Source organism: Chanos chanos, chromosome 1, assembly GCF_902362185.1.
Source record: "Chanos chanos chromosome 1, fChaCha1.1, whole genome shotgun sequence".
Classification (NCBI taxonomy): Eukaryota; Metazoa; Chordata; class Actinopteri; order Gonorynchiformes; family Chanidae; genus Chanos; species Chanos chanos.
Genome location: NC_044495.1, coordinates 6521912 through 6593368, shown reverse-complemented (window position 1 = coordinate 6593368; position 71457 = coordinate 6521912). Strand labels below are relative to the sequence as shown.

Here is a 71457-nt window from a genome sequence, read left to right as displayed (position 1 = left end):
TGGCTAGCCAGCAGTTCTTCAAAATAAAAAAAATAAAACAAACCTCTGTCTCCTTGACTACCTTTTCTCTTCTCTCAGATGCAGAAGAACCATCTCCGTGGAAACGGGCTGCCAGAACATCCAGCTGTGCTCCACAATTTTGAAAGTGGCATTTTCCCCGGAGGTTATTGGACCGCTGTATTTGTTCCCACTCATATACATCATATTCCAAGGGGGTGAAGCGCTGTTACTCATCATTCTGTTCAGGATCCACCAAAGACTCAAACCCTCAAAAAAAGGTGAATGTTTCATGCACTCTCAAGTCAGAGAAGACTGATCCCACCTGCTCAGTACAAGGGTTGACAGATTGTATTAAATGTTCCTATTCGTCTTTTCTAATTGAATACAGAAAAACCTGTGTACTTGGCTGTGGATCCCAAACTGGAGGAGATGAAGGGGCCATAATCAGTTGTGGACCTCTGACCTTTCACTCTTATTGGCTGACAGAACTTGACTGACGAGGACAGGAACCAACGTATGCTGTAGCAGCCGAGCTGAAGATGGTAGACTGAGGAATCCCAAATCCATAACGCATAATAGGAGAGCCAGTAACTGCTTTTGCACCTTCTCTGTGTAATGTCACAGGAAAATGCATTTTGGATCCTACAGTCTACAACTAGAAACTTGGCCAGTTTGTTTGATAAACTGTGACAGAAACAGTTCTAGAATGAATGGACCCAGTCTCTCTGTTTAATGAACCCAAAGCCTCAGTTTCCCAAAAAAAGGAAGGAAAAAAAAAAGATTCAAAGTGGTAAAAGAAAGGAGTATAAATTAGAACTATCACTAATTTAATGTTAGAATGTTGTTAACCAAAATGTGACTGTTTTTGTAGAGCAATTTTTTATTACAAATGAGTAATCAGAGAAAGATGTCAATATTGCAATTGTACTTCTTGCTGTTCCTTAGACATGTTAAGGGACACTGAATGTCTATCCAACATATACTTTCCTGCTTTAATGTAGTGTACGTGTTAGTGTTATTACTACTCAGACATTTGCCCTTTAAGACATTAACAGTGGTTTATATAATAAGCTTGAATTATTTGAAATATTAGCTGGTGAAGGGGGGGGGGGGGGGGGGGGGGGGAGTTAAGGGGCAGACACCCTCCCTTTAACAGGAAGTGAAGATTTGTCATGAGCACACTGTCGCCATCTAGTGCTAACTAACAAACATAAGCGCTAACATGTAACAGAACCAAAGGTTTTCCATCTACAAAATCCCGAACCAATTCCTACCCACATGTGAAATCAAATAAAAACAGTTTAAATTTCAGCAACAGTAAACACAGTCACATAAACTGATGGCTTGACACATTTAAACAATATTTAATTAGAAATCATTACAGGTTATATACAGAGTAGAATTAAATTACCTTTGTACAAATGTTAAAATACTATCCAGCACACATCACTCCATTCAGCTCAAAGATTTAAATAGAACAAAAATTTATACAGCACAAGAGTTTTACTTTTTTTTTTTTGGTATCTAATAAATCCATTAACATTAATTAACACAATGATCCCTCCCAGACACAGTAACAGTATGTCTACTACTGAAGCAAAAAAAAAAAGAAGAAGAAAAAAAAAAAGAGACAAATGACATGGAACATTAACCCCGCGTATGACGACAACTGCTTTCAGGAAAGTACGACAAATCAGAAACACTCTGAAAACAGAAATGTTAAATTTCTTATTTCAGTTTTCCTGCGTCGAATGAAACGTTTTGATATACGCATTAAGCAGATGTAAACAGATAAGAGAACAAGACACTGAAGACCGGCGTGTTCATGTAATCTCTGGAAACCAAACATTCATTTCATCTGTTGTACTGAGTAGAGTGTGAAAGTTATTGAAACCTCCAGCAACTGTAAGGAACTATTGCTGCATAGTAGCTAAAAGCTAAGGCAATCCTGATGATGAGATGAATGTAATGTATTTACAATGAGAGCAACGTCACTAGTACGTTACATGTAAGAAGTGTTTAAGTGGTAATGAAATTCATACTTCCCTGCAGCTTGTGGACAAACGACCCCTCTTTATTAAAGCTTTTTTAGAACTGTGAAATTTCAACAGGTTCACGTTTCATTCCGTAATTTAGGAGAGCGATCTGGATGCTGATGTCACATCCTGACTCACGCCTGTAAGTACTGAATGGGTTGCAAAGAGTTAACGCGATAAAATGAACGCAGCTTGTTGTGACGCCCGTGTCACCTCAGCGATCGTCACGATCGAGATAATGAGAAGAAGGAAAACAACAACAAAACTGATGATAAAAATAGCCCTTCGCTTAGTGGTTCAGGTGACTGAAAAACAAATATAGCCTTAAAAAACAAAAAAAACAAACAAATAAAACCCAGCAACACGACTCCTTACAAAAGAGACACTGCATCATCCTGCCGTGAAATTACCCATACAGTACTAACATAGCGACTTCATCAAAACATGAACGTACTCCGTGATTCCAGTAAACATCAATTAGCCCCAACATCCATGCATCATTCATAGCGCAATAGCTAGCCATATATTGTGTGTGTTTGTGTGTGTGTGTGTGAGAGATGATGCAGAAGTAAACATGCAATACGGGTGCCAAGTGTCCCATTTTACAAAAGTGATTATAAAAACGAACCAGTGTGGTGAAATACTTCTCACTGCTGTCATCCACAGAGGGGGGAAAAAAAAACATAAACATAAACAAACAAACAAAAACGACAAACTAAAACCAAAACTCATACTCCAAATGTATAACATTGACATACATTTTAAATGAGAAGACTCTCCTGAGGCCTACTGTCTGGTCCTTACTCTTATTGTACAGCTTTGTGTCTCTCAGCTAAGCCATTACACAGTACATTGTGTAGGACGCCTCACTGTGTTATAGAAATCATATAAAAGCGTTTCAGTATATACACACACGAGACGCTGCTCAGCATCCCTTGCTGGAGAGCAGTACCGGTCTCATCTCTAGGAAGGTAACAAGTGAAGGAGAGGACATTCGAACATTCTCAGGGAAGTAAACGCTGCTTCAGGAGTCAAAGTTGAATGTTCTCGTTTTGCTCCCGTGTGCGGTTCCGTGTCTTCCTCCAAGACGTGTTTTTTTGTTGTTGTTGCTGTTCTCTCCTTCATTTGATTCCTCCGGGATGTGTATGCGAATGAACGTCAGGGGGGATGGGGATGGGGATGGGGGGGGGGGGGGCCTCCCTGTTGTAAAGTCACCTGAGATGGGCAGGTCTGCTTCGCAGGCAGCTGCAGCTCGATGGAGAATCGGTTCCCACATGCTTCGCCGCTGATCCGCGTCCACAGTGGCCACAGGGCACGGGCTGTCTTAGCCTGTGGACCACGCAGCTTGCTTCAGGCCTCCTTCAGTAAAGGAATATCTGCAACAACAAAGTTTTAACACGAAAATAAACGAATATGTTTTTAAAAAAAAAAAAAAAAATCAACGGTACCAGTGCCACACAGGAGGATACGATTCATGTTATTAAGTAGAAAAGAGAGTACAACAGATACGGATTCTGCTCACGGGCCTAGTTGATCCTTACTGTGATGTATTAAAGACTTCTAGAGGATCCATACAGCAAAAAAACAGTGCTACAGAGTCTTGGTTCAATAACCAACACAACATAACAACATTATGGATTGGGGGTGGGGGGGTAGGGTAGTGAAAGCCCACCGTCAGACACGTCCACAGCAGAGGCCTGCAGGGGTAGACCGTGCTGTTCGCTGCCCCCCGAGCCCCGTCGCTGCGGCTGCGAAGCCGCCAACGCCCCCGGGACCAGGCTCCAGGACAGGGAGGAGGAAGAGGAGGACGAAGACGGCGCCTGGTGAACCGCGGCCACGTCCGAGTGCTGCGAGGGGGAGGAGCAGACGTGGTGGAGCTCGGCCTGCGTGGTCCTCGGCTCTTCCGCCAACGCCACAGGAGTCTGGGACCCCGAGCTGACCGAGGAGACCGCCGCGCTTCCGGAGACTGCCTCCTCGTACGTGGGCAGGGTCACCTGGACTCCCTCGACCATAATGGTCACAGCTTGACCCGGTGAGCCGTGCTCCCTCCTGCGTGACGGCAGAGGGTCAAGTAGAGGTCATGAGGGCGGACAGACACAACTGAAAAACAACCTCTTTCTTGCAGCAGAGTAAGCACTCTATTCACGTGTTAAACGTCCAACCAGTGCACTATGAACGTCATCCATTTCTCTCACAAGTTTGAAACCACAAAGAAACTTAAAAAAAAAAAAAGGTAAAAGGTAAAATGCCGATGTATGGGCTTGTGCACAAACTCAAAAGTACAGAACAAGATAAAAATAACCCAAACAAAAACCATGCCGTTTTTACTGAAAGAAATACACGTAAATTCAGGGGTTCAAACTAAGATGGCAAAAAAAAAAAAAACAGATCAAGGAGCACCTTTTGTGGCAGCATCACAACCTATGTCAATATCAACCAAACCGCAAAGTCATTTCTGTCATTTTCACTGATCATATTCAAACAGAGAGTACCTGATAAAATCATTCACTTTTGAAATGACGTCAGCGTGTTCTTCAGATCGTTTTAACTGAATGACATATATTTTAACTAAATGACATATAGTAATGGCAGTCCTATTCACACAGCCTTGATTCAACTGGTTTAAAGCACTGTGGTTTAGGGGTGGGCACTCACCGGCCATGATGGAAGGACTTGAGTTTGGGTTGCAGCAGGACAAAAAGGACTATCAAAAGCAGAACCAGTGCTACAGAACTGGCAGTGGATGCCACAATGGATAAAGTATTCATCCCCAGAACCGGAGCTGCATCCTTCTCTGCAAGATGGAGACAAAGATAACAATAATCATCATCTTCTTCACACAATTGCACATTCATTGTGGAATGCATTTTTTCACTGCATCAAGTGCTTGGTCACAAGTTAGTATTGCAACAAAGGTGGTAAATGTTTCTTTTTCTTTTTTTCCCCTTAACTTCCTGCATCCATCACTACAATTCTGTATTTCATCTGTTTCCAAGATTGTAATGTAAACTTCTTAAAGTTCCTATGTCACTGATATGACTCTGGAACACTGGGTGTCTGTTTTAAAGTTTTTATTATAGGTTAAGAATGAAAAAGACAGCAACCCATGAATTTCTGATCAGTGTCGTTGGTAGCTGTCATCTCAGGCATCATTCAGTCCATATTTGAGGGAGGGGAGGCAGGGGGGAGGGGCGATTTGGGGCACGGCATTACCCTGAGTGGGAAGGCAGCTGATCTGCATTGGACCGTCCCATTCTCCGTTCTGACAGGTGAGGTATCTGTAATCTCCCTTCAGGTTGTAGCCTTCATCACAGAAATATTCAATCACTGTGCCTTGAGTTAGACGCCCGCACGGGGATGGGTGGCAGGTGTAGCCGCCGTTCTCTGGCTCAAACGGAGGTCGACACACTGATGAATCGATAAGAGAGAGGTTAGAGGGGTTTTTTCAAAGTCTTTTCCTCAAGAATACATAAAATACTGCATGTCTTAAAGAGACAATTTTTGAAGTGCAGCTACGGTTGGCACACTGGCATACTCCGTTCCATCTTTAAGTGCAGTAATGGGGTTGGTTCTTATCAGTACTACCAGTCCCGGAAATCAAATGAAACTTGGTTCAAGTCACGGATCCAGGAAATGAACTGAAATCCGGTCATGACATTAAAAGTTCCCTTTGGAGTAACAGAGGCCTGACAGGAAGTAAACCGGATCTAAGTCAATGACCTGACTGGCACTAAACTGACACGAACTCTGATGAGATGACTGACAGACTTTCAGTTAAACAAGACATATTTTGCACTTATGATTGAACAGAACAAACTCATGTTTGTAAACTGCACATAACAAATTCTATCCGCATTTTTATATCATTGTTTGTATAAGTTGCCACGGTACAGAACAACATAGGGAACATACGGTTAGTGCGCACACAGCGAGGAGGCCCTGGAGACCAGGCGCTCTCCCTGGTGCAGGTGATACTGCTGGAACCGTCCAAAGTGTAGCCGGGATCACAGCTGTACTGCAGCACAGTACCCAGAGGATAGGAGCCTCTGTTAGTCTCTGACAGATTCATTGTGCCATGCTGGATAGGGAACGGCCTGGCGCAACCTAGAGGAGAAGAGATAAACGGATATAGTTTGATTATTTAGACAAACTGGACAGATGGAAAAATAGATGAAGTCAAAAAGTTTCACCATTTGCTTAAGCATAAGGAAAAGAAAAAGAACCGTGGTACTGTGTGGAAAGATCATATCATCTGCTACAAAGTACACACATAAAAGGTTGTTTCTGTAATTTTTTGTATTTCACATGCATGTTCAGATATAGCTGTATATTTCTGATTCGGTTGGTAAGACATGACACTACAGAGTTTTCGTAACAGCCGGTAATTTGCTTGCAAACGCATAATTTTATCAGTTTTTCTGAGGGATGCACTGATCCGATACCGATATCGGTCCAATACTGACTCTAATAGCTGGATCAAGTATAGGTGACAATGGGGCCAATCTATGGGGCCGATCTATTCAATTCAATTCTATTTTATTCTATGTTTACGTCTACGTGCTTAGGTCGTTAAAAGCAGTGTGCCGCTAGACCCGCACATTTTGCTAGAAAGAGAGCTAACGTAGCATGGAGGGAGCTAACAACTAAGGGCCAGCAGTTCGGAGGTATTTCACGTTCGCTAAGCCAACAAATTCTACGGCTGCTGGCAATATCTGCAAAGCAGGATTTCCGCCAGGATTCTTTCTTGCCGATCCGGTGTCCGAAAAGAATTTACCTTATTGGACAAATCTGAAACTTTACCGGTCACGTTTCAATAACATACTGTGTTACAAAAGCAAATATAATGTATAACTAGGTTGACGGAAGAATGCCAACGACCTGAAATCAGTTTGACTATTTAATGAACAGTAACGATTGAGCAAAACCTAAACATTAGCCGCTAAAATGTGGACTATTACGAAACATCTGTAACCTATAACATATGAAAGTCCTCTGCTGCCGACTTGAAATCAAACGTGTCCAATTATTTTTGCAGCTTGCAATGCAGTTAACAGGCTGTTTCGCTGTCAAAACACAAATGCCCTCTTTATGGACAGCCTTCGTTATAGCTACGTTTTGTATGAGCATTATTACCGGACGTTTTGACCGGCAAGTTTTTAATTTATCGTTCTTTTTTTTTTTTTTTTTTCAATTTTACTAGGCAAAAACGGGTAACCACCAGCAAACGGATACCCTGCTGCAAAGCAAATGTTTTGAGGAGTGGTGGTAGCACTGCAAGATAACACAAACAGTTTAATCAAGCACCTCCAGAAGCATCGTGCCAAAGGACATGACGACCAAACAGAAAAAGCGGACAATTCGAAGAGGCAGTCGGCTTTGCCGGGTGCATTGCAAAGACGCGAGAAACTTGTGTGAAAGCAACAAAACATAACTGAAAAGGTTCTCGAATTTATTGTTCTGGATGAGCAACCCCTGACAGTCACTGAAAAACGAGGGCTTCCTCCTTAGCCCAGCTTGTGGCTTAATTGTGATTTATTGTTTACATTTTGTTCTCATTTGATAGAGTTGCATTGTTTTATACTGAAATTTTAATTCCTGACCAGTCTGTTGCTGCATTAAAAGGTTTATACTTGAATTGTAATTCCTGTTAATTCTGAAGATTTTTTACTAAGTTGCTGGTGCACAATTATTTATTATTTTAATAATAAATAACTATTCAGTAAATTTATATATACATACATACACACACACACACACATATATATATTTGTTACATTTTGTTTTAAAAAGTTAGGAAACCAATGTTTAAGTCAAGCTAGATGTTGCCTTACACATAAAAGAATGATGCCAGTCTCTTTCACACAGTGAGGCATACAGCTTATTAATTAAACACTGGTATCGGATTAGTACTCAGTATCGGCCAGGCCAGGTATTGGTATCCGGACTGAAAAAGTCGGATCGATGCATCCCTAGTTTTTCTGGATGTTAGACCAAGTCATATGGATTACTACAATGGAAGTAAAAACATTCACAGGGTTTGGAATGTGTGACTGAGGGACACGGCTGGTTTTGTTACTTTATGTCTCTCACTGACCTTGAATAGGAAGGCAGCTGATCTGCATTGGACCGTCCCATTCTCCATTCTGACAGGTGAGGTATCTGTAATCTCCCTTCAGGTTGTAGCCTTCATCACAGAAATATTCAATCACTGTGCCTTGAGTTAGACGCCCGCACGGGGATGGGTGGCAGGTGTAGCCACCGTTCTCTGGTTCAAATGGAGGTCGACACACTGACAAAGAACAAAACGAGTTTTTAAAAAAATGCAAGCAATGCATGTGTATCTAAGAATGTGTGTCGCTGAAAATCATGTCTTTGAAGGATTCTGAAACGGAACACGGTCATATATATTGTGGCAGAGCAGTGGGATGATAAAATTCAAAACCAGTGTTTCTGCCTGTGTGTCTGCAATACTCTGACTCATGACACACACTCATAAAGAGAAAAAGAAGAAGAAGAAGAAAAAAAAAGATTGTTGGCCCTCACGGTTATTGGGCACACAGCGAGGAGGTTCTGGAGACCAGACGCCCTCCCTGGTGCAGATGATAATACTGGAACCGTCCACAGAGTAGCCGGGATCACAGCTGTACTGCAGCACAGTACCCAGAGGAAAGGAACCTCTGTTAGTCTCTGACAGGTTCATTGTGCCATGCTGGACAGGGAACGGCCTGGCGCAACCTGGAGGAAGAGAACGAAGGATACAAACATAAACCAGACAGATAAGACTAAATAGCTGGACTCAATGAATGAATGGACAGATGGATAGATGAGCAGACAGATAGACAGATAGATACTTTTACCACCTGTTAGAGCATGTGTGAGGGAGGAATGAGGGTGACTATGCTGTGGGCCAAACCACAGCTACAATAGCCAAAAGCACTTGCAGGGTTTTTAAAAAGCAAACCTAAGTGGGTGTGCTAGAGCTTATGTAACTGAGATGAGTCAGAGTTGGTGGGAGTTTGTTGAGAGGCTGTGTCATGTGCCTACTTAACAAAATCTATACAAAGGTGCCGCCAGGAAAGACAAGCCTCTCTTATTGCTCCTGTGAGTCCAACAAAACAAAATTTTCTTGACAAGCACAATTTTTTTTTTTTTGACGTGAGAAAACGCCTTAAGGGTCTGCTTATGCTATGCTGCCACAAAAGATATCGAAGAAGAGGACAATTGGTTCTCTTCTGAGGGATACAAAGGCACTTACTTGTTGCCTGCACAGTAGATACGACAGAAAGGCAAAGCAGAAAAGACAAAGGCAATCTAAGTGTTGCTGGGGAGAGGATATGGGCTAAGGACTGTTTTCTTCCATCAAACATCTTATCCCTCCACAGCAGGCCTGTGATCCTCTGAACCTGAAAAGAAAAAAATAAAATCGTTATTTTCCACGTCCCCATCACATAATACAGGATCTTACTCTGAATCAGTCCAATAGGGTACGCAAAAATGATTCAAACAAGAAAGTGTACCATTCTACACAGAAACCAACGTTACAGAGTTACAGAGCTGAGCAGAGCAGATACATTTTTTCGCGATACGTCAAACCGTTTCGGTCATAAAAAATAGTTTCCAGAGAACACTACACACCCAGTCCAACAATAGCAAAAGACTTCCTTGTTTTGGTTCCAAGAAGAATGCCATGTGACCTAAATACGTCTGTGAATCTAACTCATCTTGTCCTACTAGGTAGCTCAACAGAGCAGATGACTTTAGGAACTGTCTCTAGTTTAAAATAATTTCAAGTCAGTTTTAATTTCACTCAACTGGGAGCTAACGTTGCTGGTCAGAGAATAGATCGAAACATTCCAAGTAATCGAAAACGAGGGCCCATCAACTCTCGAAAAAATAAGTAATTAACATGACGTTTTACTTCCTACAATACAACAAACAGGAAATGTACATGAGTCAAAATATCTATTATTTTACCCGAGGCCAGTACTGGAGAGCTAATGTTTTGGATTTGTCTTTGTTCAAAATATCTGACGGTGTAATGCTATGCTAGTTTGCTAACGAGTACATTGGTCAGCTAACTGCACAGGACCACCCGGATCGACTAACAGTTTTTTTTAGAAACAATGCTGCTTCTACAAATCTTTATTTCCAGATTTTCCTGACAGTGCCGAAACTGTGTTGCTTAACGAATAGTAATTCCAGCAGAAGTGGTCATTATGTAACAAGGATAAACTGTTCACATCCCTCTACGGCTACCTCCAAAGCAACTGTTATTCCAACTCATCTCAACATGACGATAGGTTAGCGCGAGATATACAACATTATTGACAAAGTAACTATCCTTTAAGTCGCAAAGACACCCAAACTATACATGAACTGACGCAAACAAAGTCTGTCATCTACCTAAACAGAAAATCGCTAACATAAAGAAAGTATTCTGCAATGTTTAGCTGGCACTGCAACTGGCTAACAGTTCAATAAATGTTCGACCCTAACATACTAGCAAGCTTCCATGCTAGCCATCGTATGTGAATTAAACAACTCACTTACCCCACACGACACGACCATCCTACAATTAACCCCTGTAAAAGAAGTTTTTTTTAATCGTAAAGTGTAGACATATAGCGTGTCGATGTAAACATAATAACTTGGTGGGGAAAATGCCTACAAGCTAAAGACAAGGAAATGATACTCGTCGAGCACTTACGCATAACAAGCCCACTAGCGTTCTAAAACACGCCCCTTGTGTTGTGGGTAAAATGTGAGCAGGATCGCAGCAGGGCTGGCATGGATGAATACCGCATACTTGCCTAACAAAGCGAATGAATATCACCTACAAATTGAACCAACGAGCGATATTTTTTTTTTTTTAATGTTATACTACAGTCTTCTAAGATTTCACACATCACGCAGGTGTGCTGGTGTAACTGGCTCGATAAATAAGTACTGAAACTCATTAAAAAAAAGGTGGTTCCTGAGTTATGGCAATAATAACTAAGTTGCAACCATATAATGCCCTCATCAGTAGGGCAATTAAAATGAAATTGTTGCACTGCATTTAGTCAGTTCACTTGGGTTCCATGGATTTAATTTAATGATACCTGTATGAATTTTAATCAGCAATCTATTGATTAAAATAAAACTATATTTGACCAAAGCAATTTCACTTGTATTAATTCAGGTGGAGAGAAAGAACTGCAGGTTTAAGGACACAGAGCAAAATGTTTCAGCTAGTTCTGGATTCTGAATCATTTTCTATTTTCTGGCATACCTGAGTTTCAGAGAAAGATATTCTGAAGGATGTTCAGTGATAATTGAATTTTTTTTATTATGTTTGCTTAAAAATGCCAGGCAGCCATGCTCCATGACTGTGGGCAGTCACTAAATTGGCTAGCAACAGATGCTTAGAAAAATCAAATAAATCTTCAGAACAAGTCATAAATGCCCTCAAACACACATCAGTTGTTGATCACTTGCAGCTTACAGCTGAGTAGTACCATGACTGACTTTATTGTCTTATCGAGAGTGACGTTATATTCAATTAGTTCGCTGAGGAGTATTTCCGGGGGCGTTTCGATCCAAACACCAATGTTATTTACAGCTGGGTCATGTCAATGCCATTGGCTTATTTTAACAGTGCTGGAATGCCCCTTTCACCAATCAGAGACCTGGATCTCTTTTATATTGTCTGTAACCAATGCTTTATTTTGCCGGCTGCAGTAAACCTGTAAAATGGATAGATTTCTGTGGAGAAAATATGAGGAAATGTTCAATGACATTAGGCAGCACCTTCATGTCTCTCAGCTTTCTGAGGCAGCACAGGCAGCAGACAAGGACAGGTTGGTAAGACAAAGAGCTGAGGTCTTGAAGGAGTCATGGAAAGAGGAGTCTGTAAAGTTGCAAATGGAAGGAGAGACCTCAAGAGAGGCACACTTGTCTTAGCAGGAGGATAAGAATGGTTTTCTGAATGAAGAGATTTGTGTGGAAATTGAGGTAAGCAGGAAAAATTGGAGCTCTGGTCCACCTGAAGAACTTCACAGGACACCTGCTGGACCCCTTGCATGACACAGTCAACATGGGACTGCATTACATCCTGCAACACCTTGACTGCCCAGGGACATATGCAAGGATCCTGTTTGTGGACTTCAGCTCAGCATTCGAAACCGTCCTTCCAGAAATCCTCTCCTCCAAACTCCTCCAAGCTCACTGTGTCCCCTGCCATCAGTCAGTGGGTCACCAGCTTCCTGACAGGCAGGAAACAGCAGGTGAGGCTGGGGGAGGTCACTTCTGATATACAGACGAATAGTAAGGACAGCAGAAAAAATCATTGGTGCTCCCCTGCCCAACCTCCAGGACTTGTACTCTTCAAGAACCAGGAAACAGGCAGGGAAAATCATTACAGATTCCTCACACCCTGGTCACAACCTTTTTCAGTTCTTCCCCATCTAGCAGGTGCTACAGAACCTTGTATACCAAAAACTGCCAGACACAGGAGCAGTTTATTTCTTCATGCCATCAACCTCATAAATAGGTGACCAGTATCATCTGCTATGCCATAGCTACTCTTGTTTCATCAGATAGATACTACACCCTGCTTCACATCTACAAATACTGTATTGTAAAAATATTCATACATCACAATTTCCCATAAGTGATACACATTATTGTTGTTTGCACTACCACACACATTTGCACTTTATATATATTGTTTGTCTTTTATATAATCTGTATATTGCTTGCATATTGTGTATGGTCTGTGAATAATATGTACATTGTCGGTATATTGTCTATATTGCTTGAGAGACACCAGTGGCCGGAACCAAATTCCTTCAGTGTGTTGACATACCTGGCCAATAAATCTGATTCTGATTCTGATAAAATACTAAAGAAAGACTAGACTCAGGTACATGAGCAGTTCTAAAAGGTTGTGGCTGCTTGGAAAGAGCTTACAGAATACTTGAGAGGACTGCTAAAGGTCAGAGAGAAGATTGAAGAAGGAGATGGGAATAAAGATGATCAGAGAGAGACAGCTACAGCTGCTGGAAAGAGCAAGAGCATTGAACTGTAAATGGGGAGGATGAATGGGACATGGATGCAGAAGAAGAAATGGAAAGAAAAGAAAAGAAAGCAGCTGATGTGTTTATGGTGGAGCTGAAGGATAGATTGGCACAATATAGGCCTCCCGAGGCCTCCTGATCAAGGTTGCCTGGAAAGAGGATAAAGAAGAAGCGGGCTGACCTGGAGAGAGTGATGAAGCACACAGAAAATTTGTTATTGACAGCTGTGGGCACTATGGTTTTCATAAAACATAAGATGATCCAAATTAACCAAAAGGTTCCAAAGCCCTATGTAAGCATAAGGAATTACAAAAGCTTAAATAGCAAGAGCAAAAGACAACAGGAAGAAAGAAAAGCTTGCCAAAAAGTTGGAAAAGGAAAAAATGAGATGGAGAGAGAGAAGAAGGAAAAGGCAGATTGATTAAAAAAAATTAATTAATAAAAGCTTTATCTGATATTGCATCACCTCACTTTTCTGTGCCTTAGTTTGTGAATACTGGCATGTGCCACAGTAACAGAGTAAAGTAACAATTCCATAGAAGTAATGGATGGATCATATTACTTAATTACTACCTGTCATCTTGAATGACTTCTTGCTGACACAGTGGCCCAGTTATGTTATGGTTATTCCTCATTAATGTGAACAGCAATTTTGTGGGAGACCATTTTAACCACTGCTTTTTAAAAGTTTCCCATTGTATTATTTTAGTCATATTCAAAGAACATAAATTCAGAATCAATGCTAGCAACCCACAATCTTATGCACAGCAGTCCTCATGTTGACTAGAAGAAACACACTGCAGTACTGCAGAGTTTAGATTAGATTAGATATGCGTGTGTGTGTGTGTGAGAGAGATAAAATTGGAGCCCCTGCAATTTGATATTAGAAGATGTCTTAATTCAGACACTGTAAAAATGGTGCCTACTACAATATCTCATTTTGGACAAAGTCTAAAGCATCATCACACGTATCCTTAACTGATAAGGCAATCCAATTTGACCAACTGACCCATTTGAGCACCGACACTGCTATGTGTATCAGATGGTAACTGTTAAAAATAAAATATTGATTAACCAATGTCATACAGCACTGTAGTTTTGTATGTTTTAACTCATGTAGTTCAAATTGAAATGGAATTTGTTTGTATTTTACGTATGAAACTCTTGCTTCAGATATTCCACACTACAATAATTTTAGGCTATCCTAATTCATTTTGAAAGATAAGTTCATTGATCAAGTATTTAATCAAGGTGCAAATTTTGAAACTAAATACTTAATCAAGGATCAAATCGTTCAAAATGGATCCCAAAAGTATTATAGTGTTAACATCATACTTCCGTTAGCTAACAAGCATTAAGTGGGTAGTCATTGTGTTACAGCTAGAGGTTTACTTGACGTTAGTTTGTCATCTAATTTATCAACGATTCAGAATTTAGTAAAATAGTTTAATGTATTATTTATCATTAGCCAGCAAAATCATGAAACAAAAGTGTGGAGTCAGGTTGACAGCGCTAGCTAACCACTCTAGCCCTTTCATGCATGAATCATGAGAAAATGATCCAGAGTTTTTAAAGATTGTTTTTATTATTCAAAACTGTGCTAAAATTTAAGTCTAATTTAAAAAATTTTTTAAACAAAATTCTGTGTTATATAAGTTATTCAACTGTCCATGCATGTGGACAGCATGCAACAAAGAAGTAAAAAGCGGTATAAAGCCACAGCTGACAATAAGGAATAAGCTAATAAGCCCTCAAAGCAGTCAGGACAGAGGGTGACCTGACACGGGACACAGATGTATCTGGTCCTCTTTTGACACATTTCAAAGTGGCATCTCACGGCGTTCTTTGTGACTGCACTTCTTGGCCAGTGTTGCCCAATGCCATACCGCACTGCATGAGCAGTATTTTCCTGGTTTCTTCCCTTGGGAGTCTGGGTCTGACTTGGCCCCCCCCTACTATGTTTTCCCATGGACCCAGTATTGATCAGAGCTTGGTCAATGGATATCTTGAAATGCAGCAAGTCACAAGCATTTGCCAGTGAGTTCCTCATCAGAGAAAGGTGCCATGCATTCACACACACCACATCCAAGAAATCGAACAAGGTTTGCATGTACCACCTTTTGTTCCGCCTTCTGTGTACGTATGTTGCCAGACACTGATCCACCAAATCCAACCGACCCACATGGCTGTTGTACAAAGAAACTGCAAAAGGTCGAGGTATTTGAGTCACCACAGACTCTTTCTTGCTCCATCTTTTAGCATTATCCTCTGGATGTTTATCAGCACAGGTTGAGTTGATATGGCCAACGTGTGACAGTTATGTTGTCAGTAGTGGTGGCCACAGATGAGGATCCTCCTCGTCCCCATTTCGTCCCCATACAATCTGAATGAGAGTGAGGCGAAATTCGCTGCAGTAAAAAAAATACAGTTAAGTTGCGTTTTAACCGAACACGAAGCGCAGTTTCGCTTCATTTTCCTCCTGCTGGTTTGATCCTTTGCCTGAAAAATGAGCAATCGAATTTTGCGCTACTTCACAGCACGCATTTTTAATAACACCAATCAGATTACACATCTCTTCTCTGCCATTGCTCCGCGGTGGTGCAATGACCTCCCTCACTCAATTAGGACTGCGGAATCTCTTGCCATCTTCCGCAGGAAACTGAAAACCCACCTCTTCAGAACCCACCTGTCCCCCACTGCCTAACCTCCCTTAAATATATTTATATATATATATATATATATATACTAACCTTGTCTTGTGTTTGTGTTTGTCATTCACTGTCACAGAATTCCAGGAGCGTAATAAGCGAAGGGTAAATTAATGTACAGCCTTATTGTGATCTCTGTTTATGAGGTAATTGGATCTGACTGATGCACTTATTGTAAGTCGCTTTGGCTAAAAGCGTCTGCTAAATACCAAATTGTAAATTGTAATGTTCATGCATACGCGTCGCGCGGAAATTTCGTGCCGCGTTCGGTTAAAACAGGGCTTTAGAATAGTCTCCACGTAACTCACAAGCCCATACCAACCTGACTTCTACAAGTGGACTTTTCAACTAGTGTCCTATCCTTCAAGACCAACAGAGGGAGTCTGTGTATATAATAATTTGCAACGGGGAGTTCCTTCTCAAAGCAGAAACTGTGTGTTAATGGCATACTGCTAGGAAATAAAGGACATAACCTTTATTTAAAATTGATTTAATGAATAAATGTAGCAGACATCATTTAGCAGACATGGCCTCATACTGACGTTTCAAGAGAAGCTAATATACTTTTGCATGTTAAGATTTTTATTTTTTGTAATCTGACACGTCACTGTCTGTATTGAGCAGTATTTGCTGTGCATTGTGTTTAGGTCAGTGTCCTCCGTTTAAAGTCAACACACTGTTTCTTAGGTTTACAGTTAATGCATTTCACAATGTAGGCTATAGCCTACAATGTATTTGCAGGTTTCGGCCCTCTTATGTAGATTATACTCCTTGTACTGAAATGAGACAAACTTTATCGCTTTAGTATCGAAACTGAAGTACTTTAAAGTAGAGACGCGCTTGGTGATGCATAGATGGACCTGGCCGTTGTCCGGGTAGGTTGGTATTAGGAAAATCTTTTAGATTGGGTCTGGTGTGTACAGATTAGTTTAATATGACTATAAAAGGCAAGCAGTGCATAAAATGCGAGATTATTTATATGTAAAATATATTAATGTTTCATCAACAGTAATACAGTCTATCTAGCCCTTTCACCGCGGGCCAAGAGAAGTTTGGCATAACTTTTCAGTTAGCCACTGATTAATGCTTCAACTAATGAGAATTTCACAGGCTCGAGCAATTACAAAGTCATGAACTTAGTTACGACATCCGGGGCATGTGGCGTCCTTGGATACCACCGTGGTGGGAACAAACACATCTTTCAGTGAGAGGTTTTCTATCGACATGTTTCATTAAAATATGATAACTAACTTTTCTAAAGTAATATTTTGTTTTTGTTAATTGTTGACTGACAAAAGTCTGCATGAAAGCAGTTTCGACAAGTTTTCTCGCTCAATTAAAGTTGTTTCCTCGTTTGGGAGAAACGTTCCTGTAAGTAGCATGCAATATGCAATTTTTGTTTGCTAGTAGTCCGCTAACTACAGTGTCACTAAATTGCCTTAAACTGTAGCATGAGAACCAGCTAGCAGCGAGATGTCGCATTTAAAACAAACTGTGTACACGGGTACAATCATTTGCTCTTTTGTGATAACGTGAGAATTAGGCTAAATTAGGTGTTAGCTTAAACATTTTTGGGAATGATCTGATGAAGTGTAACCATTAATGTCTTGTAATCCCGTACGTGATGCATATATTTTCGACAAATTCGTAGCCATAAGTCCAAAGTAGTCATAAATCGAAATTTCTGATATCCGTTAGGAGGAAAGCACTATCATCTTCATTTGGTTTATGCGAAGGCCAGGCTGGTGAGTTCGGGTGTATTAGGGGGAGGATATGGATTTGAAAAAACACTTTCCTAAGTCTAATTGCATATGAACTCACTCATTAAAACCCATAGAAAGTTTATAAATGATACAAGAATAGTTATGCGAAACCGCGTAAAGTGCTATGAAGCCAATATAATGTTTCGTGCATATCATCATATGTAATGATGTAATCCTTATTTCGGTATGGCAGGTTAATGGTTGATCTAGGCGGGGATGAAATGGATATTGTGAAGGGCAGTCTAGAGGATATCTCACGTCCAGCGTCCAGCGAGCGTACTCGTCCTGGAAGTCGGGTAGCCACTGTATCTTTGCCTGATTGCGGGAAGGTGAGCAACGACAACCCAAGATCTCTGGAAGTCCTGAGCTCCGATGTCATTGGCACACAGGTACTGAACCTCGATCGTATCGGCCATTCATGCTTTCTTGTAAAACGAATTCTTTGTGGGTTAGCTGAAACTTTTTGGTCACGCGTCTAGAATCAAGGTAGCGTACGAGAGGATGACGACATAGTCTCTTCAGAGGACATAGTCTCTTCAGAGGACATAGTCTCTTCAGAAGACGTGCCCTCTGATCAAGGTCAGTATGAGTTTGAACTTTATTGTTTTCATCTGATTGTGGTAGCAATGGGCTGTTTATTTATTTAGTAAATCCATTTATAGCAAGTCTATCAAAACTTTATTCAGTACTATAGAAGCAACACGTTTTTCATGGAGGACCGTTAAGTCCCATATAATTTTGGGAAGCATAGCTGATGTAAATGAAAAACAGGATTATATAAAAAAAAGCTCATTATGTATTATGAAATGGATCACATGTAGATACCTCTGATGAGGAGGCTGAAGATCCAGAGCTGCAGAAAGCCATTAAGAAAATGAAGAGACTTGATAAGATCTTGGAGCAGGCAGTCTCCAAAGAGGAAGAGGTTAAGAAGAGAGGAAAGGAGCTACATAGGAGGCTATGGCAAGAGTTGGAAGTGAGAACCTGAATTGATAAATGATACAGATGGACTAAGACTGTTGTTTCATCGTTATATTAAATGTGAATATCTTGTATAGGATATCAAAAATGAGACGACCTCAGAGCGCACTGATGAGGCAGAAAATACCAGAATGTTCCTGGCACTAATGTCTTCTGATTGTACGTATTATGTTCAGTTGTGTCAAATTAAGGATGAATTATGCAAACAGTTTTTTTTAAGTAATATTGTGATATATACTTTTATAATATATATATATATTTTTATAATGTCACATAATATACCATTAAACAAAAACTGACTTCTTTGAGAGACAGTTAGGCCTACAGTTTTGATGTACTTCACTTTAGCCCAAACATCTGGTGAAGAAGAGAGCTTTGAGCCATTATTTGAGACTCAGATTCCGGAAAAAGACTCTAATATGGATGTCGAGCATTGGGAAGAAGGTAAGTGCCACTAAAGTCTGAATATAGATGCGTCGGGTCAACATTTGACTTACTGGGCACTAGATGGTGGTGTGGTTCTACGAAAGAATCTATGTGAACATTAATTTTTGGCAGACTTGTCAATTACATACTGCCTTTACATTTGAACTGAAATTAGAACGATTACACTTACTTTTATTCTGTAAAAACATTATATATATTGTCTTACATTGTGTAGAAGATTGCTTTATCAGTATACCAAAATATCTGAAAAAATACTTTCATTCAATCATTTTGTTTGTCACTGTAAGTTCTATTCAAAATGCTAAACCTCTGAGATTTACTTATATTTACTTATATGCTTATTGAGAAATGATCTCTGTACAGCATTATCACATAGTTCACTTATCTGACCTACTTAATATCAAAAGTAAATCTGTGATCTTTACTTTGGGAGAGAATTATGATTAAAGCAAACCATCAGCACAGAGCCACTGCAGTGAACTATTACAGAGGAACTATCTGTTTCTTACATAGGTGTTTTATTAAAGCCAAATAGAGTTTGTGTAAGTTGAAGTATGTTGCAGTCGTGTGACTTCTGCATGTGCTGAAATCGTTGTGTAATCTCAAACAGAAGAAAGCAAGCAAAGTGATGCAGTGAGCCCTTCAGAGGAGGGTCAGGAGATGAGAAGAGGTGAGTTAGTCGCTAAACACCGTGGAGCTGCCAAGGACAAGCAGAAACAAGACTTTGTGAAGAAAAACATAGAGGTATGTCCTGGTTCACTGGAGTGCTGCACTAATCTATGGATGACTAGGCAGTTATGTTTGTGATATGTATCATGCTTAGAATGTTTTAAAAATAAATTATAGTGGTGGCTACGAATAACTCTTTTTTTTTTTTTTTAAATTGACATGTTTTTCTGGGTGAAAAATGGGGCAGCTAGCAGGAGGTGCAGGGAACCTGGTTCTCCTGACACAGGAAGAGAAAGAAAGACTCGAGGAGCTCCTTCGGGATCTGGACGAAGAGGAGGAAAATGTTGACAAATCGGCCAGGCCCGAGGTACGTGCTGAACGCCGCTGTCTCTGAGCATATGGAGAGGGTTAGCGGTTTACACTCAGGGTCGCTCATTTTTCTCAGTTGCTCTTGGGCTGACGGTCTCTTTCTCTCTTTTTTTTTTTTTTTTTTTGGATAGGTCATCTGTAGAACTTCAGGTGAAGTAGGTCATGTTCTCCATTTGTCATGTTGTACCTGGTACCTCTCACCTGTTCATTTATTTCAATTCAAAGATAAATTTAGCAGCAGCAGATGCCAAATGCACATTCATTTGACCTGATCTTGTGCTCCACCTTGGCCTCATTCACTTTTAAGTTTGAGCAACAGTTGGCTGTGTTTCTCTGATTTATTATTATTTTTTTTTTTTTATGAGAGATGGCTAAACTATTTATCTTCCCTAGCACTGACCTGTTTTCTAAGGAGGAAGAAAAATGCTCAATTTAAATTCTTTAAATGATTTACAAAAAATATTTACCAGATGTGAAGTGCTGTGCGTGAGACTTGTTTTGACAAATAGGTAGGAATTTGGGTCGAAGTTTTTGTATACATATAATACTCCCTTAATTAGGTTCATGAAAGCAGCGCATACTCTGCGTTCACTGGGCCAAACGGTTTTGGCTCCATTTACTTAGACTTTTTTTCTCCCCTCATTTGTTGAATAACCTGTTGTGAAAAGTCGATTCAAAGTGGGTTCAATAGGTTACTGGAACTTATAACGAATACATCTGCACAGCTGTATGGTGTGGAACTTCAGTTAGGTTTAGCCAGAGAGTTTCTCTCTGAAGACCTACATAAAGAAAAATAAAATCACTCTCTGGCTTCCTCAGAGTGCACAGACCTTCATTCTAGCAAGGCGCTCAGGTCTTGTTTCTCATAATGGCAATGTGCTGAAGTTTTGTATATTTCATATGTTACATTTCAGCATAAATGTCCTAGGCTAAAATGCAAAGTTGTGTACATATAATATTTCAGCTCTATGGGAAGCATTTCAAACAAGTTCAAGTTTGAGCTCAAAAGTTTAAGTTTGATTTCCTCTCTTTGTGGAGTGACATGATATATACAGGCTGTTGTTTTTTTGTAATACTCTGTTCAGTATGAGTGAATCTAGCTGTTTCATTCTTCTCCAGAACGTTGCCAAAAGGCTTAATTTTTCTGCTTTTGTGTTTATGCTGTCGTCCTTTCCTTAAGAAGGTCTCTGCCGTAATTGCGAGTGGTTCTGGAGCAGAGAGACTCACAGATGCTTGGGCCCGTGAAAGGTTAGACAGGGACTTCCTGTTATTGCAGGACCTTGCTGCTATGAATGGTTCGGGCCAGAGTGCAGTTTTTTGATGTGTCTTGGCCTATGACAGCGAGAGTCCATGTGAGTGACCGGGCAGACAGTGAACTTGGCTGGGCTTAGCGCAATCTTATAATCAACTGCAGGCGCAAAGCCCTCTCCTCCTCTGCTCTGCTCTTTACAAACCTTCAAGACTGCTCTCCTGGGTCTATTCTGTTGATAAGTCTCTGCTATTGTAAAATCCCAAGTCTGTGGCTGTGATAGCCGAGAGCAGCGCATGCAAATGACATCACTGTGAGAATGCCAGAACGTTCTTTATATGCTTGTGTGTGTTATCGCTTCTGTGTTTTGAGAGTTGAACAGTCTCGAATGTGTTTCAGAGTCACGGGGAGGGAAAGTCATTTTGTTCTGGTTCCTATACATTTAGCCTTCAGCACCCTGGATAGCTCTATGCCTCCACCCTACGCTCCACAGAGAAGTCATGTGATTGTACTCCGTATAGTGTGTAATTAATGTGACAGGGATAGAACACCATATGATACAATTTATCAGGTCATTTAGAAAGATGCCAATGACTAGCTGCACCCAGAGTCAGCCGTTTTTGCATTACAGGAATGATCACGAATAACGGGCAGTAGTTCCCAGAGGCTTATTTCCGGTTGTGGTCCTCCTCGAAAGGCAACAGGGCAGCAAGCTAGTCAGAGCAGACTGTGAATGCACGTTTACAATACCTATAGGTACTAATCTAATCTGATCTAGTTATAAATACTAATCTAATACAGAAGAGAACATGTTTTATATTTTTAAAGATTTCCTCAAGCTGGAAATTTTTGTTCAGTTTCAATTACCTGACATACGGTTTCAAGGGAAAGAGGAGTGGTTTTTTTTTTTTTTTGGCGGGGGTGGGTGGGGAGGGGGGGGGGGTGTAGCAAGACTTTTCCTATCCTATAGATGTCCTTTGCTGTCGTTTTGGCACTTAACTGGTCCCTGACTAAGCCTTCCTGCTGCTTAGCCTGAAGCGGGTTGTCGGTGCCAAAGAAGCAGGGCAGTGTAAACCGTCCTGACTGCACGCACTGCAAAAAACAATGACCTCACTGTGAGGGTTTTTTTTTTTTTTTTTTTTTTTTGATGGTGTTTATTTTGTTTTCTTAGACTGAACTTTGGCTTTGATCTTATTGGTTTCTAATACACATATGATTGAAGGAGTGGGGGGGGGGGGGGGAGGCATGACAGACTGAATGGCCTTATTGAGCGGGTACTGACAGGAGTGCTGGCAGGCACAGAGCAACATTAATCTGTCTCTGCTGAGTTACAAGTGTGCTGTGGTTATGGTTTGTTGGCTTCTGTGTTTAAAAAAAACCCAAAAAAAACCCAAAAACCAAAAACTGATTTTTAGATCACTAAAAGGAAAAGGTTTACTGTGTTATGGTTGGACATTAGAGGCTTTGGTTATGCTCGTTAGTGAGTTAGGTAAAGATGCTCACGTGTGTTGTTGACTTGGGTTTCTAAGTGATTCTCTGTCGTAAACCTCACCTCTTGGCTCCGAAACCCCCGAATGCGGTGAGCGCGCACGTTTTGCCGACTGCACACTGGCTCTTAGCGTTTCGCTTTTATTTCTCGTGACCCTTTGCAGTTTTGGAACGTTTTCGTTCCGTGACACTCGGATTCGCCCCCTTCTTCTCATATACTTGTATGGTGAGATCACAGTAAAAGGCAATTTGGAGACTGGAGCTTACAGTGGCCCTCCAGCCTCTGCTGAGGGAGTCGGCGCCGCTCTTGGGCAGTGTGTCAAAGCTTACCTCACCCCGGAGCACCGGTGACCTCACTCCTCACCACTCTACTTCATATACTTTCAGCCTAATGGGAGATTTTCTCATTGGGAAGCAGAGGCATGGCGATTGGTCAACAGTTTAGACGTTTGGCTTTTACAAGGGACTCTTGGCCAGAAGAATGGAGCAAGAGTAATCAGGATCTTGTTCTCGCTCCAAAAATGAATACCAGGTGCTAGAATACGTCGATTTCTAAAGGCATCCGCAAGGAAGCGTGCGATTTTTAGACGGAAGTCACCTGGTGTTTTTTTTTTTTTTTGGCCAAATATTTCCATTAGATCTCATAATACTAATCCAGAGGAAGAGGTTACAGCCTGGTTTTGTATTCTCTGCAATATGAAGGGGACTGTTGTACTTAAATTTGTTGTATTTCGCTTGACAATACATTATTTTGTGAAAACAATTATGGATATTTGTCTCCATTTAAATATATTTAGGCTAAATCCTGTTTGTTTATGGAGCTGCTTTAGAGTAGAATTTAGAATAATTTAACAGTATTGGGTCCTAAATACCAGCACACTACAGACTTGACGAAAATCAGATATCTTATTTTACTGATCTACCCAAACTTACAGACCCTGACCCTCATGTTAGTGACTGTACCTTCCTCTATCTCTCAGGAAGAGGGTTCTCTTTATTCCGAATTTGTGCCAACTGGCGAGGGTTATACCCCGGCGCCGGCCGAGCTGGACCAGCTCATGCACATCGATGCCAGACTGCAGCCTCTGCTCCCTGTCGAGGAGTTCCTGTCTGTGCGGAGCCCCTATCCTGACCACAGCTTGCCCCAGGTGTGTGCTATACATTTAGACCGTCTGTGCATTTTACTGCCCTTTGGGTTCACAAAGGTCCAATTAAATGCTAACAGACACTTGTTTACCTTAACAGCAGAGCAACGTAATTAAGCTTCATTACAATGACTATTACAGTAGGCTGTCACCCCTAGGCTGCTATTTAAATAACTTTTTTTTTTTTTAAATAAACCCCATAAGGGAGCTAACTTCTACTTGTTTTTAACGCTGGTAAAGGTTTTTTAGGTATGGCCTCAACATATGGACCACATTTGTGTCATTCTTTCCATTCATCCTGTGTTTCTGGTTATTTTATAATACAGTAGCTTGTAAAATATCAAATTTACTGTTTACTGTTTGAGAACCATTTTTTCCCCATGCTCAGGTTTGACAGGGTTAAGTTAAGAATGTGTAATGCATATTGAGTATGAGATCATAAGTGAAATGGTCCAATCACAACAGGAATTTGAAAGTAATATGTGTTTAAAAAGACTGAGTTTTGAATCCTAAGTAAAATGTTCCCATCACACTACCTTCACTGCTGTTCACCAGACAAATGAATATGGTTTGAGTTACCAGTGTTTTACCATGAAGCTTTTGTTTTTCTTATAGAGGTGCACCGCACTGTGAAAGAAAGACAATAATCAACAGCTGTGCATTGTTTAACCATTACGTAAGCACGAATAGTTCTGTCTTTATTCACTAGTTCAAATAGCATCATTAAATTGTGATATGGTGTCGAAACTTAATGTTTGTTAAGCGTGCAGCACAATTAGCAGCTGAAATTAATCTGGTTTCTTTATTGTGTGGCTAGACAGATTCAGATAAGGACAGATTACTGTTTAGACTACGGTTTGGGACTAAGAGTCATTTACAGGAATCATTCACTATAATGCCGATTTGATAGCGATAACTGTTTAAGGAATGTCTGAAAGCGGCCGAAATAAAACGAAAATCTAAATTCCTTTTTTATTTTTAGTTTTATGAAGCAGATGAAAAAGGCTTCAGGCACATTTTATGCATTGATACATGGATCTGTTTACTCTCCCAATTTCCTCCTTCACCATGTGTGCATTTTTGAACATGGCGTTCTGCGGCTGACTAGTCTTGTATCTGATCATTAAAACCCTATGTGGAAGTTGGAAGTAATTTCCAAACAGCTCGTTGAGCATTTTTTGTAAAGCTTTTTCATTTGTCTCTGTCATGAACTTCATGCCGTATTTGGTTCCTCACACTGATGTGGATATTTAGAGTTGGAGCACCTTTTTACCAGAGAGGAACAAACAGTTCATTTGGGCATGTGAATGAAAGCACTGGTCTGCGTGGAACAGATTTGAATTTCTTCCTCATCTGCGACTGCTTAACCCAATCTGTGTGTGTCATTCAAAAACCCGTTCTGCTTTGAATCTGATCATTTCAAATTATTTGTTCTTAAACTATGACATGAGACTAAAGCCTAGAACTTTATGTACAATATGAAATTTAACAAACACCATTCACTGGACTATTTGGGTTCCTTGACATAACTAGGTTACGTGTGCAAAAGAGGGAATGAACTTTTATGAAAAAAGAAAAGAAAGAAAAGAAAAAGAAATAAGGAATTGGTGCAGGCTTATACACCTTGGGATCTCTTAAACTTTCTATCCCAATGAATTTGCACATTGGCTAAAGAAATGGCCTAAACCTTCAGTCCAGCAGGGGACATGGGACTGTTACTTTCAAAAGGATGAAAAGACATTTTGTTTCAATGGGTCTTGTCACATGGAATACTTTTTCCAGTTGCTTAGTCTCACAATTCAACTATGTTGGCGTTTCGTTTCGTTTCTTATTCATTTTTTTTTCCCCCCGTTTTTTTTTTTTTAAAGGACCTTTCCAAGAAATGATCAAATAGAATGTTTAAGACAGTTTCCCACACAACAATTCCCACACAGATTGTGTGTTCGCTGGTCCTCTGTTCTCTGGCCTCATCAAAAAGCACTTTCCACGGCAGCTGCAGACTTGTTCGGAAAACGATCAAGACTCTCATTAAATCGTTGCCGCAGTGAGCTGACCATCTCGCCTCCGCTGCGAGAACGCATAAGAAGGGTTGTAAAACTAACGCATGTTGTTGTCTGCGATTTGACGTTCTTCTCTGCAGTAGCTCATGAAGCATGGACGCTCGATTAAAACCATTCAGCAGGAATGAAGGGTCCTTGCACCCATGTGTATAGTGGAATGCGTCCACATCTTTAGATTCAGATAGAAACTCTGGCACTGTGATACTGAGAAGCCCCAGAATCCTACATACGCTACCGATCATAGCTCTTTTTTTTTTTTTTTTTTTTTCAAAGTCACACCATTTCTACTAACATGAGCCAAAAAGATCATAATATTATGTGCTGTCAGTGCCCCAAAGGCATATTCATTTGTCTAACAGAATCATCGTTGGATGCGGTGATTGGAAACGTTTCAAAATCCAAGACCTGTAGCTGATGGGAACATTCGAATTACTCGTTGGCTGTTTTTAAATGTACTCCCTGTGCATTTGGACTTCTGCCTTGAATCCTCCGGGTTTGGCTTGATGCTCAATCAGGCATGTGCCGTAAATAAGGTTGGACTTTTCAGCGGAGAGACATATGTCCGGCTCCAGAAACTACTCACTTCTCTGTACCCATCTCAACAGGACTGCTTCACAGTTAGTTTTGAGGTTGTTAGAGTACCTTGTAGAGATGTCTCACTGTCTCTTGCATGCTGCAGAAACAGACAGTTGACTTATGGCATGCGTGTAAGAAACCAGTCTTTGACGGTTCAGTAAGTGCTGAAACCCAGAGGCAGAGATCTTCAGGTGAAGGATGAAGACATAATGTATTTTGCAATGCTGTGATGGCTAAGCCATTAGGAACTGAACCGAACTAATCCTGTAATAAGATGATACACTTCTGATTTGGGCATAGAGATGTTCTGAGCTCAGAACATAATGTTTATTGGTACAGGATGAGAAGAGCCAGGTAAAAAAAGCCCTAACGCTGCTCATGTTAACTGCACTGTGAAATGGGTTTGTTTTTAAATAATGAAGTTCAAGAAATAACTGGCTGATATTGCAGTGTTCATGCATAGCACCTGTGCTTTTGTTACAAATCGCACACTCTACGAAGTGAAAATTATGGTTGACTTACAATTGAATAACTTTTCTCAGCAAACTCAACTTTTGGGCACCTAGATCTTATGTAAAATATAATTTTAAGTTAACCTATTTTTATTTATTTATTTATTTATTTTTGTGGTGCAGAAAGCACAGGAACTCTCATGGTGGACCCTCTAACCTCCCGGTTTTTCGGTCAGTTTTCAAAGAGGAGCTGTGCCCATGAATCGTGGTTCGGGGAAGACCTGTTTTCCTTTAAAAAGCTCCCTTTGACCTTATGTGTAATATAAACCATCACCTTGAAAGGATGGATTTTTTTTTACAAATGCTGTATGGATTCTGGAAAGGTCTGTGCAGTAAAACGGACCATAAAGTTTGCAGACATGGTATTCACTGATTTGGGCCATCCGACAGATATTTCATGGTGAGGATCTCTAAGGTTTAAAAGGTGTTAATGCTTATGTCACTGGTTCTACTTCTTTTCTACTTCTTTTTTTTTTCTTCCTTTAGCCGAATTCTTTCCATTTTGATATTGGACATGCTGCCCAGAACTGGCCTGGACTTCATCAAAAGGCCTTTTCTTTAAGCAAATTGTTTTGAGAGTCAAACTTATGTCCAATATCACACTGACACATCCAGATCAAACATGTTTTCAGCACATATAGGAAAGTAGGCCAACTGTTATTACAGGTTACCCTCACTGTACATACCTCAGTGAGGCTTTTTTTTTTTTGTATTGTAACCTACTTACATCTTATTGAAGAATACATTGATACGTTGTATGTGTCCTTGTCTCACCAAAATACCCAGAGAAGCTAAAGCTAGCTATAGCTTACAAACTCTATAGCTTACAAACTTCAGGTGCCGTTTAAAGGACTAAGTTTTGATTACAAATGCAATGAGTGGTGTTTTTCTCCTGTGCGTGACTTTCTCACATGTATACTGTGTGGTTGTGCCATGGCTGCTTAAATACACCGCCCATGCAGTTAAAGACAGACTTTATGAAGAGATCTTATGAAAGAGTTTTCCGTGTCATCTGGTATGGAGTGGTGAGTTTATGACTATCCTCAATGACACATGCTGGTGTAGGGTGGAGAGAGAGAGAAAGTGAGATGTCTGTGAATAGTCACTGGCTGAGTTTCAGGAGGATGTAAGATGGTGCAGGATGGAAGTGCTCTAATGGGGTATTGTCATTTTTTTCTTTCCTCCTGATGAACGGACAATTGAGTGGCGTGTCAGGAGGTTGTGGAGACTCGTGAACGTGACTTCAGGTGAAATATCATACCTGATTAGCAACCCAGCAAAACTGCAAATTAGCAGTTGATTAGCAAAAGTGTCAGTTCGCCTCAGTTTGCTTGGCAAGCACTTCAGAATGTTGTGTAGCAACCCCTGTGAGGTCATATTAGCACATTTTGCTAGCGCTGCGGGAAACTCAAGACGCTTGCTGCTCAGGCTAGCTCGAGTGTAGTTGAAACAAGCGGGTGAGTCAGACCTCTGGAAGAAACGCCCAGTTGACCATCACAATATGGTCACCATATGGACAGTTTGGCAGATTCAAAGAACTTTAAGCGTTCTGCGAACCCGCAGGGCGTCAACCCTTGAAGGTTTTCCTACATAAACCTTATATGCACTTTGGCAATGTTTAATACCTACTTGTAATACTGCTCAGTTTCTCTGTTTTTTTTTTTTTTTTTATGCATTTTCAGCTGACGTTGATATTAAAATGGTTCATTCCCGTGTTATTGTGTTGTGCCGTTGAGTTTAGGTTCGTATAATCCGATATGACAGGCCAGTGGTTTGTTTTTCAGTCTTGGTCCATGTCCTCGTCCAGTACTCAGTTAAACGTTTATTTCATCAACTCTGACAGTGATTCTACTCCAGATGGATTAAACAAAAGCCTAGAACGGGTTGTCCTGAAATCCTGGCAGATATTGTCCTTTCACAAGAATTGAAATCGAAGCAGAATGCGGAAAGCTGGCTGGTTGATGGAACAGGTGCCAAATGAGTTACCGGAGTCTCTAGCCAGAAATGGACCACAGGAGTCCTTCCCTCACTGAGCACCTCACATTGTAAAACCCTCTAAAGGATTTCTGAAGGAAATCGGCAACAACCATCTGAGATCCGCGTGATTGAAGCCGGACATTGTATTAGTTCTGCAGATTTCAACATGTCTCCCAAAATCAGAAGTTACAGGACTTTTTTTTTTTTATGTTTTGTTTGAGAACAATTTTAAATGAAATAACTTTGAAGAGAACAAAGAAAGGGGTTGGTTGAATGTAAAAGTATACAATTTAATTGAATACCTTTGGATCTTAACAGTATATAATCCATAAAACATGGACTTTTTGGCTGTGCTGGCTCTATGAGTGTGTGTGTGTGTGTGTGTGTGTGTGTGTGTGAGAGAGAGAGAGAGAGAGTTTATGTGTGTCCATGTATGAGTAAAAAGTACGACTTGTCTCCACACCCAGCCTAGGTCTGTAATTCCGACATACAGTTGCATGTAAACTTTTTTTATGGTGCTCTGCACTGTATGTTTCTTAATTCCAGGCTTTTTCTTTTTTGAAGACAAACCTGTTATTTAGCTTGAAGTGTTTCACCAGTTGTCTATCATCCTCAAACATATTGAATGTTTATGATAGTTTCCTAATGTGAAATAACATGGTCTCTCAGCCAACCCATACATGCTGTTGATTGATAGAGTTATAAGTTTAACATTTTAACATTCTGCGTGCTCCCTTGACAACCAAGTTTGGGCAGGAAATGCTTTCTGTCCCCTTACAACCCCTTTGCATGTGTTGATGTATGGTCTGCCTATCTCTGTGCACTTTTCTTTTCCCTAAACTGGATGTATTCAAAACAAATGGTAACATCATCACTGCAGATTGCTACCAGCTGAAAATATAGGTCAGATAATATTGTTTATGACTATTGTGCCACTTGCATAAATCTTAGGGACAAAAACGGAGAAGGTTTAATGGGTTAAACCCCAAGTTTGGACCAGATGCTTTGAATAAATATTAGGTATCATTGTTCTTTTTTTTTTGTTTCCTTATTTTTTTGTGCGTCAGTCTTTGGCAGAGACCTTGAATTGCTTGACAGTAGAGTAGCAATTGAGGGGATACAAGCTGGGAAACATCTTTGGAGCTGTCAATGCTCACCGCCGAGTTGATGGGGTTTCCATTAGATACGGTAGTGGAAAACATCAACACAAAACTTCATATTGGTCTAATCTTTTTTTGTTGTTGTTGTTGTTGTTGCTATTAAGAGCTCCCTTTGTTTTGTGTCTGGTTGTGAAGTTTAAATCTGCTGCTTTGGAAAAAACAAACAAAAAAAAAGTGCTCTTTCGATTTGTCATTAGCATTCGGATTTTAATTTACTTTTGTTTAGTTTGGAGCACTGAATAGCTTCATTCAAATGATGAATATTTACATATGGGCCTTTTTACTATTGACTTTGCAGTCAGCCTTCTGAGCAAAGAAAAACTGGCTCTGGAAATGGTGTCTATTTGTGAAATTGAGTGTGTGTCATGTTTTTTGGGCAGTCATTCTGCCATAAGGTTTTGATCTGTGGAAGCCTACATTGATCCAGACCACCCTCAGTCCCCCGAAAAGCACAGCTATGAAGTCCAGATGACCAGCTAGTTTATCTTCTAATACTTCAGGAATGTTTTGCAATCAGAGCGTCATCTGAGTCTTATCCAGTCTGCACTTGTAAAAAGTTGAAATCTTCTTCTCGGAGGGGAGAAAAAAGTTAGACTTTGATTTAATATCATAACAAGGTAGTTTGACATATGAGTGCGCGTCATTCTTGGCAACCACTCCCTACCGTTGACTCTTAAGATGCCTTTATCCGCATGAATGAGATATTGTTTGAAGTATTAATGGCTAAGCGGTTGAAAGGTTGTGAAGGGGTTAATCAAGGATGTGAAGTATGGAGGAATATATACAGTCAAATGTATTATTAGATTCGCTGATTTTTTTTTACCAGTTGAAGTATGTCACAGTTGGGTTGACATGCATGCGTGCACACACACACACACACACACACACACACACACACACAACTGGGGTGTTAATCTGAGATGTGGCCAGCTGCTGATGCTCCTGCTGCAGAAGTTTATTACAGTTTGTAGCGGGGCTGTGGGGAGCTGGTGGGGGGGCGGGGGTGGGGGGGGCTGGGGGGTTGTTGGCTGTGAGCATCCATCCACGTGGCACTGACTGAGAACTCAATGCTAGAGCAGCACAGAGGTTCTCACTCACTCTGCTCCTGTTTCCTTCAGAGCAAGTCCAAACTTCCTATCATCTGATCTCTAATACATTCAAAAATCTATACATTAAAAATGTATCTACAACATTGTTTACAGTCCGGTATGATGCAAATTGGGGATTAAGAGTAATATGAAAATATTGGCGAGATATGTGGAAATATTACCTTTTAAAGAAGTTTAGATGTTTAAAAATGACTTGTGAGCTGTGTAGACGTAGCTACAATTACATGAAACGTTGCTATGACACATTGCTATGATTACATAGATAAATATAGCCGGTGGAGTAACTCCATGTGTCATTTGGCCGCAGTTGATACTTGCTCATTTGGCCTTTTATCTGTGCTTTAGGTCACAGAGAAGATGGTCGTATCCATTTTTGTCAGTTTGTTTTTAAGGCCCACTTGTCCTCCACTTATCATTGGCAGATGTTTCTTTTATATAATAGTTCTCCACACGCTCCCTGTTCCAGTGACATATACAGAGGTGTTTTGTTTGTTAAACATTTCATGACAGGCCTATCTATACTATAGGCAGCTATTTGCTTGATGGTGAGAGCATTTCTGTTTCTTACTTCCAAGGAAACAACAGTTTAGTAACAGGAGTGGTACAAAAGTGCTGCTGTCTCATTTCATGGATTGGACTGTTTTACAATTTATCTTCAAAATCTTCCCGGCCAAGAAGGCCCAACAACCCCGAACTGTTTCCAACCACGAATCTTCAGATCATATATTTCATTATGACTCCAGAGTAAACAAGAGGTTCACAGGAAACAAGTTATGGCGTGTGTTGATGGAGAGTGAGTGCTAACTTGACCCATTTAGCTCTACCACCGATCATGTTCTTGCAGCCACTTTTTCTGTTTGTGCATCTGTGTCGATTGGAGTTCCGAATTCTCATTCTGGCTGGCAGAATGACAGCCCAGCCAAATCTGCAGAGCTTGTGTTGCGTCTCTGCTTCATCCGAGGACCGTCTTTTCCTGCTTGTTCACAATGACCAAATTCAGCTGAAGTCATCCAGCTAAAGTCCTGTCAGTGTGAGTTATTTTGATCAAGTGTAGGAGTCCCCGGACACAAAATCGAAGGTCAGATTAAAACTGACAGGATGAAATTTTGAATGTGAATTATTTTTTCTTTTGAATGACGTTTTGGATATGTTCACTATGCATGGTTCCATTTCAATGTAGCCCCATTGCGACGAGTGTCAGTATTTTGTTTGTTTGTTCCCTTACGGCTGTAGTTCTTTATAACTGTATTTGCGTGGGAAACTTCCCACAGCCCTTGTATTAATTCAGACATTACTTTTTAAAATCCTTACTGGAAGCAAAATCCTCATATGACTTATAGATTTAATGGTCTTGACTGCAAACATACACATGCCCTTTCGTGATCGAACATATGAAGTGCTGTACTGAGATTGCATTGATAGGATAATAACAGTATGTGAAAAATTCACCCCCGAGGTAATATAAGACGGCGTCTCACGTGCAGCCGGGATCATCGTGATCTTTCCGATTCTACCCCCCATTGAACTCTTAATCTGTTTTGACGGTGTGTTTATTTAAAAAAAGAAAAAAAATCAAAGCCTTTGGTTTGGCCTTCATACCTAACCTAGATTTCTGTCCTACAGATTAGCTTTGAGACTGTCCGTAGGTTGTCAAGTATCTTAAGTGTGAGAGAAGTTTGTTGTTGGCTGATTTTCTGATCACCTTAGAGAGAGCCTTCGGCGTACTGTTTGAAGTGCTTCGCTCCAGTCTGTTTTTTTTTAAGCTTCAGCTACTACACATTCCTTAGGTAATAAAAGTCAGATATGAAAGAATGAGGTTGATCCAAAGGGTACACAATTATAAAGCAAGGACTGCAGCATAGTAAGGTCAAGCCCTCGAAATTCACTACTTCTGAGAATTGATTTCACTAAGGATGGGGTATAGCACAACACATGGCGTATACTTGGTTGGAGTTATGTTCTTCTTTCAACTCAGAATGAAAGCAGTTAATAAGTCATTTATTGGCTGCTTCTTTAAGTGTAATATTGACTTAGAGCAGTGTCAGTATTGCAAAAAAAAACTCCATTTGCTCTGCATTTTCTCATTTTTAGCTCTGGAAGTTATTTTGCGCTGTCCATATGTTCACCAAAAACCACATGTTGACGATTATTTGTATTCGGCGGATGGTCATATAGTTGCTTAATCCTTGGAATTAAATTGTGATAGCTGTGCACTTTGTGAATTTAACCTAATTTTTTAACTGTTGTACTGAAATACCCTCATTAGCACCCCAGGGTATCTCTTCCAGTTACTGTGGCCTATTTAAAATGAGAGACTTTATAAAGAATACTCTAGTTAAAAATATAGAGAAAATGAGATATTGTTAGTAGATGAAATGTTTGTTCCTCGTTTTCTCAGAGACTTTTGTGAAACTCTGAATGCAAACAGGGCAATCTCTTCATAGCAGAATGTTTTTTTGTTGTTGTTTTTTTTCTCTCTTTTTGAAAATGTCTACTCAGTGGTCTAGAGGACTATAGTAAAGTGAGACTTTAACTAGTTTATTTTTCATTGGTAATTCAACATAATCTTTCCCTCAAAAGCGCTATGTCTGACTAACATTAAATGTTTGACTTTGCACAGAGATTTGTGAGAGACCAAAGTCAGGACTTAAATTTAGACTGTCAGCAGTGTGTGTACTGGAAAAGTATCATGCTTTTGTAGACCGCAGCACAAGACCTCAGAGCACAGCAGTAGTTAGCTGTGAGTGACAAAATTTAAACAGCCACCCTCCAAGTGGTAAGTCCAGCCTTACCCCATGTGCTGAGGAAACATATCTGCAGCCCTTCATAAGCTGTTCATCTCACGCAGAGAAGCTTCACTCTGCAAGTCCACTCTGTAAAGTCCTGCTGCCTTTTTACTTCCCCCCGTGTAATCAGAGGCTTATTTCTACCCGCAAAACAGGTCTGTATACTCCTCAGCCAATCAGAAAACATGTAGAAGAAAAAAAATGCTACGCTGTGTTGGGTTGTCAAGTCTTCCTTTCTCAGCCAATTTAAAAAAACAGCCAGTCTCCACCATTCAAGCTTCAATCAAAAGTGTACAGGGCTTATGGGTTGAGGGCCTGAGTTTTTCACCCCTGGTCTAAGATCTAAAGCACTGTAGCCATACGTATGAGCAAGCACAAGCCGTATAAGTTTTTTGTGACTTGAGAGCTATGTCACATCGTGAGCTTGAATAAAAAGGCAGGGGTTGAACCGGTATCTCCGGGGGGGGGGGGACTGCAAACCGAAAACAGCGCTTTAGTTGGCTTGGCTGCTTTGACAATGACAGAGGCTCCTCAGTAACACTGGAAACTTGGACCTCTGTGACGAAACTATTGACTCCTTTGGAATTTGGTCTGCTTTTTAAATTTGTTTTAACTTTTCCCACAAACTGGTAAAAATGAACACTGAGGTCAGGAGCCTCTTATTTGCCCATAATTTGAGTAAAATCTTTAGCTTATTATACGGAAAATGCTGTATTGTACTTGTGCTTTTAATGTATGTACTTTATTCCGTGCATTTCTATTGGATGAGGAACAAACTACATGTGTACCTTTGTGCCATATCTAAGTGGTTACAGGCCTAATTGCCCTTGGCGCACCCTCGCATAACCTGCGCATATTTTTCTGTGAGTATCAGTGCTGAAGCAGACTCTGATTCAGTCTGTAAGCCCTGAGGGGAGATGACCAGACAGATGCAGTCTCCTGCTTCAGATCACAGTCCAGATTCTCCCAAATGTCATAATGAAAGACTGGTGAGAAGAGTCTTTCTCATCTGTCTCTTCTCCAAACACACTGTCCTGGAGCCGCGAGTTAGCCCCCCCCCCCCCCCCCCCCCCGCCCAGCACTTCCCACTGACCCATTTTCAGAGGCTGACGTCTTCTTTGGCCCCCGAGCGCCACCGATTTTGCTTGCCTGCATCCCCCCCTCCCCCTCCGTGGACTCTTACACGTGCTCACCATAAATGTATGATTTACTCTAGACCCCACGAGGGCCTGTGGCTGTCTAACTAGACTCTCTCCAAAGTTTTTATATGGTTTTGAGTTCCAAAATGACCAGGCTTTTGCTGGAACTATCAACAGAGGACAACGAAAAAAAAACAAAAAACGACATGATGTAGAGAATAACTGTACCTGTAAGGTCTGAAATGAGAAGTTGCATTTTGTGCAATCCATAAAAATTATTTACTTACACTACATTATTGTCATTGGTTTAAGGGAATGGTTTTATTTACACTCTTCTGAAACACATTATTAGTCTCTAAGGAATGACGGACCTTTCTAACTCCATGTATGCCTGTGTGTGTGTGTGTGCGTGTGTGTGTGTGTGTGTGTTAGTAATAGGCAGTTGGGTAAGGTCATGCTGTGTAATGAAGCGTGCTGTGTGTGTGTTCTTGGTCAGGACAGGGAACTGGGCTCTGGAGGAGATCTGGGTTCTGAGTGCTGGTTACCAGGGGAACGGGTTCTGCAGGACATGAGGGAGAAGAGAAAGCAGGAGATTAGACTCAGGGAGATTCAGCAGCAGCTGGAGCAATTGGAACAAAGCCCAGAAATCATTGTGAGTTTAAAGGAACAGCATTCCCTCTCTCTCTCTCTCTCTCTCTCTCTCACACACACACACACACACACGCACACACACACACACACACACACACACACACATACACACACACCAAAAAAAACATTCCTACACCCCTAAGATAAACCCTGTGTAAAAATAATTGTTGAAAAAAATGCAGTCAAAATGAAACTGATTCATTTCATTCTTCTGTTAGTTTCAGGCATAAAAAAAATAAATAAAGGAACAATTGAGCATGATCTACAGAAATCCTGATACCACAGATAAGAGTTGTCCCATACAGGATATGACTTAATAGCCACTAGAGTGATATAACTGTAATTGTAGCCATAATAATAAAAGTGTTTTTTAATGCTTTTTTTTTACTACATAGCAAAGCCTGAGCATGACACAGCATTTATTTGTTCAATGTCCATTAGATTAGTGAAATCAATATGATTGATAAGATCTGTTATTCTTGAAATAGTAGTTATAGATGTGTAATTTCATAGCTTGTTCTCCTTGGACAGATTTTGTTGTATTATTTGTGAGGTAGTTAATTGGTTACCTTGATGCAGGAATTCCCTGTGGCGACTACTGGCTTCCCATTAGCTTGCTCTTCAAATTCTGTTTTACTGGGAAACCATTCAAAGCCACTTCACTCTTGCTCACTGACTTCCTGAACTTGACAAAGGCCCTGTTGCTTAGCGTCAAACGTAAAAATGTTCCGGAAACAAAGGCCGACAGATTTACGGACTTTTTGTGACTTTGGTTTGGTGTTCATTGAGAGTAAAGCCACTTTGACATGATTCTGCTGTGTGATTCTTGCAACAGGGCAAGATTTAACTTATATCCACACAGGGAGTCTGTGAGACAGAACGCTGATCATTTTCATGTTTTCAGAGATTGTTTCTCGCTAAGGGTTCAGTCTCACTCACCACACAGGCAATTACAATTCTTAGCATTGTTTTTAATTTCTTACTTTGAGAGAGGAATGGAAGTTAAATACATGTCTGTGGGGTTAAATATATGCATACACAAATTCTATTTAAAAAGTCTGCTATATAAGCTCTCTCATCCCCAGAGTGAAATACTCCGATTCATTCGGTGCCCTTTACAGGGGCTCAGATGTGATATAATTTTAACTTTTCACTCTTTCCTCCCTATTATTTCTCCTCTTTTCTCCCTGATTTGTTGCGCAAGCTTGTCTGAAGTCAGTCAAAGACTCTTCAACTTCATAACATTGTTAAGCAATGTAACAGGCTTGGAGGAGAACAGCATTCTTTCCTCCAAACCCGCAACGATGTGGGTGCCTGATTGTCAGTGACCACAGCTAAGTTAAGGAGGAGAGTGACCCAAGCTGACTCACCCATCCAAAGGAACGAAGCCAACTGCTTTCCCTCAGATTCCCAGCCATGGTTAGCAAGTGTGGCACAACTGGGGTTCCCAACCTGGAACCTCACAAGTAGGACGTCCCCTGGTGCTGTTGGATGGCGCCTTAGCCGGATACTGGTTTAACTATTATATCGTTCAAAGGGGAAGACAAAATCGAGTACAGTGACCTTTGAGAGCTTTGAACAACCTGTGAATCGGATCTGAGCCTCCCACATCAAAAACCAGCACTTCAACCATTAACGCTAAATGATCACAGAGCCATTGGCAGAGCTGCAAACAGAATGCCTTTGTACCTGGGATGATTACCCTACTGTAAGTGCTTAAGCGGCATACTTTGCAGTGCGGTTTCTGCAGATGTTTCACTTATGCGCGGTGTACGCAAGGCTTACCGCGATAATCTCTGAGAATATAGTTTGGTCCATCTCTCTGGGTGGTGAAAACAGAACCGTACGAATGAGAACCAACCAAAGGGGAGCGCGTGAAGAAGGAGAAGAAAAGCTCACAGTGTGTAGCTCCATAGTTTCACTGGACTCCTAATCGCTTGAATTGGATCGAGCTAGGCTTTCTCAGGCTGACCTCCAGACACTGCTGGCCAGCTTTAGCTACCATTCCTCTGCCACCTGGTTACAGTGGTGCCGTCAAGCCAAGCAAAGTTTGGCGGTGGTGGATGCCTTTTACATTTTGATTTGGATTTCTGTTCTGGTTGTGCAGAGATAAAGCACCCTTAACTGTTGCCAAGAACAGTCCTTTTTTTTGGACTAAAAGCACACACACAGATCCAGGTTCACCCAGGAGATTTGGGAATTCCTTTGTATTCTGTTTCTATTCAGTTTGTGGAACTATAATGTTGAACTCTTTCTACCCCAAAGCTTCAAAAGTGATATCCAAAGAAAACACACTCCCAGGAAGGCGCTTGTGTTGTGTCAGTCCAAAAGGTACTCAAATTTAGTATTAGATTTAGGTCAACCAAAAATGTGTTTAGTAGAACTAACTGAGGAAGAATTGCCCCATTAGTGGTCCATGTTGCAGAGCAGCTGGCGGTTCCCCTCTGACGGTTTGCTTTGTTCCCTAAAATGAGTCAGTTTTTGAGAAGCTCAAACAGCTTAAGAAATAAAATATCCTGATTACAGAGAGCCTCAGCATCATTCCCTGCAGAACGCCACCACAGGCCTCAGCTTTGGGAACGCGAGAGATATCGAAAAAAGCACACCCGCTGACGTTGGTTTGGGGTTAGATGGAAAGAGATGAATGGAGGGATTTAAGAACATGTCTGTGCTTACAGAAATGTCTGGGTTCACCTCTGTTAGCAGGAAAGGCTGAAATCGTACTTGATTGATGTGAGCTCCCTTGCCATGTTCAATGTTTCTCAGACGGATTGTACTCATTTTTACGAGGCTGTCTCGGTTTTCATGTCTCCTTATTTATTCACTCTTAGGGGTATTTAAGCCCCTGTATGATTTATCTGTCATTAACATGAATTGCAGCATGCTGAACTCTGTCCCTGCTCTCTGAAAACACGTTGTAATGCTCAGTGTCAGTAAATTCCGGAAAAAAAAAACAAAAAATGACTCTTTATCCTTTTGAATCACTTCAGGAGCTATTAAAAGGTAGCTCACATTTTAGAGGCATTGGAAACTGAGTTATGGGTGTTTATAAGCCTCAGAGATAAAAAAGTTTATCGTGCTTCGACTTCTGACTTAGCGAACAGACCCAGAATAATAGCTTTTATAGGCAACACTTGAAATTTGTAAACCGTGGTGGTAAGCTAACTTGAGATTTACAAGCTCTGCAGTGCAACTGCAGACTGTAATCCTCAACAGAAAAAAACACATTTAGAAACCACCTTAGAGCAGCTTCTGGGTCTCTGTAGGGTGTTTATGATACTATTAACACTATACATGTTACTACTGACAGCACTGACCTGACAATATCAAACTTTGTTCTGATTAATACGCAAGCAAATAATGTTAATAAATTTAAATAAATCACTAGAAGAAAGGAGAAGAGCAAAACAGTTGTTTTATTTTCAAATGACTGATTTTGTTTTCTTTTTAGCTCATACTCTGTAAGGTTAGCCAAGAAATGCAAATTGATTAGACTTGGATTAACTTTTGTATTTGAGTTTCTATCAGGATGGAATGAATCACATTTTCCCTCCACAGACATTGTACTGTAAGCAGCCTTAGCTAAGGAGTATGATTAATCTGTGTTTATTGAGAAAATATAAAATACACTGCAATATATGGCAAATGTTATACATAGAAAATAAATAACTGGCTTTTCGTTATAAAATTGGCCCTGTGACCGGTGCCGTGGTTTCTGTTAGCGAACGTGACCTGTTTTTAACCCTGGTCCGGCCATGATTGTGCTGTTTTTTTTCCCAGCATGTGAGTCCTTTAATTGTCATAATCATGCAGGGATTCCAGACGGTACCCAGCCAGTCACATCTGTACAGCATACACATACTTCTATTCTCCATCTGGGCTGGCTTTTTGGTCATTTTAATTTGACATTGATCAGAGCCTGTCTTCAATATGTGTCATATTTATTTGTGTCATGGTTATGTCAGACATGAATATGTATTTCATTCATGTTTTGTTTATCTGAACAGATTGGAGGTAGCACATGCTTATTTCCATTTTTTTTAAAGAGAGTCAGATTTAAAAAAAAAAAAAAAAAAAAAGAAGTCTGATTTTTTTGAAGATCATCAGATTGTCTGTTGTACTGAGTGTTTTAAACACAAAATAGTGACACGACTAAAGAATTCTAGGTATTTCCAGAATTTCTTAAAAGAATATTTTTTAATATATCAGTGTCAATGTGGTCGACCCCCCCCCCCCCATATTTGTGCTCATATTAAGGTGAGAGAGAGCATGGCTTGTTTAGTCTGAGATTTTGGACTTTCATCGACACGTTTTGGGGAAAAAATGTTAAAAGGTTTGCTGATCAAAACTGTTGATATAAGGCAGAGATTAATGACCTTACCCCTCCCATAACCCATTGTGTGTCCACAGCAGTATCAGTGGGGGACCCCCCGCCCCCAAAACACAGAGTAGTTGACTCATATCGAACTGTGTGTCATCGAGGAAATGTTTTGAATTCATTCAGGATTTATTTCCACCTAACACCTGTGACTGTACAGACCTCCGTAAAGACCTCAGTCACGTATATAGGCCTATGATATCTGTCTTGCTCTAATGTTTACTTCATGTGGGTATAGACTGGACTGGTGTCTGCTTGAGTCTAAGCAGACCTTTTGCTTTCTGCTAAACTCCTGCCTGTCATTTACACACACAGATTTGACCAGACGTGGTCATGTACACACACACACACACACACACACACTCTCATGACAACCTGTGATCTTGTGTCCTTGTAATGTTGTTGTGGAAAGTGTGTGTATACTCAGAGTAAGCCTCATTAAAGCTATAAGGAAACTGTTGGGTAATTTGAGGGTGTACCTGACTGTGTAGGTGTGTGTGTGTGTGTGTGTGTGTGTATTTTTGTACAGGGGTATGCGTCTTACTTTGTGCGTGTGTATTTTTTTACAGGGGTATGTGTCTTACTTTGTGTGTGTGTGTAGTTTAATGCAGGGTTGTGTGTCTTACTTTGTGTGTAGTTTCATGCAGGGTTGTGTGTCTTACTTTGTGTGTGTGTAGTTTCATGTGGGGTTGTGTGTTCTATTTTGTGTTTGTGTAGTTTCATGCGGGGGTGTGTGTCTTTGCTCAGAGCAGGTGGAGGTGTGATCTGTCTGTCTCGCTCTCTCGTGCGCGCACACACACACACACACACACACACACACATACAGACATACACATGCGCACATACCCACTCACTTTTCATAGATCACATCTGTCTCTCTCTCTTGGTCCTGTCATGTGAGCCATATATACATGCGCACACGCGCGCGCACACACACACACTGAGATGTATTGGTCTTTGACTGCTGCCAGCCCTGCTGTTTCAGAACGCTTTTTCCACATCATAAAGGTGAAGCGCTTTGGGTAGCCCTGGCCTTACAGAGGAGAGCCCGGGCAGAGGAATGTAATGTAGGCAGCTCGGCTGTCTTTGATCAATGCTCAGAAGCTTGCCCACCCTGGAGGACAGGCTGGGATGGGCTTTCTCCATAATGTGAAGCAGCCCAGACAGACCTCAGTCTGCCCACATGCATGCCAGGAGATCTTCCTATGGATGTTTGAACCTGTCAACAGTCTTCATGCTACGTGTATATCTTAAAAAAGGATTTGTCTTTCGCCATCTATGTTTCGGCGTACAAGGATATGTCAGGCTATGCAAAATCGTCTCAAGCTGAGGGATGAACTTTATTACTATATGTTGTAGGATTTGAAGAGACAAGGCAAGTTTTCAATGGAGAATTATCATCTCTCTCTTTCTCCATTTCTCTCTCTATCTCTCTTTGGTGTGAAGACTTCTGATGGACCGCTGCTGTAGACCAGGAGAGGGCATGGCTGACTTGTAACCTCACATCTCTGAGGTCTAATGTGTTTCAGTCAGTTCTGACTCAGTTCTCACAGTGTAACGCCCAGTCTTGCCTTGGACACCACATCAGCCAGACTCCAAATGAAATTAGGCAAGACCGACTGACTCTTGAATGAGACAATAGTAGTTTTATTACTGCGGTAGATTTCTGCTGACACCGCGCTGTTCTGGCCTTCAGCTCTTCCAGGATAACATCACAATTTTCTTTTATATGCTTCTTCTCCTTCTTTCTCGTTAGACTCAAAGAGTATTGGATTACATATTAAAATATTTACCGAAGTACGACACACGAGCTGTTCAGATGTAAACCTGATATCTTATACATGCTCACCCCCCCCACCCTCCACCCCAAAGAACTCCATCATGCAGATGAATCTATCAACAATGGCGTTATTGTATCTCAGCAGAAAGCTTGTGTATGAGACTAGAGGTGTTCATCTAAGGCAGAGGAGGCCAGAAAGAATTCCTCTCTTTATTAGGAGGCCCGTGGCCTCAGGTTAGCTTAGCCAGGAGAAAAAGCCAAATATGTGACCGTAGTCAGTGACCTTGTAACATGAGTAACCCACTCGGAGCTTAAACTGCCCTGGACGCTGAGGGCGGTAGAAGGGAAAAAAAAAAAAAAAAAAAAAGAAAAGAAAAAAAAAAGAAGAAAGCAGCAACGCCACCAGAGCATCGGACACAGAGGAACAGCGGGGAGGAGAGAACAGGAGAGAAGAGCTGAAAAGAGGAGAGAAAGAGAGAGAGAGAGAGAGAGAGAGAGAGAGGGAGAAAAAATGTCCTCCAGCAAGCCAACTGTGAGGAGGGGAGATGTATTACCCTCTGACAACACAGAAAACGCCACTCGATCCATTCATATAGACGTTTGGAGAACATAGTTTGGAGGTCGGAGACATGTGGCAGGGACAGAAGGGATGTTTTTAATCAGTTACGTTTCAAGGGGATAAATGCAAGTCAGGTTTTATGGGATTAAATGAAGGCTTGGTATTGCAGTGTGGGTTACCCCCTTTGTGAAATGAAGCATTTTGAATGCTCCCCCATAGAGAGAAAGAGAATAAGAAAGATAAAGAATGTTGGAATGGTGGGCCTTGGTTTAACAGAGCAAGCTTTAGTCAGCCGTCTGTGGATCAAATCCGCCCTTTCTATGAAGTCCCAGAGGCAGATTAATAAACAGACACTGGCTTTAGATGTGACAGAGCCAAAGCTCGTAAAGCTGTGACTTGTTTCACTCTTTAGAATAGGTTTTTTTTTTTTTTTCCAAGAACTTTCTTAGAAGTCAGTGAAACAGATTGCATTGGTGTAAAGTATCAAATCGCTCATAGTTGTCACATTACTCTTCTGACTCCTCAGGGTCGTTTCTTCAACAGGTGAATTATGTTTGGCAAAGGTCATGCGCTCCGCGTCCTGCAGGTACTGAATGCGTTAAGGGAGAGTCTGGACTGCAGCAGATTCATTGTGATGCTGCTGTGCGCTGCACACAGAAGGCAGCTCAGGATACGTCTGCCTGGCAAATGTTCCCGGTTCCCCTTATTTGTCTAGCCTGAGGAGACGGATCAGATGTGCACATCATGTGTAATGTAACAGTAACTGTCGCCTCTGTCTGTCGGCCTCGGCGTAAACGACTTTTTTAGGATGGGAAAATGATCATTTTTATTAGGGAAATACGAACTGTTTTATTTAAATCGGCATGTTTTTTGGTTGCTAGCCATTGTGTTTTTATTTGTTTTCAGCGCCTCATTTCTTATTCCAGTATTTGCATGTTTTTTGCAGTAAAACGCCCCAAAACTTGGTGGAAAGCAGTAAAAACCAGCGTGTGTCTCAGTCCTGCTGCTTGTGGCAGACGGCGGAGAACAAAGCTTTTCCAGTACTGAATGCACGAGTGTTGGCAGAGGCACGGGGAGAGAATGGAGGTCTGAGGTGAGAGCCGTGGAGCTTCGCACAGCTCTCTAATATTTCACAGCTCTCTGCGGATGCTGCTGGGCAGACAGCTAGCCGACCGCTAACGGCTGTGCAGTTTGGATACTTCCTCACGCTGGGAATGGGTCATAAACATCAAGCTCCTTTTCCGTGCCCAGCGCTGTTAAAGGAACAGTGCATTCGGTGTGTGTGTGTGTGCGTGCGCGCGCGCTTTCACGGCCAGACACATCTCTCATCTCTTTTCGCAACAGAGCAAAGACGTGGTGCGTTGTGAAAGACCGGAGCGTTGGCGCCGGTCCGATCTGTTGCACGTGTCATCTCTCCTGACCCAGATAAGCAAAAAAAAAAAAAACTTCTGTCAGTGTAGACATACGCCATATGCAGCGTGAAAACAAATCATTTTGATTTCTCTTGAATGGTTTAGTGTTTTCCTTCGGGCACAGTGTTATATGATTGGTTGGGATCTGGTCGCTGGCCTGAGTCTCACTGTAGTCAGTAGAACAGCGTGATTTAATGGAGATCGCCAAGAGTAGAGAACACACATCAGTCACTCAGTGACAGACTAGTGCCGTCAGAGCGTGTGTGTGCGCGTGCGTGCGTGCATGTATTTGTATGTTTCTTTGGATGTGTGTGTTTGTGCATATTTGTGTGTTTGTGTTTGAGAGAGAGAGAGAGAGAGAGAGAGAGAGAGATGAATGTTTGAAATTATTCTAGGGGTCAGACGTTTGCTGGGGTCAAAGTCTTTGGTCACAGTCATTAAAAATGATTTCCCCATCAGTTCAGGTCACGTGTCCATATTTTTTTCCTCCGTCTGGGGCACGTGTGTTATCTGTTAACTCTGAGTGAACATGTTCACTAAACACTAAAAACACAGACCAAAAAGACTGACTGCTGTGCCTTAATGGTTTCTCTGGGGCCGCTGATGGAGATGTTAATTTGGCTTCCAAGTTATTCCTCATGCGCTCACGTAACCACAGCTGTTAGACGCTATTATTCAGACCTATTTGTGTCCTGTTTAGACTGAGGCTTTCTAAAAGCCTTATTACCACAGGGGAGAAGGATGTGTTGTGTGTTTGTCTGTAGCTTTGTGTATATATGTGTGTTTGTCTTCTTCTGTGTGCTTGAGTGTGTTTATGTGCGTGCGTGCACATGTGTGTGAAGGTCAAGTTCACAAGCAAAGGGCAGGGTTGGTACCGACAGCTTTTAGCAGTGAGCGCAGCTGACGAGAGGCTGATGGCCTCCCAGTAATTACCAGACTGGTGAACAGGCAGCAACACCCTCCCAGTTAGAGCCTTAGGCTTGTTATTTAGCCCTGTAACTGTGAGTAACTGCAAACAGGTGAGACACGAATTGTCTGACACCAGGTTAATGTCAGGAACCCTACATAGGGGCAAGCTGTCCGTGAACAACTGGGAGGAACAACTGAACATCAGTCCCCGGAGAAAGGGGTCAGTGATTAGCGTAAAGCTTTGTACAGAGACGCCTTACGGTAGCCAAGATTTTCTGTGAGAAATCAGGAAGGGTTAGAGTCGTCGTGTTAAGCCGAGAGGATGCCGGTGAATGATTAGGTCTTAGACATGAGTCTGACTCGCAGTCAGGTGAGACAGAGAGACTCCTCGGTATCTCATCGAGAAACAGGATTATGTCAAAGAATGCTGGAGCTCCGGTATCAGCTGAGGGGATACTGGTGAGTGATTAGGTGTGTTAACACCGGCCAACAGCGGTCAAGAGACAAGGAAGAATGGTGATTTTTCTTCAGGCTCTCAGCAGTAGGTGAAAAGTGATGAATGGTCCAACACGTGTCTGCACTTTTGACTTGTTCTGGAGCCATATAACACCAAAACAGAACCTGCCATCCTTCATTAAACAAATTGGCCATGGTGGTGGAGGTGGAGGTGATGGGTGGGGGCAGCTGATGTGGATTTGTGAAGAGAGTTATAAAAAAAGTTGTGCTAGGACATCAGGCTAAGAGACTGGGGAGTCTTCTTACCCAGATTCTTTCAGGTAAACCTGACAGAGCTCTCAGTAATCCGTTAGGTCAGGGTAGCAGCTTGTAAAACAAGCTCGAGAGAAATGTCATATAAAATGTGGTTATGCTTTTTTTGGTCTGTTTTTATGAGAACAGCATGCTGTAATGTCAGTAAATGGACATGCCCTAATATAGGCCTTGCTTTTGAACGTGCGTGCAGTTTGGGGGGGGGGGGGGGGGGGGGAGTGGGGTGTGGGAGGGTTATAACATGTATTCATTTCCCACTGATTGATTTGAAGTACTGTGTATGTAACACTGGACTGCAAATTCAATTAATTCAATTGCCAGACCATGATTACTAACGCTGATTTCTGGAAACTTTCACATTTACCTCTATTTTGCCTTTTTCTCCCCCCTTCTCCTTCATTCGAAAAACACTCCTCTCATCAGATCGGTGTGCCAATTAAACGACAGTTTAAGGATGACCTTATCCATATCCTGTTATTCATTGTTTTGTTTTGTTTTGTTTTGTTTTTTGCTTTGTTTTTCCCATATCTTTCCAAAGTGCTTAGGGAAGATTCCTTTTCCTCCCAGATAGAAAAACAATCTGCGGTCCAACTGGAAGTCTTTGAGGGAACTGGAAGTGTGTTTTGTCTGTTGGAGCCTGGCTCCTATTTGGGACCGGACCAATGCGTGTAACATGAGGGACTTTAATGACAGATTGATTGATCATATGGAAGCAGCAAAGAGATATCTGCTAGGGAATTGGTAAACAGGTCCAGGAGTACGATATTGGTTTTTTTTTTTAATTTCCCTCAGGCTTTCTCAGATCCATTCATTAATTTTACTGAGGGACACAAGCAGCGGTTGGTTATTATTTAGCAGCTTCCCAATGCTGTGTCATGTGTCATCAGCTATTTAGACCAATGGGCTCATATCACATACTCATAGAGTTCTAAAGTCATAAAATGTTCCCTCTTCTGCTTTTCCCCTACAAAATAAGTGTTTGCTGCCCTAGCAACTCAGCCATCTGACTCATTGAAATGTTAAATTTGCTTAGGTGGCCTGCTCCAGGTCCAAAAACCATAGCTGATTTCCTCTCTCGTAAATCTCTAGATTGGGATATTATCCAATGAACAGGAGTACTCTGGTGTTTCTCTGTTCTGTGCTCAGCCCGAGACGCCAGTGCTACCTGAGGAACAGCTGAAGAGCCTGCTGTTCGAGTGTGAGCAGTTCCTGAGCAGAACGTCATGTTCGGCAATAGAAGATTCGTCACAAAGGGCCCTCTCTCTGCTGGACAGCCAAGGCTCCTGCCTGCTGGTCAGCAGTCCTCGCCTGTCAAGCTCGGATCTGTCCGAACTGCTGAAAGAAAACTGTGAGACCCCTGATGCCCCTGCTACCGTCCCAGAGTTGGATGAGCCCAACTCAGACACCCAGGAGTGCGGGAGGATGAATGGAGAAACGATAGGCTCACAGTAACAAATGAACAGGTCGAAGGGTATTACTAGATATTTACTCCCAGTACATCCCTCTGCACGTGGATAATATTATTGCAGGTTAAAATGTATAGCTCCACATCTGGACATTTGGTTCAGACCTGTACTGATGTCATTATGTAAATATACAGGGATTAGCTTGTTACATATCCCTCATTATAAAGTTTTTTTTGTTTGTTTTTTTTTAAACATACGGGAACCTTAGCAGGTTGGATGTGCACGAATTATGAGAATCGTTTTCAACAAACCAGTCAGTGTTCGGGAGCAAAAGTGTTCGTTCTTCTGTGCCATTTTTTTCCCCCTCGAAATGATTTCAGAACTGTTTTAACATTGGGTATAGTTTTGACATCAGCTTTAGTAAGTGTTTGTTTCATTAAAATAGAAACAAGATGTTATGCAAAAATCCCTCTCATGTTATCAATAAAATGCATCTCCAGTCAACTTTTTTGATGAGGACAAAATAAGACCAGATGGTAGAGTTATTGATGCCTTCATAGACATATGAATAAACAAAAGACAGTTATTATCATACCAGAATGGTATTGTCTCATGCACTTTTTTTTCATACTCAGCAGGAACTCAGACAGAAACTGGTTTGGTACTTAAGGTACCAATAAAGAGTGAAAACATGAAAGTTATAGTGGGACAAAGGAACTGGTTATGGGGACTCCAACAGAGAGGGCATTCCATGCATTCCTGCCTCTGAAGGTGTGCCCAGGGCTTCTGAATCACTGTAGTATCTTACAGAAAAAAAAAGTTTCTGGGCTTTTTTGTCTTTGCGGAGGGTGTGGGGGTGGGGGTTGGGGTGGTGGTGTGTGTGTGTGTGTGTGTGGGGGGGGGGGGGGGGTCCTCTGTCATATGTAATATCCCCATTGTTTGTTTATCAGGCAATTAAATGTAAACTGTTTTGTAAGTTAAGTTCATATAGGAACTGATGAATGTACTGTGTGCAGCCCATTTCTCTGACAGAAGTTCACTTGTTTTGGATGTAGAATTTAATAAAACATGGTTGTGTAGACTTTTGGAGCCTTGGACATTGCAGTGCCTTGCATGGCCATGTATACAACACTACGGTTTTGGTGTAAGTCACCATTTTTCTGTGCTTATGTGTTGAAACAATGCAGAAGCAATTCAGTAGACAGGTGAGGTGCCTCTAATTGCATCACACCTTTATTCTGTTCTTCTTTAAATATTATAGATTTGGCTACAGGTACTCCACCTTCAGCTTTTATGAGGTTTTTTTTTTTTTTTTTACCTCTTTAACAAACTTTTTTTTTTCAGTCTGTTTGTGCCCATCCTGTCCAAATGACATCCACATTATTATTTGAACGTGCAGAAGATAGGCCAGCCTATTGGTAAATTGTTATTGGAGGCATGAGCTGAAATGTTTGTGTTTCTGCTTGATCCGTTCCAGCGTGTTCCGTTATCTTGTTGCCAATAGTGCGTGTTCAGGAGGAAGTAGGATGAGAGTGTTAGAAACCTGAACTGGCACAGACACTGTTGACTTTGACAATCAGAGCATGTCCTTTTAAATAACTAAACACGATTCTATTTTTAGACAAAATGTGACTTAGCACATAGTGGGCAGACAAAGGTCAAAGGTGGTCAGGACGAAGAATGTCTAAGTTGGGTGAGAGTCGGAGTCCAAAATCATTCCCTTTGTGTTCTCAAATTGCTTCTAAGAAAAAAAAAGAAAAAAAAGCGAGAAAAAAAAATGAAATATGGTCTACAGAGAAAATGAAAGAGGAGAAATATTTAAAAAAAAAAACAAACTAGAATGCTCTACTCTTGCTCATAACTTTTTTTTTTTCTTGTTGGACTTCTCTTTGTCATTTCACTTGAGTTAAGCTCCATCGAGACGCTTTCTCTTTTGACTTTTTATGTCCAAAATCATTCACTTTGTGTTCTCAAACTGGCTCAAAGCAAGAAAGCTATGAAAATAAAATAAAATAAAATAAAATAAAATAAAATATGGCTTACAGTGAGAATGATACAGGAGAGATATTAAGAAAATGAAAATGCTCCACACTTGTTCACATTTTTTTCTTCGTTTTGTACTGTATCATTTCACTGGAGTTTAGCTCTGCTGTGGCTTCTCTGACATCCCTTTTGACTGTTGATGTTCTGCAGCGACTGTCTTTTGAAGCAGCAGGGAGAAGCTTTGAGACAAATGATTTATAACAAAGCAGAAGAAGGAGATGAATTGGTCGTTTAAGCTCGGGGCAGTAAATGTTTTCATAATTGATCATGTGTTTGTTTGGATATATCTAAGGCATGCTCGTCATGTTCCCAGTTAACTGCGGTTTAGTGTGAAAACCCCCCCAGAAAACTCAGAGGCACAAAGACAGATTTTTTCCCTTCTTTGAACTGTTTATTATTCTGTTGACATTTAAAAATAACTGGTATGAGCAATATCAGCCTTTTTGTGGGTAAAACTGGTAACAATATTTAAATATATAGCATCCATAATTGAAAAAAAAAGGAAAAAAAAGGACAGAAAAACAAAACATCCTCATGTCAGTGTGCAAACAGTTTATACAGACAAAAACTTCCACGTCAGGTTACGTTTCCTGATAAATTACTTAAATAGCATATATCTACACACATGAAGTAATTTTTTTTTTTTAAAAAATACAACATTAACAAAAAATAATTATAATAACTTATTCTTTAAAAAATGCTTTGCACATACATCAGGCACAACATATTTATAAAAAAATGTTCCATCTATGTACTTTTGGGGAATTTTCAGCCACAAAAAAAAAGAAAAAAAAAAGTATAATACACGGAATGAAAAAAAAAAATATGATTGTACTACAGTAGAACTATATAAGAGAAAAAGCCAACTGATTATACTAAAAGATACTCCTTTTATGTTTTGCTGGTTTTAATTCTACAACAATGAGGTAATATTTGTACAATAAGGTTTTCCTTTTTTGTGTTTGCAATGTAGAGTGTGCAAAGGCACAATTCATACCCTCTAACAGTGGTTAAAAGAGAAATGAGACGTAGAAGTCATTGGACTTGAAACTGGGGAAGGTGATATGGTTACTGCATTTCCGCATAAAGGAATAAGGTAGGTTTTTTGTTTGTTTGTTTGTTTATTACCCCAAAGGTCCAGTTTATCTGGGAATGTTTTATCATTGTCTCTGTGATCAATGACTCTGAGATGAGTAGGGATGATATTTTACTCAGAGCATCCCAATCCTTTGTCCTTTCACTCAACAGACAACATCACTCAATAAATACACATAATTTGACACTGCGTGTGTCTTTCTTTCATCTCCATTAACTCAGATGGCATGAGCCAACACATCTAATATGTTCTGTAAACTCTCGAATATTTATCTTGCTAATTCCCTTTTTTTTTTCCCCCCTTGTTGCCCAAGTACCTCGCTCTAAAATCCCCTCTGTTATATAGTGTTGTGCTCTTAAAAAGGCCACTAGTGAAGTTCAAACTAACCCTGAGATGTGTGCACTTGCTTAGCTGAAGCAGAAAGATCTACAAAACACTGCTTTTGCATTGGTGTTTCTCTGGGAGCAGTTGAAAACCAATTTCTTTTCTTTTTAAATAATTTTCAGGGTTTCTAAATTGAGAGGGGGCGGGATATCAATAGAAGGAGCAGTCCTTTTAAGGAGTCATAAGGATCTTCTGAACATGCAGCACAGAAAAAAAGTCAGTCACTTGACGAGTCAACAGTCAATCAAATCTGTCCTCTATATAAGTCTCTCAACATTTCCTTTCGTCGGGCTTCGCACCCACTAGAAATCAGTTGAAAGGTTTTATTGCTTTCCTTCATTTCTAGAGAAGTTCATCCTTTCATTAACATAGTCCACAGCAGATCTGAGGTTTAAAAGCTTTTTTAAAAAAAACCCAAAGAAACATAGAAATAACTCTTCCCTTTGGCCCCTCTGTGAAAAGGAGGTGACTGACAACTTTTTAAGTTCAGAAGCATCGTTCAGTGTCTTGTCCGGTGTCATGCCAGGTAGATGAGAGAAAGAGAGAGAGAGAGAGAGAGATAGTGTTTGTCTCCTTGTGCACTACCTGCTTATTATGCAGGAATCTTGGCTCCATCCCGGTAGTCAGTTAATTTCTTTGCCAAAGTCACGTGATCTCATAGCTTCTGACTTGCTCATTGTCCGGCCAAAGGAAAGAGTTTCAGCTGTATGGTTCCAGGATATACATTACACATTTAAATCTGAAAAAAGGCACATTCTTCAAGGAACCCCTGCCAACTGAAACACTTATGTATCTGCAAGGAAAAAAAGAACGGAAAAGCGCATTTTAGTATTTTGAATTTAGGGAACAGGTATTTTTTAAATGAACTGAACGAATGATTCTGTTTTTTCATTTTCAAAAAAATGCTCTTACCTCTGCATTCATATTTCAGGTCTGAAAAGTACACCATCTCCTGAGAGAAGACAAAGAGTCCTAGTCTTCCACCTGCATATGTCTTGTCATAGATACTTCCGGAATCTGCCATAATCTTCTTGCCTTCATACATAACAACTCTGGAAAGAGGATGAGAGAAAAGACATGAGGAGATTAGTTTTCCTAATAGGGTGTAAAAGAATACACTTTGGGGATGTATTATTTCTAGAGTGAAAATATTTAGTCATCAGCCATGCTCACCTGATGAGCCCAGTCTTTGGTCTGTGGATCAGATGCCATCTGTAGGCAGTGTAATCCTTCCAGCCAATGTTCTTGGGGTCGTGCCACAGTGTGCGCACCTGAAATGGATAGTCCAAAAGTCCATTAATAGAAGTATCCCTTTAATTTATGAAAAAAAACCAAATTACATTTATTTTTCTTGACACGTTCTACATTCGAGGGTAACATTGCTTACCTGTCCTGCTGTGTCACCAGTATGCCACAAGGCATTCCTGAGGTGCTCTCCAGGTCCAGTAGTGGAGTTCACCACTTTGATGGACAGTCCAGAGTACCCTTGGGCTTTGGTGGGTGTGTGAGACCAGTAGGTCTGGGTGATCTGCTTCCACATGACCACATAGAAGCGTGAGCTGGACTGGTAGCCGAATACAAAGCCAGCATAGTCATCATCGCGATCGGTGTTGATGAAGAAGGTTCCACTGAAGTCCACAGCATTGAATTCATCATAGCCTAAAGCACAAAACAAGAAGGACGTTAAAAGGTTTGCCGTGTACATTCATACCCTGATGTTCAGAGGCTCTGCATCTGTGGTACTCACCAACAGCGATGCCAGGATCGCAGTTGACGGTCTGCAAAAGCTCTTTGCCCTGATGGCGGACCACCCAGTTGGGATCGATTTGTGAGGTGCCTTTGGGGTCCAGTGGTACCATCTGGAACCTGCGGAAGTCAGTCTCACTAATAGCAAAGTTCTCTGGGCACACATCATAGATATCGGGGACGTTGTCTTGGTCAAAGTCATCCTTGCAAACGTCTCCACGACCATCACCTACAACAACAACAAAACAACCCTTCAGTCAAGCTATCTAAGTTCAAACCTAGAAGATGGTTCTGATCTCAGCTCAGAAGAAATTTTGATCCTGTATGTTTTGCCTTACCATCAGAGTCCACCTGGTCAGGGTTGAAGGCCAGCCTGCAGTTGTCTTTGTCATCAGGAATACCGTCGTTATCGTCATCATGGTCACATGCATCTCCTTTGCCATCTTTATCGTGGTCAGCCTGGTTGGCATTGGGAATGTATGGGCAGTTGTCCAAGTTGTTCTGATGACCATCCTCATCGATGTCGTCATTGCTGTCGCACTTGTCGCCCACGTTATCCGAATCAGAGTCGATCTGAGGGAGGACAAATAATGAATGAAGAGCTTTTAGGGGGCATTCTCACACAATGGATCCATGCAAAGTTCCGATCTCCTAATTATTATCATCTGTTCCAGACTGACCTTTTCAGAACTCTTTTCAGAACTACCGAATACCCTAAGAGTTTCTGTGGATAAGATTTTACTAGCAAGTAATATCCCTGATGAAGAACGTGCCTGTCCTGTTCACTTTTACCATCCGAAAAGCAAGGAAGAGTGGAAGGGCGTTTGTTTCATACTTTTGTTTGCCTAAAATAATATTGTTAGTCCTTGTTCCCACCTAGTACATTCCTTTCACTCACTGAAGAAAGGCACTGAAGGAAATTAGACGCATCATGTCAAGTCAGAGGCATGCTTGACCCTACTAGTAAGGCCATATTTATTTAATTAGCTACTTGTGATTATTACTTCTCCCTAGGTGTTTTGGCCATGAAAACTGGAATTCTGTCCAGAAATGAAAAGCACATTGTTACCCTGTTAAACGAGTCAGTGGCTATATTAATGGATGCAGGCCTACCTGATCAGGATTGTGCTCCAATGGGCAGTTATCGCAGTGATCGCCAACTCCATCTAGATCAGTGTCTCTCTGATCAACGTTGTAGACGTAAGGGCAGTTGTCCTTTTCGTTCAGAATGCCTGAACAAACAAAATTCTATTAGCCATACTGCTCTCAAAAAAGGACCTTTTTATGAGTTGCTCTGTGCAATATTATAATTTTTTTTCTATAATTTCTCATGTATCTTACCATCACCATCAATGTCAATAGCACAGGCGTCACCCTCTCCATTGTTGTCTGTGTCAGTCTGATCTGGGTTACTGTCATATGGACAGTTGTCACAGCGGTCACCGACTTCATCACGGTCTTGATCGTATTGCCTGGGGTTGTAGACAAATGGGCAGTTGTCCTGTTTCGGGGAAAAAACAACATGTTACAACTTCAATACCAGTGTCTCTATGCATGACCTTAAAAAAATTCCTTTGCAACCACCAGCCATGTCACAGACTTCTGGGGGCCTGTTTTTCCTTATGGATGGAAAGCTCTCACATCAAAGAAAGCACTAAATTTCACTGTTGGTGATATGCCATGCCATGAACTCTAGGCTTCAGGGCCGAATTTCCATGCTGGAATGTATGATTTGGCTCTGAGACGGCCACTGTTAGTTTGCCACAATGTTTTCTTCACATTTTTTCCAGTGTACATTATAAATTATGGAAACACCTCCATGTAATCCAGGACCACTGGCTTTATGCCCGTAACTAAATTATTATTTATATGCTTCTGGCTCATGTTTTCGCTCTACTACTCTCTGTCTTTCTCTCTCTCATTTTCCAACTCTCGTTCTGGTGCAGGCATGGACTAGTGCTGAATTGTTACTTTTTGTTTCTCAGTGGAGCCCGTGTGGGAAGAAAGTGTTTATATCTCACCCTATCATCTGGGATACCATCGTTGTCATCATCGTAATCACAAGCGTCACCAGTTCCATCTTTGTCATAGTCCTCTTGGCCAGAGTTGGGAAGGTCGGGACAGTTGTCCTGAAAGAAGAGGAATTTGATTAAGGGTTTAGAACCTCAATTATACATAAGGTTAACTTCAATCATAGAGCAAGGTTAATGGTTAGGTACCTTCTTGCAGTGGTAGGTGGCGTTTTCAACGCAGTGGAGGTCAGTATTTGGCCAGCCATCGAGATCAGTGTCCTCTCCGCAGATGTAGCCATTACCAGCGTAGCCTGGTTTGCACTCGCAGCGGAACATAATTTCAGAGAAAATGCCCAGGTAGATGCAGTTGGCATTCTTATGGCAGTCGTGACTGCCATCCTCACAAGGGTTCCTTGGTGTGCAGACCTGAATGAAAGAAACAAAAAATTAAGGTTTTAGATTAACAAATCCAATCTCAGTAAGAATATTTAACCCTGAGAAGGATTTAAGGCCATGCTACAATGTCATGGACTTTTAGAGCTTAATATAAATATGTGTTTTGAGAAGAAGAGCTTGACTTGCCTGTTTATTGGCCACAGCCTCCTCAACTCCCCTGCCAAAGGGCTGTGATCCTGTGAAGCGAGGTGGACATGGCAAGCAGTTGTAGCCTGGCACTGTGTTCTCGCAACGATGGACCCCGTTAAGCACGAAACATGCATCAGGGACTGCTTTGCACTGCAAAGACAGAAACAAGTTTTAATGTCAGGAAACAGCTTCACTCCCCCAATTAATGGTCATCCACTTCCACTAATACTATGCACTGTACCTCATCAATGTCCTCGCAGTGAATTCCATCTCCAGTGTACCCACGAGGACACTCCCCGCACTTCCAAGAGCCGTCTGGGAAGCTTGTGCATTTTGTCCCGGCAAAACAAGGGTTGGACAGACATCCATCTGTTGAGACAGAGATTTTAATCATTCAGTGCTGGTTTTAAGCAAGCAGAAGACTGCAGAAGCCTTCCTCTGTTTCTGTCCTTTTAAGAGACTGATGACAGCAGCACTTACCAACAGGACAATCTTGAGGATTACACAACCGAGTGCCTTTTTTATCGCCGACGCAGTCCTTTCCGCCGAATTTGGGAGCAGGGTCATTGCAGAGACGATGTCTGGTCTGCAGGCCTCCTCCACAAGTAACAGAACATGTGTCCCACAGGGACCATGGTCCCCAGCCTCCATTGACTGAAGGAAAGAGAGAAGAGACAGAGACAAATGAGGGGTCTGTATCTCATGCCGCGTTACGATAGTTTCTCTCAGATCAGTTTCTTGGCTTACTTGGGCATGGATCCAAAGAACATGGCATGGTTTGGCGGCCCTCTCCCTCGCAGTCCTTGCCACCCATCTGAGGTGTTGGCGAGTTGCAGAGGCGGATCCGAGTTTTGACGCCCTCTCCACAGGTGACCGAGCAAGAGGACCAAGGTGACCAGTGGCTCCAACCGCCATCTTGCTTGACTGCGTACGAAATGATTTTTTTTTTTTTTTTAATGAACCGTTCATAAGTTTCATAATCTTGTTGAGAGCAGAACACAGGAAAGAAAAAAAAAAAAAATCAGCGGATTCAGATTATAATCCCTGTAACCACTTACAGCGTTTGTCGCATTCCTGCAGGTAGCAGTTCTGGGTCTGCACTGAAGTGCCCTCGCAGTGACGACTAACACTATCACAAGAGCGACCACGCTGCTGCACACCCCAGCCGCAGGTCACAGAACAATGAGTCCACTCTGACCAGGGGGACCAGCCGTCTTCAGCGCTGTCTTGAGCTAAAGAGAACACAGATAGACGCCGTTAGACCTTTTCTTTTTCCCGTGCCATGAACTGGATGACAATAAGAGTGGTTGCTATTGTCGAAAAAGATGGCCTTGGCTTCTTCAGTACTGACATTCCAGAGAGCAGTGAACAAAAACAAAGCAGTTAAACTGTACCAAATGGGAATTTCAGAAACAGTTGGACTAGATTATAAGAATGCCCCAAACTGTGTGCAAAAGTGCTGAGTCGTAGTACTATTAAAGCTAATTATGTAACAATTTTGTTTACTTACGAGATGTACAGCGTGGGCAGCATTCGCCGTCAAGAATAACGGCATTGGAGCAGTTAACAGGCTGGCAGGTCTTCTCATGGCAAATTGTGGCAGAATTCTGTGGAGAGAGAAAGAATATGAATTCAAGCCTGGGACCCTATAAAACGTCTTTTTGACAATGTCTATTGTAAAAAGTAAAAACTAAGTTGAACTGAATTTGTGGATTTAAAAAAAAAAACTCTCCAGACACTGTAAGGTCCTATCCTATAATTTTTCTTTCTTTTTTTTTTCTTTTTTCAAGAACAATGGAGTGTCTTGAGCCTTGGGCAAAAGACCTATGTGATGTTATGACCCTGATTCCACGGGTCCTTGTTCTGGGATAGGGTGTGCGAGGGTGGGGGAAGTGTGTGGGTGTTTAGGGTGCTGAGGTTAGCCAGGGTGAGAGGGAGAGTGTATGAGTGTATGAGCCAAGGGGAAATGACAGGGTGGGGAGTCTCCCTTCGTACACACACCCACATAGAGAGGTCTGCCAGAGGGGCAGGAGAACACTTGCATTTTCCCGGAAATCAAAGACAGAGGGTGTCTGTCTGACCACGCACACACTCCAATTAAATAACTAAATTCTTGACGTTTGGCCAGTTAGATAGCTTGTGAAAGCAGAGGGAAAGTAGGATTGAGATTAAAAAAAAAAAGAAAAGAAAAGATAATTGGTATCTGTATTCCTATCCCAACATCAGTTCTTCTTTCCCTCCGATAAATAACAAGACCAGAGCTCTCCTGCTGCTCTGTTGATCTTCACTCTCTCCCAATCACAGGGAAGACATTGACTAATGAGCTGACGCCCTGCGGTCGGAAAACTTCTGCTCAGGTCATGTAAACACATCAGCTTATCTGCACCCCATTAGGGGCCCTTGCAGTGAGCTTCAAGGAGTCTGTCAGTTTTCACAATTACTGTCTCACCATACCACCTGCAGGTGCTTTGTAAGAGTGATGTGCACGGACCGATGCCTTACCCGGCAAGTGCAATGAGTGCAGCTGTCCACTGTCCATTCGTCGTTGTCCTTGTGCACAATGCCATTATGCAGGCAAACCCCACTGTGGATTTTGATCTGGTTCTTGAGCAACTCATTATCGGCAGTCTAGACCAGAGTCAAACAAATAAAGATATTTGTACATGGACTTGCAAATAATCCTATAAATTATGGTAATGAAAGAATAATAGACAGTACGTTGGTTTGCATGCAGAGTTTAGCAGTATTTGGTCTTACATACAAGTTGAGGAGAGAGAGAGAAAGAGAGAGAGAGAGAGAGAGAAAGCAGTCACAGCTGGATTCTGTGCTTACCACTTTGCCGAGCTCGCTCGACAGCTGCTTAACAACCACACCGAGTCCCTTGAGCTCTTTAAACATGCCGACCAGATCCTCACAGGAGAACCCGCAGATGTCCTGCAGATCTAACAGAACAGAGGACATCACTCAGTCTCATGCTTTTACTTCCCCACAGACAGAGGAGCATAGGAATGACATGAGGATGAAGCTTTTTTTTACCTTTGGTTTTGTGACCAGTGTAGTCTGTCCGGATAGCTGGGCTGGACCTATTCACAGGGTTGTCCAAGGTCAAAATGTCTGGGATGAAGGTAGCTGTGGGGAAACGAGACAGAGAAATTAGTACCTGTGCTCATTGGCCTTCCACTGGTCTGAAACAGGTTCAAATCGGGCACGGTTAACAACATAAGTTTATATCAATACTTACAACTCTCACATCCTTTGTTGCGCTGAATGGCCTCCAGAGTGGTGCCAAACACAAATCTCACGTTCTGTAGCACACCCTGTGGGGACAAATATGACATGTTGAACAATAAATCACAAGTTTCCAGGTTTTTTTTTTTTACTGTAACGGACATGTATGTTAAATAGCATATTTAGTTATAAAAGGATTAGTTTAGATTAACTGGGTCGCAAAGGACAGTCACCACAAAGGCGCACAGCCAAACAAGTGAAAACCTGAGGGCTGCTTCATTTCAATTATAGAGCGCTTTACCACTTACTGTAAATCTGTCTTTGACTGCTCCTTTTCCTATCCTTAGCCTGGCGATGTCGGCAACCCCAGGGGTTAAGATTTTGTTGATTGACACATCCAACTCGCCGTCGTTAACTTTTTCGCAACCAACGTATAACTGCACACGGTCCTCTTGGATAAACAATGTGATATTCTTCCAGTTTCCGTTAGCCAAGTTAGCATCTTCAATTAAGACCGTATGCTGACGATTCTTAGTGGTGTAAACCACTTCCAGAGTGTTAGATGTACCATCGGAAATAATTTCAAAAACGGGACCAGAACGATCGTTCTTCTCTACGGTCAAAAGAGCGCCTCGGGTCCTCTTGGCTTGCTTAAAATTTACTAAGAAAAGAAATCCTCTCTCTGATTGGATAAAATCAAGTATGTCCTTGAAGTGGTGATCGGGGACCGGGGGAATCAGATCTGGGTAAAGGATTTTATAGGCAGGACTGTTGGGATCCAGGCCCCTCACAAGACTCACTCCAGGGATTTTCTTCGTAACTCTCACAAGTTCAAAAAGATCATATGCACTGTTATCATCTCGGCTCTCTGTAAGGTGAGCAAGGACAAACCGTTACACTCTGAAGTCAACAGCGAAATAAACACGCAAATGTACATTTGAAAACCACATGCACCAAATAAATGAACGAAACTCTCTTTAAAATGTCAACATGTTAAATTTCTTGTGGCAAGACAGCAGTTTCTGAGAAAATTTTGCCCAGGGCTTTAAATTCTCACCTGCTAGTCTCCTGCTCTCGGAATTCCATAGCATCAAAAGTATGAACAGCCCGGCGGTCAGCATCCTTGTCAGAGTTTAATACCTCTATAATTTACACGGACAAACAATTACCATTTAGCTTTGAAACGTATATGATATACAGTAAATCATTACACATCATCAGCATGCTACCTCTTGTCATGCGTAATCTCAGAATTTCCACAAGGGACGAAAAGAAAGTACACTAGTTCTTTGTTCTAAATATCTGACTAAAGAGAAATAGCTAAGATATCTATCATTGTGAAAGAAAAAAAGTTATTTTGCCTACCTGCACGAAAAAATTTTTTTATCAAAGTGTACTGAAGCAAGGACGTCCGAATGAAACAAAGTCAGCTGAGACAAAGTCCTCCGGGTCTTCGTGCGTCTCCCGTAGGTTATATTAAATAAAAAATCACTAAAGTATTACTTCTTTGTGTGTCTGTCTTTATAAATAATAAGTGATGATCCTTGGTTATATGTTGCTCCTTATTCAGGCTCTTGCGCTCACTACCAGCATGAAGAACAAAGTGCTATTTAAATATTTTCAAGACATTCCTAAGCCTCCGTCTCCACCAATCAGAATCGAGGAGGAAAATGGGACGAACTTATCTTTTTACCTCACAGCTCATACTAGAGTAATATCCGAGACGGTCTTGAAAAAAAAATGCATTCCAGAGCCGAGTTTCCATCACCAAAGAAATAAGCTGTTTTATAGACCAACTCATGCCAAAAGTTTCTTTCCGGTAAGGAGTGCCTCCTCAATTAAAATTCACACATGAATTGAGTCAGTCTGTCGGGTAAAATCTTTCATTGTTGATCTGAATAATCATAATTTTGAAAATAAAATAATACAATACAATATAGGCAGTAAATAAGATTTCAAATATCAGAATATAAATGTTCATTGTAATAGAGTCCCATCGTGACCCATTAAATAGCTAAAACAAAGTATATAATGAAGGACTGTAAAAGAAAAAAAATGTTCTGATCATTTTCCTATCGCATTCCTACGTATGAGTAATGGAACCAAATAAAACATAAAGCGAGTTGCTATTCCGAGATTGTCCACTGGGAGCCGTCGTGAGGTCATGCCTGTTCGTTTGTCTTTCATCCACTCTTTCCTCCCATGGGGTTGACTATGGTTTCTGTGAAGTGCCTCTGAAGTGCAATATATACAGTGCATATCACTGATTGTTTCTGAGAACTTTTGTGTATGTATTTTTCACTGTCCTGAGTTGTTAATAATATATATGAACACTTCATAAACGTTTCATACAAAAAAAATATGTTCTGGCTGTATATCAAAAAATCGTTTTCACAGGTGTTGGCAATGTGAAAAAAAAATCCCTCTAAACCAACAGAAACTTTATCTTAACATAATAGTTGTTTATTAATACAGCTTACACATATGTCATTCTCTCCTAGTCATTGCTCAATACAGTGTACCCTCTGTAGCACCATGAAAGGAATTTTTGAATGACTCATCTTATGTGTCCTGTCTTGATAGAGCCCACTCGGAGACTTTTTAATCCAACAGTACACACATGTCAGGTCCCCTCCTCTGTCATACAGATGTGATGAACTCTTTTCTGCTTTTTCTCTTTTTTTTCGTTGCTTTTCTTGTTTTTGTTAACCAGAATTCAGTGTTAATTCCTGGAACCCTTCTGGGTCCAGATGTTCTGGGGTGGTTCTGCTCACTGACAGTCAGTGCCCCTAAAACACAGAAGACCCCCCCCCCCCCCCCCCCCCCCCCACCGCCATAATAGATTTTTTTCGGATGGGCTGCTTTTGTAACAAGCGCCTGTCATATTCATAATTGTTATGGAGTGTGTCATCTGGCCGCACAGACCTTCTCATACCTTGACCAAACACATTGTGTGTGCTTTACTTCACTGAAGAGAACTCCTTTGTATCCTAATATGGGATATTACATTGCTGACTCTTCACATTTGAATGGAGTCCAAGTTTGGAAATGTCATGACTTCTTTGCTCCACGTTCTCTTTGTCAACAAATAAAATTCAGCATTCTGTTTTTATCTTGCCACTGAATTTCGTGAGACGAAAAAGGAGGCAGACTGGCTCGTAGGTCGTGCAAAATCCAGTCTTTACATGTGTGTATGCGTGTCTAAGTGTGCCTGTATGTGCATGTAATGTGTGTGTGCGTGCATGTGTGTCTGTGTGTCCCTGCGTGCGTGTGTGTGTGTGTATGTGTGTTTGTTTGTGTGTGTGCTTGTGTGTCTGTGTTTGGATGAGGCCATATTTGTAAGCATGCAAATATGTGCATGTTTATGAGTATCTGTGTGTGTGTGTGTGTGTGTGTGTGTGTGTGTGTGTGTATGTTTGTGTGCGCGCATGCGTATATGTGTGTGTATGCAGGTGTTCTGTGTATGTGTGTGTGTGTATTTGTGTGTGTGTATGTTTGCGTGCATGTGTGTGTATGCAGGTGTTCTGTGTGTGTGTGTGAACATATGCGTGTTCCAAGTGAAAGATTGAAAGTGTCCGTACAGGTGTGCTGGGAGGTGTCTGGAAAAGTTTCGGTGACCTCAGTGTGTGGGAGGTGAGGGTTGGCACAGTTAAAGGTGGCAGTGTGCCAGCTGATGATGAGTGGAATCACCGACTCCCCTGACAGGGTAACGGGTCCTGCAGCGGAAACAGTTTCCTGATATGGTTGACTCTCCGCTCCAGACCTTCTGCCCTACATCACTGACAGGCCCAGAGAGACTTTCTTTCACTGCTTTTTTTTCACTCTCTCTGCACTGTGTTTGCCTCCTGCGTATTTGCATTTTAAGAAAAGGACACCAGTCAGGCACATCTTATTATTTTGAGTCTGGGTGTTGTTCATGCCTTCAGGTAAATTCTGAACAAAGAATAGTCTGTATATTCTTTCCTAGGTCTTGAAATGTTTGTTGAATCAGAAATGAATGGACAATGTCCCTGTCTCTGGTCTTATGATCACAAACTTTCAGATTAATCACAAACTTGACACAACTAGGTCAGAAGACTTGGATTGCTCTGCTACGAGAGAGACTGTAAATTGACCAGAGGGGAGAGAGAGAGAGCGAGAGAGAGAGAGAGAGAGAGAGAGAGACACACATTTCAACATAGGCACACTTGGACCTCTATAAGACTCAGCAGGGATATGCTGTAAAAGTTTGCTGACATGACCTCTGCAAAGTGCCCAGTTTTCTCCCTCAGAGGGAGAAAAAGAGAGACAACCCAAGAGACCACTGATGAAGATCTGCTCTTTGCTTTCTTCATACTGTAGAAGCTGCAAAGACTGCTCTTGTTACTTCAGCAAAGTACAACAAGCAGCCAAGTAGGACAACAATCTCCATCCAAGCAAGAAAATTGGTAAAGAAAGATTAACAGCCTTGGAAACACATCATTTCTAAGGCCATTCTGTTCATCCATCCAATCACACTGATTTCTCTCCCCTGCTGAATTACCTATTGAGTTTCTGATGTTCATTCATCAGTTTTCCCTAGTCTTCTAATCCTCACAGACTACGTGACCCGTGGAGTTAAATGTGTAAGCGATCGGCCTTTAACTGTGTCAGTGGAAATGCGGGACGTGACTCTATTCTTATTCCAGAGTTCATCACCGCATGTTCCTGGATTTTCCTTTGCCAGGGCCTCACAGTTCTTGCATCTTGCTCCAAAATGGTGGAATGTTCTCTCCATGGATGATGGGAGTCTTCCACTCTATTTTCCATTTGAAACCTCATCATGCATGATACACAGTTCAGAACTGAAACTATACCCAACTACCTGTTGTAGAACTTTTCGTTTACAAAACTGGGGAGGGGTGGTGGTGGTTGTGGGTCTTCTGGAATTGCAGAGTTCGATGTTTGATCGGAACATGCTGTTAACTCGCTTCTGTTTATGAATGTACTTCTTCTAAATCACTTTAGACAAGAGCATCTGCCAAATAAACAAAACTGTAATTTCAAAGTTGATTCCAGTGCTGAAGGGCATGCTTCATTCTCATTCAGCTCTTTGGCTATTTGAAGATCATGCTTTGTGGCTACATTTAGAAATATGGTTCTTATTTTCCCCGCTATGACTAAAATCTTCACCTCTGCACCCTCGGGCAAATGACTGCTACGCAGGATGAGTCAGTTAGCACGCATTAGCGCACAGTGCTGTGTGTTTGCCTTGACTCCTGTTCTGCCCTGAGGCCGTGCGTTTTTCATGTTGCTGCAAAGACCCTGTCTTTTTTTCTTTTTTTTTTCTCAAAACAAGGTGTGACCAGAGGTATTTTAATGACTCTTGAGATATCAGGAGTGTCAACAACGTTCTCCATTCTGCGTTGATAAAAAAAACACCCCCAGGCCACTGGCTCGTGTCCTTAGCAGTCGTCTTTCCCTATAACGCTGTGATGCGTCAGCAGGCAGCTCAAGGGAAAATATTCCTTGTGTAAATATCTCCAACATATATTGAACTAAAAAAAAAGGGTGCTGCTTACATTTCTGGGTGCGCTGAACATAAATAACAAGGTTAAGCAAGAAAATCTCTCACAACCTCTGCCCCCAGACACACATTTGCATGTGTGTGCATGTGTGTGCATGTGCATGTGTGTGTGTGTGTCCCACATTGCATGATATTCATTACATTATAAAATGAAGCATTTTGATCTTAAAGATAGACAGACTGTGTGGCTCTTTGGATGACTTTAAACTACTCCACTGGAGCAGAACTGTTGGAGCAGTGTTTGTTTGTTACTGGACAGCTCACATCTTTCGAAAAATTTTAGAACCACCTGCCAGGGTCGAAGACAGACATTTATGGGAATTTGTTGAGTCCACTAAAACACGCCAGAGGTTTGAAATGGATTTAAACTGTTGGCTATGGTGAAAGATGGCTTTCCAGGCCATACTTCATAGCAAAGGGCCAAAATGGGAAACACGGGAATTAGCAACGGCCATTGTAACCCGGCGTGGTTTGGGAAGACTTAGCGACAGAACACACTTTTGACCAGAAAACCCACAGTATGACAAATCAAACAATCGTTTATGTCTCAACCGGGGATCGCAAACCCCTAGGGGTTGGTGGCGGTACTATAGAGGGCTTCGTGAGATTGCGTCGCAAAAGTCAGCGTCAAATTAAATTTGCTCAGTTGAAATCTCGAAGGGCCACATGAGGAAAATAATTTGGGTTCAAGAGGTTCAACTGGCAAAAAGGGTTGAGAATCCCCGGTGTAGGAAAAGGCCTTTCATGAAGGTTAGATTATTCAAAGCACTACAGCAACATCCAATGAAACTAACAAGGCAGGTCCATGTTAAAAGTCAAAGATGGAAGCCTCTAACCATTGATAAAAACCAACCAAAAGAACAAACAACAACCTGCTGTTGTTCTTTGCATGTTTCCTCTTTTAAATACTAATATTATTTGGATGCATTTATTTAATTTATTTTACTGTCTTTGTATGTTTGTTTTTATTATTGCGTGTACTTAATTCTCCAAAACTCTGTGTGATGAGCGAAATAAAAACAATGTTGACGATAGCGTACAAATTTACGTAATGTTCTATTCAGGGTGCTTAGATAATCCATGTTTCTTTACTGGAAGGATATTCACGGATTGGAACTAGTGAATTTTTCCCAGTACGGTAACTGATGTCAGAGTATTATAATTTTGGATAGGCTCCTTCTTCAAGGCTCATCTCCACCTGCCGTTTACACAGAGAACTCAAGTCATCCACAGCTGCTTCCATGAGCCAGATTATTACTCTACTCAACACACGAGCACAGAACGTCCTTAAGTTCCTCTCTGATGAGTTGCCTGCTTGTGAATAAATGAATCCTTTCTTGAATCCTAAACATGTAAAGCCTTTAGTGCACGCTGAACACTGAAGACCACACGCTACTCGTTTTTTTTTAAGGGGTTTTTTTTTTGCGTCAAGGCCTACACAGGAAGAGTTTCCGAGTGAATCTTTGGAATGTTCTTCTCCAAACACGCACTAAGACACTGGGATTTCTTGGGATTTTGGATGTGTCTGGTCAAACACTGACATAAGAAATAGTGAGGGTTTTTTTTTTTTTTTTTTTTTTATCTCACGAAAAGCTTTAATGACCACACACTGGAGTCTTATGAGGCCTCAGTCTTAATGCTAAGTCTTCAGACCTTACTGAAAATTCAGTCACGCTAGACAGTCTTGTTATACCCTGAGGGGAAAATGTTGAGTTTAGAAACATTTTGGCTTTGATATCTGCCTGATTAGGAATAATTAATAGGAGTACTCAGTATAAACAGATGCTTTGGGGGATATGAATTGAAAATCTCTTACAGCCGCTTTGGTTGGATATTCCTGCTAAGACTTTGAAGTTTACTCTGAGATGGTGTTGCTTCGAAGGGTTTTGATTCATCATAGAGCGTAAATGTACTTGTACAAAGTTAGAGCACAGCGCCATTCATTGGATGTGCTCCCTATGCTGATGGTTCACACTCAGTATTGGTAGAAGACAGAGGAAGACAGTGATTATGCAATTCAACTATTGAGCTGACGCTTGCCCATTAGAAGACAACATATTTACAGTCCAATCCTTTCGGCTAAGGTCAGCGGGGGCAGCCGTGGCCTAATGGTTAGAGAAGCGGGCTGGCGACCGGAAGGTCGCTGGTCCAATCTCCTGGGCTGGCAGGAACAATGTGGGTGGTGGGAGTGGGTGAACAACGCTTCCCCCTCCCTCAACATCCACGGCTGAGCTGCTCTTTGAGCATTTAACCCTCAATCGCTCCCTGGGCGCAGGGGTGCTGCCCACTGCCTGGTGTGTGTGTTCACTCTTACCGGGTGTATAGGATGGGTTAAATGCAGAAGTTAAATTCACTGTTCACTGCTCACAGAGTGTGCGTGATCACAGAGATTTGATTTGAATATAGCAGATTAATACAGATAAATATTTACAGCCAAGGACACTTAAACTTACTCTGAGGAAAGATTACGTGAGTCAATCAAGATGTTCCAAATGTGAGGATTGTTAAAAAATTTTAAGAGACAGGAAAATGTTTTCATCTATTAGTTTATTTGAGGGATGATTTGAATTCTTAGCATCTGGCTAATAGTGAAAACACATTGCAGTCAACATGTGTATGAGAGCAGTCTCTGTAATAAGTGCCCTGGTCAAAGTTAAGACCCGAGGGTATTGAGAGAATTTGATTTTTGACATTTGAATTGAATCTTTTGTTTTGTACCATTTGCTTTAAACTAGTTACGAAACATACTTTTTGTTTTGATCTGTTTGGAATTTACAAACACTTCATCAATCACTCCAAACGCAAAAAATACAAAACATATTTCTGTGAGGGTTTTAGACCTCTATACAGCAGTAATTAGATTAGATTAGATTAGATTAGATTAGATTAGATTACACTTTATTCTCCATTTTTCACACAGCATTGTCTTGTGTCTCTATATCCAAGAAGCAAATACAAACTACGTTACAGAGCTCATAAACATGTAGAAGTCAATTAAAAAAAAAAACTTACATTTTTAAATGTCTGTCAATGAAAAAGATGTCATTTCATTATTGGGTGTATGTGAACCATGTGGGTTTACACTGGGTAGTACAGTTAAAGATTGTTTAAATTTCAGAAAAACAGGGTAACAAAGATTGGGCAATGCAGTTCATTTTACTGTCTTTCTTAATGGTTCTGTATGTCCTTATATGTCTCACAATGCCTTTCCATTTATGGGCACTGGTAATGGAAGCAGCATACCACCACACCCAGCAGTGTATTGGAACAATTCTACGTCACACCAAATGGGAATATTCACCAGAGTATCCAAAAAATCCATCTGTTGAGTCTGACATTGCTAAAAACACCATCATAGTATGTCTCCTCTCCCCTCTGTTTGGACACATCAACACCGATCATTCCACACACACACACCCCCCCCCCCCCCCAACCATGACCCATTCCATTAAAGTTTCCCATCACCAAACACTGTACAGCGAACAGTTCCGAAAACATTTCGGAGTCATTTAGAGGGGAGAGGAAAAACACACACGCAGACAGACAGAAAGACACACACACACACACACACACACACACACACACACACACATTTGTCTTTCTGTTCTAGTGGGGATTTCCCACTGACTTCCATTTTACTGTAACAAACATTTAATAACCTACCCAATCCTAACCAAAAACATAACCCTTATCAATATTTTGGCATGTGATTTATTTAAAAAATCCCTTTTTTCTAAAGTAAGGCTTTCCCAAATGGGGACAATCAAATGGCCCCACTAGGTCCCCATTTGTCAACCTCACAGATAATATATCCTCACGGGGACATAGGGTCATCACAATGCATTATATGATCAGCTACAAACAACACACACACACACACATACCCACACTTTTGAAGTTTTCTCTTATGCTGTTATCTGCTGTTTGGGGATTCTGCCAAAAGGACACTCATGAGATTGGTGGTCAGTTTCAGAAAACCAGCCAAACAAATAATCAGACCTATACTCCCATTTAGTTTGCTATTAAATTTAGATTGCAAATCCGTCATTTTGATGAATCACAGCATAATATATAACTAAACCCTATTCACACTCCCAATAATCATTTTAAAAAACACGGACAGAGAGAAGGTAATTGACTGTGACATATTTTTATATTGGACTAAAAACCAGGAACCAAATCCAGTAATAAGGTTATTGAGTTCTTCCACACTTTCCTCCGGTTTGATGTTTTGTAATGTCTGATTGTCGCTGGGCTACAATTCTGTTTCAACCCATGTAGAGGTTCATAAAGTCACAGCTGTATAGCTGTCTGACAGTCAAAGATGTCCAAGTGTTGCAACATGTTTTAAGATTAGATTCAAAGGAAGTGAGGTTACAGTTAGATTATAGAACAGTTCACCCACCAGTCACAGAGCACCATGCAGCATTCCAGTGTGGATCACTCCCATGACATCATAATGCAGTACCTTTATGGGCTTTGCTATTGGTCTACGGGGAGCTCCGCTTTTCAGCGCTCCTCAGGGTTTAAATGCTTCCCCTACGAATTTATTTAGCGTTTTACTAGGCCAATGGCTGTCAGGGAAAGTGAAAAACAGCCAGACCCTCTTTCTGCACCTCTAACCCTGCTGTGTCACTGGGCTAAATCCTTCTGTATGTCTTAGAGACCAGACAAGTCTTTGATGTTGAGTTAATTTTAAGGTACATGTACACTATTTGACTCAGCATGTCTCTACTTAGGATAGCACTGACTGAATACCCCCCCCCCCCCAAAACAAACAACAACAACAACAACAACAAAACCCTAACAGCAACACATGACACTTTTTCCAGTTCAGTAATGAAACCTCAAGAAACAGTGCGCACTGCCGTCCCATATAGGAAAATAATATGATGAATTGTCTTTATGTGTTCAACATTTTTTTTTATTTCATTCAATTTTTTTAAACTGTCCTGCTTTTAAAGGTTGCTTCAATACACATTCAAACCCCCCTTTTTGAGACACAGAAGTATTTACACATCAGATTTAATTCTTCAGTAAAAATGGCACCTCAAAATCTATTTAACAGTACATTTGTGTAGTACGCTTATGCTGTGGTGTCAAGAGTGCTAAAACGTTTTACTCAAGTAGAGCTATCTCTATTTCACAGAAAGCTGTCTTTAGAAGAAGTATCAATATTCATCCAGGAAACTAGCAGAATAAGATTAAAAGGGAACATCTTCACAAAAGTAATGCAGTAAAGTGATTTTTGAGTTTATTTTTCTCATTATTAACAAGCAGTTTTGAAAGCACATTTAAATGTCTGTTAAAACGAATAAGGACAAATCAAATCCACAATGCTGAAATTGTTCATTTCTACATTATGATTCATTCTTGATGGAAACAAGTTTATTAAGACAAATGTTCCACAACCATGAGAGTCATATTAAGAGCAGACAGTTTGCCGTGCGAAGTTACATGATGGACTGTCATAGAGGGTCATACATCAACTATGTTTCAAACACAAATGCACGTGCAGCTTCACTCCTTCCTCCTAGTGATTGTACTAAACTGCTGCTATGTGTTAGTGAGAGACCGATTGTTTAAGTCAAACAGTCAGCTTTGTCTCAATGTCCTGTTAAAATAAACCATTATCATCCAGGTCTGTTGATGAATCAGACAGCATAACTGCAGCGTACGCCCTGTCATTCCAAAGAAAACATGTTATGATTGGAACTACTGAGGAAGCATTTGTTATTCCTCTTCAGAGGGATTAAAAGGACAATACACTGCCTTTATGTACGTCCATACAGACAAATACGGGCAGACATTTAAAAAAAAAAAAAAATTAAGTGCCTGACCTTTGTGAAAATACCTCTTTGGCTTGACTCATTAAATTATGAACTATTCTGCATTTTAGTTTGAGTACGTGGATACGAGTGGAAACACTGCCTCTCTGAACTGAACTATGGGAAATGTAAACTTTCCTCCCAAGCGTTATATAATCAGCTCTGTGTGTTTCTGTCAGCACTCATATGTTGGTTTATTTGGTTGACTTGAGCTCTCACAGACTGTCAGTTATATCAGACAAGTGCAACCACAAAATGAAAACATCTGCTAAAACCATTAATTTACAAAGCTGAATGTCTTAAATACATCTAAACACAGTTTAATTGCACATAATATGATATAGGAACATAGCTTTAATATGCTAGTTAAATTTGAGATTAAAAGAAATTCTGCATATTCTATATGTCAGTACGGTTAAAGCACGGAACAAAGCGAAAACTTAAAATGAAGGAATATATATATACACACATATATTTATATATATATATATTGAATCACAGACTGAAAGTCGTGAAATCCTGATATTATTTTTGCAAGTGCACAGAACTACAAAATTGGAATCAGAAACTTAGACATTTACGACAAAAATGAAATAATCTATACTATCAGTAAGAGAACCAAAGTGTATGTTAATAAAGTCCAAAAATAAATTGTTTAGTAGGCTAAAGCGCAAATTAAAATACACAATACATTGACTTGTGCATGTTATTATGTACACTGAAACACAACTGAGATTTGACTTTAATCTAACTGTACTTTTATAAGCAGGTGTGTAATCAATACTATACTGACATATCTGTACTGGCCAGTGCACTTTTTCTCTACCCAGGATGCTATACTGGACAGGAAGACCAAGCAGTTTACTGGATGCTAATGGAACCATTACGTTTCGTTGGTTTGTTGGAAGTGTACAACCCATGTCTAAAATAAGTATTCCCATAATTCATCTCTTTTTTCAAACACAGAAAACAGCTGATGCTAAATATCTTTGTAAACATCTGTACGCACGTGCTGAATCCAGTCTTCCATGGATTTTCCTCAGCAGTACCCTGTCAATAACTTACAGACCAGCTCTGACCATTTGTCAAGCTTTAAACTGTTTTAAGGTTTTAAGTTCCTCACTACTTGCTTTTTTGGAAACTTCATGGTGCCTTTTAAATGATCGTCAGGTCTTTGTTTTCTATGATTAAGGGAAGATATTAGTCACTACTGACACCTGAAAAACTGCAACAATACATCTTCCATACATGTCGGTCAGATTAAAGTACGTAGGTTAGGTCTATGGAAGGTTTAGGAAACAGAGGTGCATTCTTCTGGTGTTCCTGGAGCAGGGGATCCTCATAGCAAAGGGATTGCCTCGCACATGCAAACGGTAAGGTGGAGAAAACATGAAAATACTATACATAGGAAGAACATCCCTACATATTAAGGTCAGGCCTTCTGCAGAGAATCTGTGAGACATTCTTCAGAATCTCTTCACAGGTCCAAAAAGCATATGTGACCATGAAATTCCTCCAATCGGGTGTCACAAATTGCGATGATTTGAGGCCATCCGATGACCTACTTTCAGACAATACAGTAGAGTCGGTATACATTAGTAAAATAAATTGCCAGTAGACAACTATAATTCTGTGGTTTCCACTGGGCTTTGGATGTACAAGCTGCCTAGAATTATAGCCTCTAATTTAGTTTTATAGGAGGATTTGCTGAGCAGCTCTCAACCAGGCTGACTTACTGTACTGTAGACTTGGAGCAGAAACAGGTGGCATTTACAAGCGTCACGTTTTGGTCGTGTTTTTATCTTGAGGTAAAGTGGTTACTCTCACTCTTAAGGGCGCATTTGAAGGGTGGTCAACCCCCCCCCCCCCCACACACACACACACACACACAAAACA

At 41.1% G+C, this 71457-nt stretch overlaps 4 protein-coding genes across 5 annotated transcripts in view; 2 read left to right on the top strand and 2 right to left on the bottom strand.

The window, feature by feature from the left end:
* LOC115823249 (sodium/bile acid cotransporter-like) overlaps positions 1 to 444 on the top strand; it is a 2095-nt gene extending 1651 nt beyond the window's left edge. Inside the window, exons 4-5 of the mRNA XM_030787291.1 lie at positions 79 to 278; positions 389 to 444. Of these exons, the coding sequence (XP_030643151.1) occupies positions 79 to 278; positions 389 to 444 (256 nt within the window). The remainder of the gene's footprint in view (positions 1 to 78; positions 279 to 388) is intronic.
* A 2793-nt stretch (positions 445 to 3237) lies between these two features.
* LOC115818569 (sushi domain-containing protein 4-like) lies at positions 3238 to 10707 on the bottom strand. 2 transcript variants are annotated; one of them, XM_030781986.1, is made up of 9 exons: positions 10587 to 10707; positions 9292 to 9439; positions 8580 to 8771; positions 8131 to 8325; positions 5949 to 6140; positions 5242 to 5444; positions 4692 to 4825; positions 3709 to 4085; positions 3238 to 3412 (listed from the first exon to the last, which is right to left on the bottom strand). In XM_030781986.1, the coding sequence occupies exons 1-9, from the start codon at positions 10602 to 10604 to the stop codon at positions 3387 to 3389; spliced, it is 1485 nt and encodes a 494-aa protein (XP_030637846.1). In that variant the 5' UTR covers positions 10605 to 10707; the 3' UTR covers positions 3238 to 3386. The 2 variants fall into 2 exon arrangements, with proteins under 2 accessions (XP_030637846.1, XP_030637838.1); XM_030781978.1 differs by having other exon boundaries at positions 4692 to 4830; positions 5250 to 5444.
* A 7078-nt stretch (positions 10708 to 17785) lies between these two features.
* fsip1 (fibrous sheath interacting protein 1) lies at positions 17786 to 47140 on the top strand. Its single transcript, XM_030787257.1, has 10 exons — positions 17786 to 17953; positions 18089 to 18143; positions 18386 to 18540; positions 18623 to 18704; positions 18894 to 18989; positions 19603 to 19736; positions 19909 to 20032; positions 23752 to 23972; positions 35728 to 35883; positions 46841 to 47140. The coding sequence occupies exons 1-10, from the start codon at positions 17786 to 17788 to the stop codon at positions 47138 to 47140; spliced, it is 1491 nt and encodes a 496-aa protein (XP_030643117.1).
* A 3629-nt stretch (positions 47141 to 50769) lies between these two features.
* thbs1a (thrombospondin 1a) lies at positions 50770 to 59727 on the bottom strand. The gene is made up of 23 exons (XM_030771671.1): positions 59554 to 59727; positions 59246 to 59330; positions 58497 to 59056; positions 58202 to 58277; positions 57997 to 58089; positions 57793 to 57902; positions 57463 to 57588; positions 56471 to 56567; positions 56019 to 56192; positions 55708 to 55884; positions 55441 to 55614; positions 55202 to 55329; positions 54958 to 55110; positions 54583 to 54801; positions 54385 to 54492; positions 53705 to 53864; positions 53477 to 53595; positions 52702 to 52936; positions 52365 to 52592; positions 52005 to 52276; positions 51791 to 51888; positions 51530 to 51669; positions 50770 to 51410 (listed from the first exon to the last, which is right to left on the bottom strand). The coding sequence occupies exons 2-23, from the start codon at positions 59307 to 59309 to the stop codon at positions 51403 to 51405; spliced, it is 3519 nt and encodes a 1172-aa protein (XP_030627531.1). The 5' UTR covers positions 59310 to 59330; positions 59554 to 59727; the 3' UTR covers positions 50770 to 51402.
* Between the last annotated feature and the right edge of the window lie 11730 nt (positions 59728 to 71457).

Coding starts and splice junctions, on each gene's coding strand:
- LOC115818569 (XM_030781986.1), bottom strand. Junction 4,086..4,691: donor AAGTCCTTCCATCATGGCCG/GTGAGTGCCCAC, acceptor GCCGTCACGCAG/GAGGGAGCACGGCTCACCGG. Junction 3,413..3,708: donor TGCTGTGGACGTGTCTGACG/GTGGGCTTTCAC, acceptor TTGTTGTTGCAG/ATATTCCTTTACTGAAGGAG.
- fsip1 (XM_030787257.1), top strand. CDS start 17,786: ATGGATATTGTGAAGGGCAGTCTAGAGGATATCTCACGTCCAGCGTCC. Junction 18,144..18,385: donor AGACGTGCCCTCTGATCAAG/GTCAGTATGAGT, acceptor GATCACATGTAG/ATACCTCTGATGAGGAGGCT. Junction 18,990..19,602: donor TGTCGAGCATTGGGAAGAAG/GTAAGTGCCACT, acceptor AATCTCAAACAG/AAGAAAGCAAGCAAAGTGAT.
- thbs1a (XM_030771671.1), bottom strand. CDS start 59,309: ATGCTGACCGCCGGGCTGTTCATACTTTTGATGCTATGGAATTCCGAG. Junction 58,090..58,201: donor CAACAAAGGATGTGAGAGTT/GTAAGTATTGAT, acceptor GTTTCCCCACAG/CTACCTTCATCCCAGACATT. Junction 52,937..53,476: donor TGGAGCACAATCCTGATCAG/GTAGGCCTGCAT, acceptor GTCCTCCCTCAG/ATCGACTCTGATTCGGATAA.